This window comes from Nicotiana tabacum, chromosome 8, assembly GCF_000715075.1.
Source record: "Nicotiana tabacum cultivar K326 chromosome 8, ASM71507v2, whole genome shotgun sequence".
Taxonomy (NCBI): Eukaryota; Viridiplantae; Streptophyta; class Magnoliopsida; order Solanales; family Solanaceae; genus Nicotiana; species Nicotiana tabacum.
In genome coordinates this window covers 18634967-18707055 of record NC_134087.1, presented here as the reverse complement: position 1 = coordinate 18707055, position 72089 = coordinate 18634967, and the positions used below count along the sequence as shown (strand labels likewise).

The window sequence follows — 72089 nt, the reverse complement described above, 5'->3', positions numbered from 1 at the left end:
ACTAATATCTTCTTCTTGATTACTTGTCCTCTTATCTCGACACTCGATTGATGGTAAAACCCTAGAATTTGGGGTTCATCCGAGTTTGAGAACATTGGCTATTTAATATGTTTATTCTTCATCTTTAAAACCGTCTCATCTCAGAAACCCTAACTATTTTGAGTTTCTGAATTTGTTTCTCAACTGAGTCTCAAAATCTTTGTCTCAACCTTTGTCTCTTTAAGCAATTCTGATTATCCACTAAACTCTTCTAAGGTCTTTTACACTGGACCTTTTGTATGCTATTTGATACTACTTCTCTTCTACATTGCTAACCTATGTGACTACCATGCTCCTGTAGTCTATTATCTACTGATTTTGCAATGACATGTCATTTTCTTTTAGCTTAGCATGTTTGCATGCTCTTTATATGTGCTGAACTTCCCTCTAAAATGGCTTTCAAATTTGTGATTAGTTCACACTTCCTTCTGTATAGGTTTGATTGATTTATTTCCTTGTTTGCTGATTTCCCTGTGACTCGACTTAAGTTAAAACTTTTCTCACCTTTTCTTACTTGGTTCATTCATGAACCAGTGATTACAAAATCTCTGATCCTTTATTTACTGGCTATTAATTGATTTTTCTTACCTTATTTATGTAACCGTGTATTTCAGAATTCTGCCCTTAAGTAACTTCTTATGTATTTACCCCTAATTGCATGCTTTGCACAAGATGTTTATTTGATTTCTTCCCTTAAATAGTTTTTCCGTTTGAATCTGAGTTCCTCAATTAAGGGAAATCTTGTATTGATTAATTTTTTAATTGATACCTCAGTCCCTTAATTGTTTTCTTACCTTATTTCTGCCTATTTTTCACACTATAATAACACTACTCTTTCATTATCACAAAAAGATCCATCCCTCACTCATAGTTTTCTTCTGAAACTACACTTACACACAATAGTATTCTCTCTTATTTACTTGCATCGTGTCCTGTTTACAAGACCTACTGCTTTTCTCTATTTGTTTCTTTGAAACTGGTATGTTCTGATTTAAGCTTTAGCACCGCGACACTGTGTTTATTTACTGCTTTTGTATCCATGCCTACTTACTATTTCTGTATAGTTCAACACTTAAATTAGCATGTTAATTTCTTTCTGCTTGTTTCTATTATGAATCCCAAACCCCTGCCCCCTATGTGTCTGAGCTATGGCTTAAGGCATGTCAATATGCAAATTATTGTCCATGAATTAAGCTTGATCCCTTGGGATCCTAGCCTCTAATAGTAACAGGCTTATGGGTGTGCTAGCATTCACCATTGCTGGGTATTCCCACAACCTGCCCTTGGCTCTTTACAACCTCTTCATTCCCCTATACCCCTATGTGTACTTATTTGTAGCTGTTTCCCTTCTCCTTTCCCTCTCTTAGAATTCTTTTCTGCACTTGCACTCCTTCTTAGTCTTTAAGTTCTGCCCCCTCTTGTGAGCCTTGCCTTGGGACCTTGAGTTCACTCTGAACTTGGACACTTGAGGGCTGACCCTTCCACACTGCACTTGTCCTAATCTGATATACATTTTGGTGTGAGAATTGCCCCGAGTCCTTTTGAGGTTCTTAGGGAACTTTGACACACTCGAATGGGAGAAAGGCTTTGGATCTTGATCTTATGGAGTTGGTTTACCTCATATTTCAGACATGAAGTCTGAATCAAGCTCTCCTTTGGTTGTACTTTTATTTTCTTCTGATGTATTTTACTTTATTCTGGACTATAATAAACATTTGGGGCTGGTTAGTGCAAGGGCGGGTAACTATGTATGCAAAGGGTAGATGTCATGCCTATATGTATTTCTGAATTCTGTGCTCTCACATAGATTCCATGCCTATAGGGATTTCTGAATTCTGCATAGATACCACGTCTATAGGTTTTCGAATTCTGCACATTCAAATGCATATAGAAAGCACGTATATAGGGAATTCTGAATGTCCATTTTTATATAGAAATCATGATCATAGGTTTACTACTCTCGTCTAGAAATCATGCTTATAAGTCAATCTGAATTCTGCATATGCATATAGAAAATATGCCTATAGGTCTTTCTGAATCCTGTATATCCATTTCCTTATATAGACATCATGTTCATAGGTCTTAAACAAATTTTTGCACCTAGATACCATGCTCATAGGACTTAAACATTCAATTGCACTTGGGCATCATGTCTTAAACAGAATTCAGCATCTAGATATCATGTTCATAGGTTTAAAATGAGTCTTCTGCATTTTTATACTATGTCTTCAAGGTTTTAAAATTCGTAACGCCTAGAAAGCATGCCTATAGTAGTTTCTAATTGAATATGATTCGCCTCACTTAGTGTTAGATATAAAATCAGTAATAACGAGTATCATCAGTTTCAGAGCCTAAAACTTTCATTAAAGTGCGCTTTCTCTGACTTCCCCTTTTTTACCAGCATGTACTCAGTTTATTTTAGACCTTATTATTTCATGGCTTTCCTGAATTCAATAGATACCATGACTATAGGATCCTTGTCCGACACTTAGGCAAGCCTTAGGATAAAAGTTATAAACTGAATCTGTGTTATTAACTACAACCAGCATGCAGGCATGACTCGGGCTTCTTATCTAAATTATGTAATAAATTAGTCTGCCTCAACCTTTAAGTTCTTTCTCAGACCATAAACAATATGTGAAAGTCATGCTAATTATGTGCTTTCTTTGTTCGAGGGGGTATATCTGAGCCTTTTACTTGTTATGTGCTTTCCCCAACTTGATATTCATGTTTTTGTATGTTGCCTTAGAATTTTACCTTTGAAACTACAAATAAGCCTAATATCCCTCCCTCTTAAGATTAGTAGTCCTAAATGCCTCCGGACTGATAGGATTGGGACGGGTAATAGCATGCAATAAGTAATCGAGACCATTTCACGCTTTAATACCTCAACGGGGTGGGAAAGGGTAGATATGGATATGATGACCACGCGATAACATCTCATGTAGCCCCTCACTGAGGAGTGATTATCGGATGTTGTGTGGGGTGATCCATATTATTAATAAACCTAGGACCCCCCTTTTCCCTTTTGTTTATTCTAAAGATTTCAAACTATTTCTTTTAAGAAAATCAGCTTCCTTTTAATTCTTTCCAATTTTGTTTGTAACCATTATGTGAAAATCCCCTCTTATTTGAAGTTTTATTTGCCTACATGTTATTTGCCCCTAAATTCACAACAATAGTCTGGCCGGGAACCACATTAGTGGATTCTGAGGGGTGCCTAACACCTTCCCCTTGGAATAATTTCAAGCCCTTACCCAATCTCTGGTTACTCAAATCAAACCTTCTTGGTGTCCTAATTCACCTTAATCATTAGGTGGCGACTCTTCAAATGCAAACCCAAATTCCCAAAAGGGAATGAGTTGTACTCCCAAATGTCGTAAACCCGATTTCGCGACAAAAAGGGGGCGCGACAGCGTGACGACTCTGGTGGGGATATTTTAGGCTTTTACCATTTCAGACTATTATTGTGGCTTGACATTTTCTTTATATACTTTTATTGGTTTAATAACTTTAAGCATTCAATTCCCCTTTTCAACTACAAAACTGACTTGTCTTTTTGTTTCTTTCCTTTATTCTTTTACTGCTTTCCTTTATTACTGCTTTAAATTATGAAAAACTGTTGTATTTACTGCTTTCCTAACGTGCAAATACGTGAGAACCTGCTTTAATTGTTGCATTATCATGCTTAACATAATATTCCACTCGTGCCAAACAAAATACCATAGCAACGCTTATAATGAGTGGTTGTGTTCTTCCGATATTATCACCCCTGAATCCGAAAAAGGTGTATTTGCGGTAAAACCAGTCGATCAATGGCGTAGTCGATGGTTCCGTGCTTTTCCCCCTTGAGTTGTCTGCTCAAGGGTACCAGTCTAAAACTCCATAGAAACCTTACTCTAACTGTGCATGCATCATGGTCAGCCTAGCCAAGTCAGTTATGTTGTCCGCCTAATGACTCTTTAAGATAGCCTTGTCCAAAGTTTACTGGGTTTCCCTAAAACCCAAACGGACATTATCACGTTTTGTGCAGTTATTTGGAGAACTAAATGCTTTATGCTAATTGTTGATGTTAAATAGTCTAGTCTGGCGGGGGTAAGGTCTTAACCTTGTTTGTCTTGCAGAAAATGAAGAACGAGGTCCCTAGTTTTGGTATGGTTAGCTCACCCCCACTATTGCTAGACTGGTGGATGAGTCTTCCATCAGATGACCAAATCAATGAATGGAAAGAGAGGGCCGCCAGAGCTAGCAAAAAGTTGGAATATCTGGAATACAGTATGCTGGAATTAGAAGGAAAAGCGAGGAAAAGAGTCACCAACTGCTAGAACACTGAGGGAAACGAAGGAGAACACCTAGAAAAGGCATTTTTACTGGTGAACCTATGCGAACTGGAGGATCTGATCAACGAGAGCATTCAACCTGAGGAAGGTCCTTCTAGGACCAAGTAGATAGGAGTTTTTTTCTTTTCGCTTTATAAAATGTAATAAGGCCAATGGCTAGTAATGACATTTATTTCCTGTTTATTTAGTATCGGTTTGGGATTCATCTTATTTTCTATCAATAAAATGAGGCATTTAGCATTCTGAGTTCTCCAAATTAATTTGTCGCTAGGTCTACCTTGGGCACAAAGAGGTCCCCAAATTAGGACACGATTTACATTCTCGCACTATGTGTTTAAATATTGCAATGCTTTTTATAAACCTCACTAACTTGTTACCTTTTTGTTTTTTACCTTTTGTTTATTATTCCCCCTCCCCAAAGGTTAGTTCGTGCACTCTTGCAACATCATCTTATTCAATGAGATCCAGGGGCCCTCCACCCACTCCTCCTCTTAGTCCTATCAGAAGCAAGAACAAAGGGAAGATTTGAACAATGCCAGAAAGGAAAACTCAACTGACTGGGTAGAGTTCACTCATGGTAATCAGGTTTCCAAAGAAGGTGCATCCCAGCTTGAACAAAAGCTGCTAAAATTCCAAGAAGAACTTGATCAGGTTCGGAATCTGGCGAATCTGTCATTTTCCCACACCACTCCCGGCATTAATTTTCCAAATGCTCAGAACCCCACACGTCCACAGAATATCCCAAAGCCACGAAACCATCCCACTCCTCACCACCACTGCAACACTTGCCACACCTCCTACAATACTCCACTGCTTATCCCAGAACCTTTGAACTCCATAAATGACCACTTTCACACCCATCATAACACCCCCATCTACGTGGAGATCGTGCCACACTCCACCCAACCCATCTCAAGCACACCCAAGTCTGATGATAAAGACTCACTCATCAGGAATCTGGCTGAAGAACTTAAGAAATTGACCAGCAGGATCCAGGGCGTCGAAGGAAGTAAGGGGATTGAAGGGTTGAACTATGAAGATCTCTGCATACAGCCTGATGTTGAACTGCCCTAGGGGTACAAACCTCCGAAGTTCGAAATGTTTGATGGTATAGGAGATCCAAGGGTCCATCTTAGAACGTACTGTGACAAGCTGGTTGGAGTAGGGAAAGACGAGAGAATCCACATGAAGCTTTTCATGAGAAGCTTGAAAGAAGATGCTTTGTCTTGGTACATCAGCCAGGATCCGAAGAAATGGTCAAACTGGGTAAGCATGGCGTCCGACTTTATGGACAGGTTCAGGTTCAACACGGAGAATGCGCCTGATGTGTTCTACATTCAGAATCTAAAAAAGAAGCCTACAGAAACGTTTCCCGAGTATGCTACTCGCTGGAGCTCCGAAGCTTAAGGTTAGACCTGCCTTAGAAGAGGAACAGATGAACAAATTCTTTGTCCGGGCTCAGGACCCGCAGTATTATGAAAGGCTGATGATGATTGAAAGTCACAAATTTTTCGACATTATCAAGCTGGGAGAAAGGATCGAAGAAGGCATCAAAAGTGGTATGGTTACAAACTTTGAAGCCTTGCAAGATACCAATAAGGCCTTACAGTCTGGTGGTGCGTCCAAGAAAAGGGACGTAAGTCCCGTAATGGTTGCACAGAGAACCAAATCCCTTATCAAATACCAAACCTATCCAATGCCTCCACTCACATATCAGCCTACTCCAAACTACCGAACACCCTCACCCTCTTACCAAACTCCACCGCCCACTTATCAATCACCTCCACCTCCCACATATCAACCTACTTCACCCAGATATTCCCAACCCGCACATGTTTACCAAGCCTACAATCCTCAACCATCCCACCATCAATCACTTCCTACATGCCAAAACTTCCCTAGATCTCGACCAAATTTTGACCGTAGACCTCCTAAACAGTATACATCCATTGCCGAACCCATTGACCAGTTGTACGAGAGACTTAAAGTTGCTGGTTATGTCACCCCTATCCCTGCTATAACCCTCGAGAACCCTTCTCAGTAGGTTAATCCAAACAAATCCTGTGCATACCGTTCCAGTATGAAAGGACACACCGTCGATGAATATCGCTCCCTGAAAGATAAAATCTAGGCTTTGATTGACAACAAAATTATTGTGGCAAAGGAACCTGCTCCAAATGTTCGCAATAACCCTCTGCCAGACCATAAGAGTGGAGGTGTTCACACGATTGAAATAGAGGATGATTGGGACCCCAAGGGATCGATCGGTTTGATCACAGAAGGCAATGATCCAAAGGATCCAATAGTCACCCTTAATCTGGTTGTAGTCCAGATTCAGTTTTCTGGGGACGCCAAGGTAAATATGTCTATGCCACTTGAGTTTGAAGCACCATCCTCTGCAAAGATGCCAATGCCGATTGAGGTCGAATTTATGTCACCAACAAATGCACCTACACCATTCAAAGTTGTAGTTTTACCACCCAAGGAACATGCTCCGTCCGGGGTGAAGATAACTACGCCGATCCCAGTAGCAATGTCAGCTGTGACGCCATTCCACACAAAGGCTATACCATGGGACTATACAGCTGAGGCAAGGAGGCAAGGCAAGGTTAGGTTCGAGGAAACTGTTACCGCACAAGGTATGACAAGAACTGGTAGGGTCTATACCCCGGAACACCTAGCTGAGTCAAGTAAGCACGCCTCCAATTGGTCGCCCATCATTGAGACGCCAGGCGATCTTTGAAGAAAGATACAAGCCAAGGAATACTTGGTCATCGACCAGCTGAACAAAACACCGGCGCAGATATCCATACTTGTTTTGCTACAAAATTCTAACGCACACAAGAATGCTCTGTTAAAGGTACTAAGTGAGGCATATGTACTAAGCAACATCACCGGAGGAGAGATGGCAAACATGGTAGGGCAGGTATTGGAAAGTCACAAAATCACTTTTCATGAAGATGAGCTGCCACTAGAGGGGTTGAGTCACAATAAGGCGTTGCACATCACTGTGCAATGCAAAAATTATTTTATCACCAGAGTCCTGATTGATGGAGGGTCCAGCCTTAATATTTGTCCGTTGGTAACTCTCAGGACATTGGGAAAGGGGTTGCATGAGATCAAGGACGGGGCTATCAACGTCAAAGCTTTCGACGGTTCCCAAAGGTCCACCATTGGCGAAATCAGCTTGTGTTTGCAAATGGGGCCTACTTGGTTCAATGTTGATTTTCAAGTAATAGACGTGCCGACATCTTACACTTTGTTGTTGGGACGACCGTGGATTCATGCCGTTGGGCCGTAGCGTCAACACTACATCAGGCGGTGAAATTTGAGTGGAACCATGAAGAGGTGATCATTCACGGCGATGGTAGCAATCCCATATACAGTTGCCAAACCATCCCAGCAATCGCAGGCAGAAGAAAGATAGATGGGGAGACCTATCACCACATCGAGCGAGTCAACGCCGTCGACAAGGACAAATGGTGGGATAATAAAATTGAAAGCATATTGAACTGGAGCGGATACGAACCTAGCAAGGGACTTGGCAAGAACCTCCAAGGAATCGCTAAGCCTATCAAACTAAAGAAACATGGCACCACCTTCGGTCTGGAATATGAGTACACTTGGGAGGAATTTAACAATTGGTCGCCACCATGGTACGGTCCTTACTATCTGTTGGAGCAACCAGTACCACATTTGAAGCAGACTTTCCAGCCAGTCGATGTTATCTATGGGTCAGAAGAAGAGGAAGCACTTGCAGCAGTAAGGAATTTGTTCCTGGAAAACAATGATAGGGATTGTTGTGTTGTTTTCGAGGAGGAGGGGGAGGAAGGCCCTTCCATACAGGCAGTGAGCAGAGGAGCATACCTCAATAACTGGACCATCAAAACCACCAGAGCTCGAAAAGCCTCGGAGTAGCAAGGCTGAACAAGCATCATGCACTATCTTTCATTTTTACTAGTTGACTTTCCTTTCGCATTTTAAAATTTTGCAATAAGATCTTCAATGTTCAAAACAATTATGGAATTTTTCAAAGCATTTCGATTTTCCCTATAAGAGCCCGTTTGGATAGACTTAAAAAAGTGGCTTTTAAGCACAAGTGCTTAAAAGCAGCTTTTAAGTGCTGAAGCTTATTTTATAAATAAGTAGTTACTTGTTTGGATAAAAGTGTTGAAGCTTTAAAAAAGCTGTTGAAGTGTTTGGTAAACTAGTGCTTCTAAACACTTTTTTCTGTTAAAAAGACAAAAATATCCTTAAAGCTGTTAACAATAAAAGAAGCTGATTACTATAATATATTTAATTATGAATTAATGCAAATAAAAAATAATTTATATTTTAATTTTATTTAAATTTAATTGATTATTTTAGATAATTTTTATAAATATAATTCTTGAATGCTTATTTTTCACCACTTTCAATCAAGTAAACTTTCATAAAAGTTTCAACCTATTTGAAATACCAAATTATTTTGTTGAATTCCTCTTTCTCTTTATGTCCATTTACTCTTGACAAATTAAAGTTATTATAGAGAAATCACTAGTTTATTGAGTTGCACGCGATGGTACTCCTAACAAATTCTGGAGAGGATTCACAAAGAGTAAAGAGATCAGAGAACCTATTAGAACAAACCATCAAGTTTTCAAAGAAATTTTCAAGTTTTAAAACAATTGCACTTCCAGAAATATACTACTAGCATATCTGTGCACCAGTAGAAGCACAACTTTTCCAATATGTACTAATTTCATTCAACATCTTCCTCTTAGTGTAGGGATAAGCCTAAAATTTAGATAAATCAAAGTATGCATTTAAAATTGGCATTGAGTGAATACAATTGGTCGTGATGCTTGAGGAAAAGTGCAGAAAATGAAGATGAAGCAGAGAGGAAGAGGAAAGAAGAGGAACACTGTCTTCAAAGTGAAGGAAATAGGAGAAGTAGATATTTTAGGGTTTCTTTGACTGTGGGTAATTTTGGTATTATGAAAACTTATAATGGACAAGAAAGTAATTTTATTGGTCAAACTAAAATAGCTTTTAAGCCAAAATCGAAAAAGTTGGGGTAAGCCAACTTGTTGCTTTTGGCTTTTTTAAGCACATTTTAGCTTTTTTTAAGCAGCTTTTTTTTGCCAAACACTCCATAAAATAAAAAAGTGCTTAAAAGCTAGTTTGACCAGCTTTTAAGCCCATCCAAACACCCTCCAAAATCTTAGTCTTATTATTCTCTCTCACTACTTTGCTTATACAACATTACTATTACCTATCCTGATGAACCAATGACTGTGACATGCAACGAGACAACGCAACAAACGGATACAGATTCAGAGAAAGATGAAATACCGGAAGAGATTGTTAAGGAAGTTGAGAATTTTGAGAACAGACCTAAGTCCAACCTAGACGAGACCGAGATTGTTAACCTGGGAGATGTAGCAAATGTCAAAGAAACGAGAATCAGTGTCCACTTATCGCCATTAGAAAAGAAGGAATACACATAATTTCTAAGGGAATATGAAGACATATTCGCTTGGTCGTATGATGACATGACTGGTCTGAATACGTCTATTGTGGCACACAAACTGCCAACTAATCCAACATGTCCGCCGGTAAAGCAAAAACTCAGAAAGTTCAAGCCTGATATAAGCTTGAAAATCAAAGAAGAAGTCACTAAGCAGGTCAAAGCCAAGGTTCTTAGGGTAGTAGAATATCCGACGTGGTTATCCAACATCGTGTCGGTACCAAAGAAGGACGGGAAGGTCAGAGTCTGTGTCGACTACCGGGATCTCAACCGAGCCAGTCCAAAAGATGACTTCCCCTTGCCAAACATACACATCCTGATCGACAATTGTGCCAGGCATGAGTTGCAGTCATTTGTAGATTGTTTTGCGAGGTATCATCATATCTGGATGGATGAAGAAGATGCTGAGAAAACGGCTTTCATTATGCCGTGGGGATGTACTGTTACAAGATGATGCCGTTTGGATTAAAAAATGCTGGGGCCTCCTACAGGATGGCCATGACCACCATTTTCCACGATATGATACACAAGGAGATCGAAGTATATGTAGACGATGTTATCATCAAGTCCAAGAAAGCCACTGATCACATGGAAGATTTGGGAAAGTTCTTTAATAGACTGAGAAGATACAACCTAAAACTAAATCCTGCAAAATGTGCATTTGGGGTTCCTGCCAGAAAACTACTTGGGTTCATTGTAAGTCGCTGAGGAATAGAACTGGATCCATCAAAGGTCAAAGCTATTCAAGAGTTGCCACCGCCAAAGAACAAGAAGGACGTGATGAGTTTCTTGGGGAGACTTAACTATATCAGCCGGTTCATAGCACAATCTACAGTTATCTGTGAGCCAATCTTTAAGATGTTGAATGAGGAGGCTACTACCAAATGGATTGATGACTTCCAAAAGGCCTTCGACAGAATCAAGGAGTACCTATCAACACCACCAGTCTTGGTCCTGCCCAAGCCAAGTAGACCTCTATTACTCTACCTCACAATATTGGATAGAGCATTCAGTTGTGTTCTGGGGAAACATGATGAAACGAGGAGGAAGGAACATGCCATCTATTACCTCAGTAAGAAGTTCACCCCGTACGAGGCCCGATATTCTCTGTTAGAGTGCACTTGTTGCACTCTGACTTGGGTAGCTCAGAAGTTGAGGCATTACTTCTGTGCCTGTACTACATATCTCATATCAAGGATAGATCCTTTGAAGTACATCTTCCAGAAGATCATGCCCACTGGAAAACTAGCCAAGTGGCAAATCCTGTTGAGTGAATTTGACATTGTCTACGTAACTCAGAAATCGATCAAAGGACAGGCACTAGCAAATCACCTTGCTGAAAATCCCATGGATGGAGAGTACGAACCCCTAAAAACGTACTTTTCTGACGAAGAGGTATCATTCATAGGAGAAGATATTGTATAATCCTATGACGGTTGGAGAATATTTTTCGATGGAGCAGCAGATTTCAAAGGATTCGACATAAGAGCAGTCCTAGTATCAGAAATCGGCCAGCATTATCCGGTGTCTGGCAAACTCAGGTTTCCTTGCACCAACAACATGGCCGAGTACGAAGCCTGCATTTTAGGGCTCAAGATGGCCATTGACATGGACATTCAAGAATTGCTAGTAATTGGGGATTCAGGCTTGCTTATACAACAGGTCCGAGAAGAATGGGCGACCAAGAACTCCAAAATACTCCCTTATCTGCACCATGTACAGGAGTTGAGAAAGAGGTTCACAAAAATAGAATTCCAGCATGTTCCCAGAGTCCAGAATGAATTCGCCGATGCACTGGCTACCCTATCATCCATAATACAACACCCAGACAAGAACTTTATTGATCCCATTACGGTAAAGATCTATGATCAGCCATCTTATTGTGTTCATTTTGAGGAAGAAGCAGACGGAAAGCCTTGGTTTCATGATATCAAGGAATATTTGACGAAAGGAGAATACCCAGAACTTGCAAAACCTACTCAGAAACGCACACTTCAGAGGTTGTCCAACAATTTCTTTCACAACGGAGGTATCCTGTATAGGAGGACTCCTGATTTGGGATTACTAAGGTGTGTCGATGCGAAAGAAGCATCTAAACTGCTAGAAGAAATCCATGCTGGGACCTGCAATCCACATATGAACGATTTTGTCTTAGCCAAGAAGATACTCCGGGCTGGTTACTTCTGGATGACTATGGAAACGGACTGCATCTAGTATGTCCAGAAATGCCACTGCTGTCAGATACATGCAGACATGATAAAGGTACCTCCAAGCAAGCTTACTGCAACAAGCTCATCATGGCCGTTCGCTGCCTGGGGAATGGATGTTATTGGACCAATCGAGCATGCCGCCTCCAACGGGTACAGGTTTATCCTAGTAGCAATTGATTATTTCACCAAATGGGTCGAAGAAGCATCTTACAAATTAGTGACTAAGAAAGTCGTGGCAGACTTCGTCCGAGACCGTATCGTTTGTCGGTTCGGGATTCCGGAATCAATCATCACTGATAATGGTTCCAATCTCAACAGTGACCTGATGAAAGCCATGTGTGAAACCTTCAAGATCAAACACAAGAATTCCACAGCCTACAGACCTCAGATGAACGGAGCAGTAGAAGCCGCCAATAAGAATATCAAGAAGATACTAAGGAAAATGATAGAGAAGCATAAGTAGTGGCACGAGAAGCTATCATTTGCTTTATTGGGATACCGCACCACAGTCTGCACATTAACCGAGGCAACCCCCTATATGCTGGTTTATGGTACAGAAGTTGTCATTCCCGCCGAGGTGGAAATTCCCTCATTAAGAATCATACAGGAAGCAAAGCTAGACGATGCAGAATGGGTAAAGAATCGTTACGAGAAGCTAGCTCTTATAGATGGAAATAGAATGAATATAGTTTGCCACGGTCAGCTTTGTCAAAACAAGATGTCCAGAGCCTTCAACAAAAGAGTCAAGCCAAGACAATTCACACCGGGGCAGCTGGTGTTAAAGAAAATTTTCCCGCATCAAGATGAAACCAAAGGGAAATTCTCTCCCAACTGGCAGGGTACGTACATGGTTCACCTAGTTCTAGCAGGATGAGCCCTCATACTTGCGGAAATGGACGGAAGAGTCTGGCCAAAGCCGATCAATTCAGATGCAGTCAAGCGCTACTATGTGTAATCTTTATGCTTTCCTTTGTAATGTAATTTAAACTATGCCTGACCTGATTCCTGTTTAAGAAGGGATACGTAAGCAGCCTTATTGGTTCTATCACAATTCAATAAAACTTTCATTTCCCCCGCAATTGGAAACTGGGGCAGAATTTTGAGGAGGACCCTCAAAATTCCGAAGTAATTTCAGCCAGTCATCGCAAGTAGCCGTCAGAAACATCAACCCATTAAACTGGAGCAGAATTTTGAGGAGGACCCTCAAAATTCCGAAGTAGGAGAGGTTGAAATGTCCTAAACCACGTCACAGTCGTCGGTTCATCTAAAAAACTATTTTTTAAAATATGTACTTATGTCATATTTTTACAAACTCATGCATGTTTATTTCTGAAATCGCTTTGTTTAGCAACGCTACCCCAATGATACGTACAGTATCACCAGATCCAAGCCGAGCAGGTCAAGCAGAGCCAACGGAGATACGAACTAACCTCCCCTTTTACCAAAACTCACGATTTTTCTTTGGATACAGGCACTTGAGTTGCAAAATTATCAAATATACTATACACTCACGAGACTCACACTGCTCAGAAATATGACTCTCAGAAACGTTGCACTTACTCACAGCTGATATCCGTACGCAGTTCCCCCGACAGATATAGTATCCCAGCAGTCGCAATATCGTGATCCGCTATCAGCTAAGAAAATTCTATTATTATTTGCCTTTACTTCCTACATAAGGCTACCATTCTACCTTCCGAGGTTAAGCTCTACCTCCATCTGCATTTCTGTATTGTATAAGGCTACTATTTTTCCCTCCGAGGTTAAGCTCTACCTCTATTAGCATTTATGCATTGCATAAGGCTACCATTCTGCCTTCCGAGGTTAAGCTCTACCTCCATCTGCATTTTTGCATTGAATAAGGCTACTATTCTGCCTTCCAAGGTTAAGCTCTACCTCCATCAGCATTTCTGCATTGCATAAGGCTACCATTCTGCCTTCCGAGGTTAAGCTCTACCTCTATCTGCATTTCTGCATTGCATAAGGCTACCATTCTGCCTTCTGAGGTTAAGCTCTACCTCCATCTGCATTTCTGCATTGCATAAGGCTACCATTTGCCTTCCAAGATTAAGCTCTACCTCCATCAACATTTCTGCATTGCATAAGGCTACTATTTTGCCTTCCGAGGTTAAGCTCTACCTCCATCAGCATTTCTGTATTGCATAAGGCTACCATTCTACCTTCCGAGGTTAAGCTCTACCTCCATTTGCATTTCTACATTGCATAAGGCTACTATTCTGCCTTCCGAGGTTAAGCTCTACCTCCATCAGCATTTCTGCATTGCATAAGGCTACCATTCTGCCTTCCGAGGTTAAGCTCTACCTCCATCTGCATGGCTAAAAGATTGCCACCTCCACATTTGCATGGCTAAAAGATCGCCACCTCTACATTTGCATGGCTGAAAGATCGCCACCTTATTTACATTTGCATTGGCTAAAAGATTGCCACCTTATTTACATTTGCATTGGCTGAAAGATCGCCACCTTATCTACATTTGCATGGCTGAAAGACTCTATATTTGCATGGCTAAAAGATCGCCACCTTATTTACATTTGTATTGGCTGAAAGATCGCCACCTTATTTACATTTGCATTGACTAAAAGATCGCCACCTTATTTATATCTGCATTGGCTGAAAGATCGCCACCTCTACATTTGTTTGGCTCAAAGATCGCCACCTTATTTACATTTGCATTGGCTGAAAGATCGCCACCTCTACATCTGCATGGCTAACAGATTTCCACCTTATTTACGTCTGCATTGGTTAAAATATCGCCATCTTATTTACGTTTGCATGGCTGAAAGATCACCATCTCTACATTTGCATGGCTGAAAGATCTCCACCTCTACATATGCATCTCATGGGCTGAAAGATCGCCACCTGTTGCATTTCATGAGCTGAAAGATCGCCAAATTGTCCAAAGGCATCATTGTTCGGAGGCACCATTTTCATAGCCCGAGAACACCATGCCATGGCTTGAGGACCCCTCCCCCTTTTCCTTTTTAATCTCTTGCATATCATTATTCAAAGGCATCATGGTTCGGAGGCATCATTCTCATAGCCCGAGAGTATCATTTCATGGCCTGCGAATCCTTTATTGTACGCTTCATGGCCCAAGACACCATGGTCTAAGGACGTCATCCTAACCGTCCGAGGACAAACATTCATGGTCCGACGGGAATTTGCATCATGTTTAATTTTACGCACAATATATGCTTGTATTGTTTATTCGCAAGTAAACCGGCAAGCAACAACCATCTCAGCAGGAGCGATCCCGCTCCAGTTCCCGCATCCCTATCAGATTTCAGCCATCCACCCCAACCTAAATATTGCGTCCGTTCTTGAAAGTCTCCATCAGGCCTACTCCGCCGACGGATACTGAACTACATATGACCTGATTCCTTTAAAACCAGAGATATGTAGGCAGCTCAAAAACCAGAGTATGGCCTAAGTCTCCTCGAACCCTTTCGTTCGGTCAAAATTGGCCATCATATCTTTACCCGACAACTCTTTCATCCTTCCAGGGTAAAAAAGGGCAACTATTGATACCCAATTTTTCCCTGTATATTTTTAATATGCAAAATACTTTCAAAATAGCATGAATATGCATATATAAGTATGTCCCAAGGTTTTAATATTTTTTCTCTTAATTTTAGGGATTTTTAAATCAATTTATTGCCTTATTTTAGCAAGAAAAATCCAATAATTGTTCCCAAAATTATTATTTTGGTGATTCATCTATTGGATTCTCATATTTGCATTAAATATAGCTAAAATAAATTTTGCATATTTTTTATAAATTTATTTAGTATTTTTAAAGTTAAATTGCACGTAATTACGATATTAGCCTTTTTTAAGATTTAATGGTGTTTATATTTATAAAAATCAACTTCAGTATTTTTTTAATTGGATAATTATATATTATTAATCATTTTAGTGCTTTTAATTTAATTCTGGAAATTATTTTACTATTGTTTATATAAAATAAAATAACGGAAAATGGTTATTTAAATGATAGCCCATTTGTATTTTAATTTTGGCCAGATTTGAACCCCTAATTAAACCCAATCTCAAACCCAATTGCCCAACTCAAATCCTAAATCTACCCGACCCACAACTCGTTTGAAAAACCCGCCCGGGTCCTCATTTAATCCAGGTCGTTGATCAAACCCCTCTCATTTCCCTCACTCAATCGAAGCCAGGCTCGAAACGGCCACCATTCACCCTTCCTAAATTAAACCAAATGACCCGCCCCCAAACCCCTCTCATTTCCCTCACTCAATTGACTCTCTCTCTATCTCTAGTTCTCTCTAGAACCTTCCCCTTCCCCCTTCTCTCCGATGAGTCTCATCCATCTTCTCCGGCCATCTCCTGGCCTGAATCTATGGTGGTCTCACCACCTACCAACCTTCCATGGTGCATACACGCTCGTTTGTTGAGGTATCATAGCCTGACTACGAAGAAGCTTCGTCCAGGCCTCGTTGATTCAAGTTTTATGGCCATCTCCGGCCTTGCTCCGGCAAGCTATGTATGTTTCGAGCCTGGCTTCGATTCCTCCTTCTTTGATCCAGGCCTTTCTCACTGTTTGGGTTCCTCTGAAACCCTAGCTTTTGAGGTTTTTCTGATCTCTTTAGATCTGTTCCAGATCCATGGTTTCCCTAAGTTTTTAAACGATTTCTTGATATTTATTTCAAACCTATGTTTTCAAAACCCTTTATTTTTTTCCGACCAAGGGTTTCTGAGTTATTTAGAGGCTTCTCTGATTTTCTTTTTCTTTTGTGTTTTTTTACTACGTTTCTTCTATTGTGTTCTCTGTGAGTTTCTTATTAAGTTTCTTCCACTGTGTTCTTAATTAGTTTCTTCTACCATGTTTCTTTATATGTTTCTCCTACTGTATTCTGATTAGTCTTCTTTTACTATGTTTCTTATTAGTTTTTTCTATTATGTTTCTTTAAGATCTTCTACTGTGATTCGCATGTTACTCTTTTACTATGTTTCTCATGAGTTTCCATTACTGAAAAAGCATGTTGAAGGCCCCAGTTCCCTTCTGAGATCTTTGAACTTGTTTTTGACTAGTATCTTCTTTTTGATTACTTATCCTCTCATCTCAGTACTCGATTGATGGTAAAACCCTAGAATTTGGGGTTCATCCGAGTTTGAGAACATTGGCTATTTAATATGTTTGTTCTTCATCTTTAAAACCGTATGATCTCAAATACCCTAACTATTTCGAGTTTCTGAATTTGTTTCCCAACTGAGTCTCGAAATCTTTGTCTCAATATCTGTCTCTTTAAGCAATTCTGATTTTCCACTAAACTCTTCTAAGGTCTTTTACACTGGACCTTTTGTATGCTATTTGATACTACTTCTCTTCTACATTGCTAACCTATTTGACTACCATGCTCCTGTAGTCTATTATCTACTGATTTTGCAATGACACGTCATTTTATTTCAGCTTAGCATGTTTGTATGCTCTTTATATGTGCTGAACTTCCCTCTAAAATGGATTTCAAATTTGTGATTATTCAGACTTCCTTTTGAATAGGTTTGATTGATTTCTTTCCTTGTTTGCTGATTTCCCTATGACTCGACTTAAGTTAAAACTTTTCTCAGCTTTTCTGACTTGGTTCATTCATGGACCAGTGATTACAACATCTCGGATCCTTGATTTACTGGCTATTAATTGAAATTCTTACCTTATTTATGTAACCGTGTATTTCAGAATTCTGCCCTTAAGTAACTTCTTATGTATTTACCCCTAATTGCATGCTTTGCACAAGATATTTATTTGATTTCTTCCCTTAAATAGTTTTTCCGTTTGAATCTGAGTTCCTCAATTAAGGGAAATCTTGTATTGATTGATTTTTTAATTGATACCTCAGTCCCTTAATTGTTTTCTTACCTTATTTCTGCCTATTTTTCACACTATAATAACACTACTCTTTTATTAGCACAAAAAGATCCATACCTCACTCATAGTTTTCTTCTGAAACTACACTTACACACAATTGTATTCTCTCTTATTTACTTGCATCGTGGCCTGTTTACAAGACCTACTGCTTTTCTCTATTTGTTCCTTTGAAACTGGTATGTTCTAATTTAAGCTTTAGCACCACGACACTGTGTTTATTTACTGCTTTTGTATCCATGCCTACTTACTATTTCTGTATAGTTCAACACTTAAATTAGCATGTTAATTTTTTATGCCTGTTTCTATTATGAATCCCAAACCCTTGCCCCCTATGTGTTTGAGCTATGGCTTAAGGCATGTCAATATGCAAATTATTGTCCATGAATTAAGCTTGATCCCTTGGGATCCTAGCCTCTAATAGTGTGTTCTAATAGGCTTATGGGTGTGCTAGCATTCACCATTGCTGGGTATGCCCACAGCCTGCCCTTGGCTCTTTAAAACCTCCATGTTCCCCTATACCCCTATGTGTACTTATTTGTAGCTATTTCCCTTCCCCTTTGCCTCTCTCAAAATTCTTTTTTGCACTTGCACTCCCTCTTAGTCTTTAAGTTCTTCCCCCCTCTTGTGAGCCTTGCCTTGGGACCTTGAGTTCCCTCTGAACTTGGACACTTGAGGGCTGGCCCTTCTACACTACACTTGTCCTAATCTGATAATACATTTAGGTGTGAGCATTGCCCAGAGTCCTTTTGAGGTTCTTAGGGAACTTTGACACACTCGAATGAGAGAAAGGCTTTGGATCTTGATCTTATGGAGTTGGTTTACCTCATATTTCAGATAGAAAGTCTGAATCAGGCTCTCCTTTGGTTGTACTTTTTTTTTCCTGATGTATTTTACTTTATTCTGGGCTGTAATAATTTTGTAATAAATATTTGGGGCTGGTTAGTGAAAGGGCGGGTAACTATGTATGCAAAGGGTAGATGCCATGCCTATAGGTATTTCTGAATTCTGCACTCTTACATAGATGCCATGCCTATAGGGATTTCTGAATTTTGCATAGATACCACGTCTATAGGTTTTCGAATTCTGCACATTCAAATGCATATAGAAAGCACGTCTATAGGGAATTCTGAATGTCCATTTTTTATATAGAAATCATGATCATAGGTCTACTATTCTCGTCTAGAAATCATGCCTATAAGTCAATCTGAATTCTGCATATGCATATAGAAAATATGCCTATAGGTCTTTCTGAATCCTGTATATCCATTTTCTCATATAGAAATCATGTTCATAGGTCTTAAACAAATTTCTGCACCTAGATACCATGCTCATAGGACATAAACATTCAATTGCACTTGGGCATCATGTCTTAAACAGAATTCAGCATCTAGATGTCATGTTCATAGGCTTAAAACGAGTCTTCTGCATTTTTATACTATGTCTTCAAGGTTTTAAAATTTGTAACGCCTAGAAAGCATGCCTATAGGAGTTTCTAATTGAATCTGATTTGCCTCACTTAATGTTAGATATAAAATCAGTAATAACGAGTATCATCAGTTTCATAGCCTATAACTTTCGTTAAAGTGCGCTTTCTCTAATTTCCCCTTTTTTACCAGCATGTACTCAGTTTATTTTAGACCTTATTATTTTATGGCTTTCCTGAATTCAATAAATACCATGCCTATAGGATCCTTGTCCGACAATTAGGCAAGACTTAGGATAAAAGTTATAAACTGAATCTGTGTTATTAGCTACAACTAGCAGGTAGGCCTGACTCGGGCTTCTTATCTGAATTATGTAATAAATCAGTCTGCCTCAACCTTTAAGTTCCTTCTCAGACCATAAACAGTATGTGAAAGTCATGCTAATTATGTGCTTTCTTTGTTCGAGGGGGTATATTTGAGCCTTTTACTTGTTATGTGCTTTCCCCAACTTGCTACACATGTTTTTGTATGTCGCCTTAGAATTTTACCTTTGAAACTACAAATAAGCCTAATATCCCTCCCTCTTAGGATTAGTAGTCCTAAATTCCTCCGAACTGATAGGATTGGGACAGGTAATAGCATGCAATAAGTAATCGAGACCATTTCATGCTTTAATACCTCAACGGGGTGGAAAAGGGTAGATATGGATATGATGACCACGTAATAATGTCTCGTGTAGCCCCTCACTACTGGATGTTATATGGGGTGATCCATATTATTAATAAACCTAGGACCCCTCTTTTCCCTTTTGTTTCTTTGTTTCTTCTGAAGATTTCAAACTATTTCTTTTAAGAAAATCAGCTTCCTTTTAATTTTTTCCAATTTTGTTTGTAACCATTATGTGAAAATCCCCTCTTATTTGAAGTTTTATTTGCCTACATGTTATTTTCCCCTAAATTCACAACAATACTCTTGCCGGAAACCACACTAGTGGATTCTGAGGGGTGTCTAACACTGCCCCTTGGAATAATTTCAAGCCCTTACCCAATCTCTGGTTACTCAAATCAAACATTCTTTGTGTCCTAATGCACCTTAATAGTTAGGTGGCGACTCTTCAAATGCAAACCCAAATTCCCAAAAGGGAATGGGTTGTCCTCCCAAATGTCATAAACCCGATTTCGCGAGAAAAAAGGAGGCGCGACACTTATTGGTGCACATATTGGACGGGTTGTGGATTTAGATTATATTGATGTGTCATGTCTATAGAGTAGATGGTATTTGATAAAACGAGGTCATTGAATCTAGGATGGATACTATCGGAATTGGTTACAACATGGTTGGAAGGATAATATCGAGAGTCCGCTTAGAAAGTGGCTATAGTTCTTGTCGAAGGAGAGGGAGCTCTATGACTTGTTGATCTAATGAATAGTTATGAGTTTCTGCGTATTTCTTTCATCATCGGCAGTGTACAAAGGTTTTAGAATGAGGCTTTTTTTGAAAATAGGTTTATTACCGGTACTGGGTTGTTTTAAGTAGCTACTATGATTAGAAATTATCGCTATACAAATTTGGGTTATGCGAAATATCATATGATTATATCTTGGGTTATGGTGAAGGCTTGATACAGCTTGTTCAGACTTATATAGTGTGTAGATGCGAGATTCTGATCTTATAGAAATTTCGAATGTTGGAAATTAGATTCTAAGGCTTATGGGCTAAGGTTAAAGTAACGATCTTCAGTTATGTTGTCTTGTTGGGCCTATATGGAATAGGGTGACATGGGATCACCCCCAGGTATATGCATGGCAAGGTTACACGACGATTTGATGGCTTTTGGAACAACTCTTGGCACATTCGAGGACGAACGTATGTTTAAGTGGGGGAGGATGTAATAATTCAACCGGTCATTTTGAGAACTTACACTTTGCTCAGTTGTTTAAGGGCATGAGTAGCTCCGTATGATGTATTATGACCTATGTAAATCGTCGGTTTTGGTTTTCAGGTTATTCGGAATTGATTTGGAAGAATGAATCTCAACTAGAAGCTTTAAATTTGAAAGGATTGACCAAATTTGACTTTTTAGTATTTGACCATGGATTTGGACTTTTGATGTTTATGTTAGCTCCGTTGGGTGATTTTGGACTTAGGAGCGCATCTGGATTCTGATTTGGAGGTCCATCGTAGAATTTGACTTGAAATGGCGAAAGTTGGAATTTTGAAAAGTTTGACCAGGACTGGACTTTTTGATATCGGGGTCGGATTCTAATTCTAGAAGTTGGAGCAGGTCCATAATGTCAAAAGTAACTTGTGTGCAAAATTTGAGGTCAATCAGACGTGATTTGATAGGTTTCGTCATCGGTTGTAGAAGTTTGAAGTTTCAAAGTTCATTGATTTCGAGTTGAGGTGTGATTCATCGTTTTGATATTGTTATATGTGTTTTGAGGCCTCAAGTAGGTTCGTGTTATGTTATGGGACTTGTTGGTATGTTTGGACGGGTCCCGAGGGGATCGGGAGTGTTTTGGATTGATTTCAAATCATTTTCCTTCATGTGTTCCACTGATGTGTTCTTCTGCTTTCTGGTGTCTCAATCCTTCTTCGCGTTCGCGTGGCAAGTGGCGCGAATGTGTAGTGTATTCTGAGTGCAACAACAAATTATTCTTCGCGATTGCAAAGTATGTCCTGCGCTCGTGTAGAGTTGGGGAAAGCTCTCTTCGCGTTCGCGTATGGAGGATCGTGTTCGCATAGTGTTGAGGTTGGTAGCTGGGAATTGGAGCGTTCTTCTATGCGATCGTGTAAGGTTAGTCGCGTTCGCGAAGCTTTGGCAGCAGTGTTCATCACATTCGCATGGGGTGTGTCGTGAATGCGTTGAGTCTTTTGTGGTAGTGTGAGTTTTATTCATCGCGAATGCGATGAATTTCCCGCGTTCGCGAAAGAGGAGGCCTGGGCAAATTATAAAGTACTCAATTTCGAGGGTTTCAGCCATTTTTACATTTTTGGAGCTATGGAGCTCGGATTGAGGTGATTCTTGAAGCTATTTTCACCATATGAATTGGGGTAAGTGTTCTCTACACGATTTTTGTTATATTTCATGAATCTATCTTCGATTTTAGTGTTTGATTAATGAATTTTAAAGAGGGAATTGGGGGTTTTGGCCTAAAGTTTCATAGTGAGAATTTTTGAGTTTTAAACATCGATCGGAGTCGGATTTGAGTGAGACTAGTATGGTTGGACTCGTAATTAAATGGTTTGTCAAATTTTTAAGTTTTGTTGGGTTCCGAGGCATAGGCCTGGGTGTGACTTTTGGCCAGTTTTGGGTTTTGATTGAAGATTCGATCTTTATTATTTGGAATTGTTTTCTTGGGTTTTATTTGATGATAATTGCTTTTGGCTAGTTTGAGCCGTTCGGAGGTCGGTACTTGCGAGATGTCATTCTTTGAGCATCGCTTGGCTTGCTCTATATTGGAATTTGCTTGTTAGAGGTAAGTAAGTCTTCTAAACTTAGTGCTGAGGATATGAAACCCCGAATTACGTTCTATGTGATTGATGATGACGTGACGCACATGCTAGGTGATGGGCGTCCACCCTGTGAATTGTGACTCCGTTGTTTTCATGGCACTGTATAATGACCCTATTTTATTGATATCTAGTTTTCACCATGTGATAAAGTAACGGTGCTATCAATCATGCTAGATATCATGTTTAGGCTTTATGCTGATATTGTTAGGACCCATAGTGGTCGTTTCTTGCTGTCATCTTACTAATTTTATTAATATTTCGTACTCAGTCATATTCATGCATTCATATCATATCTCAGTTATATACCTGGAGATGGATCTTCTTCATTGGCCAGATTAGCCTTTCTCGGTACTAAGTGACTGATTATATTTCGGGATGGATCTTCCCTAGGCCGGATTGGTCATATGCAGTACTGAGTGGTTGAGCATGATGAATGAAAAGTGTGAGACAGTGAGATTGAGTATTCTGAGAGTGTGAGTACACGATTCATCTCTAAGATACATGGCATTAGCATGCACACATGACATACAGGCATAGAGATGCATTTTTCCTCATGTTTTACGGTATCACGTCATTCATGACTTTTTATACACATTGATATGTGGGCATAGAGAGGTATTTCACACTTGCTATCTGGAAAGAAAATGAAACATCTTATTTATTGTGGAAAGGATTTTTTTTTTGAAAAATTACAGTTTTCAAACTATCTCACATTTTTCGATGATTTCGGTAAAGGATTTGGGTTTTCACTAATATTCTTGAAAAGCGGAACTATTTTTGGAAAACTGTGAAAAAGGCTAAGCCTTTTATCTCTGAGTTACTTCCTCATTTATATGCTTTACATTGTTATGAATTATTGTTAGCTACTGGTGCTGGATCCGACCATGTTCCAGCTCGTCACTACTTTCAACCTAAGGTTAGGTTTGTTACTTATTGAGTACATGGGGTCGGTTGTACTCATACTACACTTCTGCACCTTGCGTGCAGATGTTGGCTGTTGTTGTTGCTGTGTTAGATGAGAGCTGGATTTGAAGATGTACCTGTGTCCCTGTTGTAGCTGCCTTTTGTTCATGGTAGCCTTAGATTATAAAACTATTTTTATGTACTTTTCAAATAGAAGATGTGTTTACTTCATATTAGTTTTGTAAATTCTATTCTTAGAAGCTCATGATTTGTACTACCAGTTCTTGGGGAATGAAGATTCAGATAATTTCTTTTGTTTAATTGTCTTATTAATATTATTGAAATTGGATAGTTATTATTTGGCTTACCTTGCGGTTTGGGTTAGGTGCCATTACGAATAGTGGATTTTGGGTCATGACACTCAGAAAGAGCCATCCTATACTAGTATATTAGTAAAGGAGAATAAGCACACAAGAGATCAACATACCGGATTAGCACTTCGAATATGGTAAATTCATATAAAATAGAGCAACGCGATTGGCCAAAAAAGTATTTTACTATAGTTACTATATAACTCTTTGAGTGACGAGATCAAATTGCCCTTTGCTTATCTCATCATCCATCAAGCCATTATCCAAGTCCTGGACAAATTGTGTACCCATTTTGAATACATATGTTTCTACTGTAATCTTTTAACTTTTTGACTAGACACTGATATCTGAAAGTTAGGACCACGTGGCAGATTGATAAATTTGTTGAATCCATTCCCAAACAGCCTTAAAATTATAATAAAATAAAGCTAGTTTTTTTATAAATACAAGGAAGAGAAACTACATGCCATTCTAAAAATATACAAGACTAAGAATACACAAATTCCAACAAAAGAAGTACGAGTTCTTCTCAAGATTATTACACCACGTGAGTTTTCATTTTAGTAAATTACCCATATCCAAATATATCAAAAAACTATATGTTAAATTATTTGCTAACTCTACAAGATATTTATGACTTTATATATAAGATAAAACTATATTCCTCCGATAAATATTATATCTAACAAACTCTATTCTCAATCTTTCATCTATATTAATCAATCGACCCACACCCACCGATACAAACTCATCAAATAGCTCTGATCCAAATAATGCATAATCAACCATAGCTTTCCATCCCCTGTAATGATCCGACCGGTCGTTTTGATCTCTAGCTTATCATTCGGTAGTTTGAGACCTTGAGTAGATTCACTTCAAGTATTATGACTTGTACGTGTGGTCGGAATTAAATTTCGGGATGTTCGGAGTTGATTCGAATGGAAAATTCCAAATTCGGAAGCCTTAAGTTGGAAGAATTGACTAAGGTTTGACTTTGGAGTAAATAAACTCGGAATCACAATTTGAAGGTTACAATAGATTCGTATGATGATTTCGGACTTAGGCATATTTTTCGAGTTGAGTATGGGTTCGCCCGGGAGCATTTCGATGCTTATTGGGGAAAGTTGACATTTTGAAGGTTTTAGAATTTCTTAAGTTTGGTTTGAGGTAGACTTTGGTGTTATCGATGTCCGTTTGAGGTTCCGAGCCTTATAATAGGTTCATATTGTAATTTATGACTTGTGCGTAAAGTTTGGCGTCATTCCGAAATATTTAAGTATGAATCAGACGCGTTCATCGAAGTTTGAAAGTTTCAAGAAAGATTTCGGTCATCAATTTGTAGTTTTGATGTTGTTTGGTGTGATTTGAGGTCTCGAACAGGTTTGTGTCATGTATTGGGACTTGTTGGTGTGATTGGACGGGGTCCTGGGCTCCTCAGGTGTGTTTCGGAGGGTCTACGAGTCATTTCGCCATGTTGAGCTGCTATTTTCTGAGATTTGGTGCTCCCTCTTCGCGTTCGCGAAGAGAAAAATGGGAGAAAGGGGTATGTGAATCACATTCACGGAGGAAGATTCGCATTCATGAAGAAGAAATTTCTGTTGCACAAGGCTGACTTTGGAAGCTTATAACTTGCAATCTATAAGGAATTTAGAGATGATCCAAAAATGAAAGTTGTATCCCTTGGTGTATAGATTGATAAAATTGAGAAAAAAGGCATTTTTATCTTACGATTCCTCAAAATCCAGAAAATAATGAAAAAATTTCGAAAAAGACTATTTTTATGAGATTTATGGACATTATCTAAAAGTCAAACCATTTGTCATTTGGAGTTTTGTACAAAAAAGTTATGATCATTATACTATAGGCTGTCTGGAGGAGTTAGACTGCTTGCTCTTCACAGTCGCGATTAGTTTTCACGATCGCAAAGGGCAACTTTGAGCTGAGAAAAGTTATGCTTCGCGACCGCAAAGCATTTTGTGCGATCGCGAAGGGCTAATACCAGACAGAAGCTATATTTCGGGAGTTTGGCTAATTTTCACCTCATTCCTTCCATGGGAGCCGACTTTGGGGCGATTTTGGAGTGCCATTTTCATCATCAAATTTAGGTAAGTGATTTCTACACCTTGTGAGTTAAATACATGGTTTATATGTATATTAAACATGAATATTTATGGAAATTGTGGGATTTTAAGAGAAAAACCTAAAATTTAGTATTTTCGGATTTTTACCAGGAAATTGGACATGGAATTGGAAATAAATCATATATTTGAGTTCGTAGTGTTATGGGTAAAGTTTATCTTCGAAAATTTTCGGAATCCGGGCATGTGGGCTCGAGTGTTGACTTTATTGCCTTTTCGAGCGGAGTTAGAAATTGTTATGAATTGATTTATTATGAGTATTAGAGTATATTTTTATTGTTTTGTACATTGTTTGACTAGTTTTAGAGAGACGAGCATTAATTAGAGGTGTTAGAGCAGCGTTGGAGCCAATTATGGAACTTCAGGGCGAGGTAAGTCTCATGTCTAACTTTGTGAGGGGGAAGCTACCCCCTAGGTGATGTCATTGTTATGTGCTACTTGTTTCGGGGGCTACGTATGTACGAGGTGATGAGAGTCTGCACGTAGCTAAATTCATGTTATGTTCAGGTAGGCTTAGGTTCACGCCATGCTATAATTTTACTATTGGAGTTATCTTTGCTCGTTTAATTCCTTTATTTCACATCACGACTTGAGACTAGACTTGCATAGAGTGATAGACTTGCTATTGTAGAGATTTGATGAGCTCCATGATTAACCGCAGAATAATTGTGCTCCTCTTACGAATTTCTCCCGCGCTATGCGTTTTCATCGAATGGTTTTCCTTAAAAATTCATAACTCACACATTTATTCGTGAGTGGGGTCAAGGACAGGATTATGTATTTCACTCTTATGGGATCGGGCCGTTCGCCTCGGCAGGATTTATGTACCACACTCTTATGGGAGTGGGCCGTTTGCCTCGGCAGTTTAATAAATGTATCTATGGTTCGGGCCGTTTGACCCTCGGCAGTGCACAGTTTAAATACTTATGTTGGATCAGGCCGTACGTATGACATTTTTATAAAACACCTATGAATCAGGTCGCTCGCCTCGGCAACATCGTACGTAATATCTGATAAGAAACCAGCACATCCATGTATTGTTTTGTCCTGATTTGAGTTGTGATAACCTATCTGGTGAGGTCCATTCTAGATATACTCCGGTTGAGGAGGTTACTGCTTAGTGAGAGCTTGAGTTTACCGTTCAGGGGAGGATTGTACCTCGTATTTATATTTGTTCATATCGTTTATCTGCTCTGCCCCATATTTGTTTACTTCTTACTGTACCTGTCTTATTGGACCACTAGTAAGTGTCGATGTCGAACCCTCACCACTACTTCACTAGGGTTAGGCTAGATACATACTGGGTACACTTTGATTTACGTACTCATGCTACACTTGCTGCACTTATTATGCATGTATATATACGTTTCTGGTGGTCCTCTGGGTGCAAAGGCACAACTATTGCTGGACTTTATGGTGAGCTGCATTCCATGTTATGATCCACAACATACAGAGTCTCCATCAGAGTTATTTATATTCTTCTGTCTAACTTGTATTTCAGATGGATGTTGTATTATTATTGTACTCCTTAGTAGATGCTCATGCACTTGTGACACCGGGTTTAAGGATGTTCTAGATGTTGTGGTGATTTTACTTAGCATTTACACACTTTTATTATCTATTCTATTTAAAGCGTAAGTTTCCAAGATTTTAATGCATTGATTTCTTTATCTAATAAAATGCACGACTTCAAAAATAATAAAATGCCTAATCAAGTTGGTAATTCACTATTGGCTTGCTTAACGGTGATGTTGGGCTCCATCACGGCCTATAGTGAGTTTTGGATCGTGACATCCTCGCACATTAAAATATTACAATTAAGTAATTGTACCGACCTTGCCAGTCATTTCGAGATTTGTAGACTCGTTCCCTCATTTATTGCTCATTATATACTTTATAGATGTTATGTGACTTGCCAGGTAGTCGGTTCGGGTCCGGAAAGATTTCGGAATGAATTGAGATACTTAGTCTCAAGATTGAAAACTTAAGTTGAAATGGTTGACCAGATATTGGCTTATGTGTAAATGACTCCAGAATAGACTTTTAATGGTTCTGTTAGCTCCATTGGGTGATTTTGGACTTAGGATCTTATACGGATTGTGATTTGGAGTTCCATAGTGGAATTAGGCTTGAAATGGCGAAAGTTGAATTTTTGGAAAGTTTGACCGGGAGTGGACTTTTTGATATCGAGGTCAGATTCCGATTCCAAAAGTTGGAGTAGGCCCGTAGTATCATTTGTGACTTGTGTGCAAAATTTGGGGTCAATCGGACGTGATTTGATAGGTTTCGACGTCGTTTGTAGAAGTTGGAATTCCTTAGTTTCAATAGGCTTGAATTTGTGTGTGATTCATGCTTTTGATGTTGTCTGATGTGAATTGAATGTTCGACTAAGTTTGTATTGTGTTTTAGGACTTGTTGGTATGTTTGGTTGAGGTCCCGAGGGCCTCAGGTTGATTTCAGATGGTTTACTGATCGATTGTTGAGTTTGGAAGATTATTGAAATTGAAGCCTTCTGATGCAATCACACCTACGGAACATTGGTGGCAGGTGCGAGCTGGGATGCGCAGAAGCGGGAAAACATTTGGACTGGGAACTGAGAAGCGCATATGCAGAATGTATTCCGCGGTGCGAGCGTCGAAAAAGTGGAAGTCGGAGTGATGAGGCTGGTACGCAGAAGTGGCTTTGTTTGCGCAGATGCGTGCCCGCAGAAGCGGGGGTTAGACTGTAGAAGCGGTTGATCGACTTGGTGGTTTCCACAGATGTGGATGTTGGACCGTAAAACCGGTGCCGCAAAAGCGGCTAAGTTGGCCGAAAAAACGAGAATGTTGGACATACTATTTAAAAATGAGGGCTCGCAATTTTGCTTCATTTCAAACATTTTGAGCTCGGTTTTTAGCGATTCTTGAGAAGATTTTTGAGAGGATTCTTGAGGTAAGTCCCTTGTGCTCATTTTTGATCAATAATCTTTTTTCCCCATTGATTTTTCCACCTAGATTGTGTGGTTTTGAGGTAGAATTTCGGGGTTTGAGGCTAGGGATTTGGAGAGTTTGATTTGGGAATTTGGGTGGCGATTTAGTGTCGGATTTTTGTAAAATTGACATGGTTGGACTTATGGTTGAATGGGCTTTCGGGTTTTGTCACTTTTGTCAGATTTAGAGATGTGGGCCCGGGGGCTGGATTCGGGCCGATTTTTGATTGTTGATTTATAACTTAGTATTTCCTTATGGAATTGATTCCTTTAGCCCGTGTTGATTGTATCACATTGTTTATGGCTAGATTCAAGGCATCCGGAAGCCGTTTCGCGAGGCAAAGGTATGTTAGAGTAGAGGTATTGAGGTATGTAACACTTCTAAACTTGACCTAGAGGGTTCGAAACCTCGAAGTATGTGTTATATGATTGGTGTTGAGGTGACATACATGGCAAGTGACAGGCGTGTGGGCGTGCACCATGAGAATTGTGACCTAGTCGATTCCACGAAACTGTATAGCTAATTTATCTTGTTGATATTCATGTTTTCATCATGTGATAAAAGCAATTGAGCTGTCAATCATACGAGAGATCATGTCTAGGCTATATGTTGATACTGTTGGGACCCATAGTGGTCGTTTCTTGCTGTTGACTTATTGAGTTCATTGAAATTTCGTACTTAGTCATATTCATTCATTACATATCATATCCTAGTCTCTGTTGCTATTTATTGATACATCAAATCATCATTTTCGGGCTAGTTTCATGACATTGTGAGCCCGTGACATAGAGACTGGAGAGATGGATAACTAAGTGAGGCCGAGGGCCTGATTATAAGTGATAATTATGGCATCGGGTTGCACGCTGCAGCATGTTTAATGATTTATGCCTAGATCTGGCTTATGATAGCGCTTGGGCATGGATGGATCTTTTCCGGACATGGATCTTGTCCGAATCATTTATACCTGGGGATGGATCTTCCTCATGGACTAGATTGGCCCTATCCAGTACTGAGTGACTGACTGACAGTTGATGTATATATTTTTGGATGGATCTTCCTAGGGCCGGATTGGCCATATACAGTACTGAGTGATTGAGCATTTTGAGAGCGTGTGCACACGAGGATTTCAGCATGGTGCATTGGCATGTAAAAGTAGAGAAGTTATATTCTTCATATCATTCAGAATTAATCTTACTGGTATTGAGTTTAATTATTGAACTTGGAAGCATGTCTAAGTTTTCTGTACTGTTATTTTTTATATGGAATTGTACCGATTGAGTTCGTCACTACTTTCAGTCCAAATGTTAGATCTGTTACTTATTGACTTGGTTGTACTGACGCTACACCCTGCACCTCGTGTGCAGATCCAGGTGCTTCCGGCGACGGCGGTTGCTGTGTTGAGGAGTTCGGACTTTTGGAGACTATCGAGGTAGTTGCTTGACGTTAGCAGACCTTGACTCTCATCCCTTATCTTCATTTGGTATTTCAGTTTTATTCTCTAGACGTTGTATTAGACTATATTACTATGTAGATGCTCATGTACTCGGTGACACCCCGATTTTGGGAGAGATTTTGTATTGAGATTAAGTTTTTTTTTCTTATTTGCTTTTAAAAGGATATTCCTTAAATTTAACTGTTTTCGTATTTTTCAAAGCTTTTGATGTATTGAAATGGTTTGGTAGTTGGCTTGCCTAGTTCCACAATAGGCACCACCACGATGGATTGGTTTTGGTTCGTGACAGTAATCGCATAAAATAGTTATCTTCTATAGAAGATAAATGATGCATAAAAAACAAATCCAACCAATGTGTCAAAAGAACCCTCAGTACACAATAATAAACAATAATATAGCTAACAACTAATTACCCAAGTAAATCACCCCGAGCACTGCTTTTTGATTAGCACCAGCTTGACCCTCCACCAATCAAGTTTCTCCAAAAGAAGCCATTAAACAATATTCAATCTTTACAAATTCTATCACTGACTATGTGAGTTCCACTTAAATATATCATTTCACATCCAACTCTCTCACTTAAATGGCTACACTAATTAAAAATTACACTTATATAATTTTAAAATGTGTAGTATTCTTTTCTCTTGATTCAATGTTTAGAAGTGAGTAAACATTTTTCCCTTAATATTCTATTTGATATTAAAAATAAGAACAAACTGAATATTAACTACTATAACCAAGCAGAATACAAAATTATTAAGAAAAGGCTAATCAATAAATATTATTATGCCATTTCAAGTTAAAACATTGAGTTACTTTTAATGATTGTTAATTAAGCTATTTTCATTTAGTAGAAACTTGCTCCAGCTTAATTTAAAATATTATGATAAATTTATTATGTTTTTAATATATATAACAAAAAAAGAGTCATTTGATTATGAAATGATACAGACTCAATTTAGAATTCACGTATTGTCCAAACTATAATATCTCTACTATTTGAATCTTCACGATTATTTTGAATGTCAAGTTAACATTTCCAAGTGCGACTGCTCAAACAATTGCCTTCAATTCTAGCACCTAATGAGAAAAATTATAAAAAGAAAGAGTAAAATTGATACTCCTTTAGAAATATTTGTTTCTACATTTCCAGGTCCACTTCTAATGACACATATTTTTTCTTATGTTAAAAAGAAGACATCTCATCTTATTTAATATTATCAAGTAATGAAGTATCAACAAAGAAAAATGCGAACTCTTTTGTTATTCACAAGTTGATGAGGTTGAAATAAATTAATTACTTTTTCTCTTAAATTTAACGCGCTAAGAAAATTACCAAAATGTGCTACGAATAAGCCTGCTTATCATTATGCTAAATAAGATTTAATATAAATTTTTAATTTGAATATGAGAAAAAAACAACACAAAAACACAAAGAAAAAGCAAATTGATGAATTATTGGTAACGTGATGTTAAGCTAAAAATTTATTTTTTTGCATGTAATTTGCCTTGCATTATGCCTTGATCTTATTAATTTTGGTGTGAATATTTGTGACACGAGCTTAATAATGGTATTTATATGTGTAGGAGTCAATTTAAAGTGATTTGGCAAGTTTGCATGCAAAGTGAAGTAAAAATAAAAGAATTTGGAGGGAGTATGATTTTGGTGCCCAGACACGAATGGCAGAATAGCAACAGAAGTAAAAAATATTTCGATGCCTAGGTTGGCACCAGGCGCCCTAATTCGGCTAAGACTTGGTAGTTTCGACCCTACACGCCCCCAACATGTATAAAAGAGGTTCTAAACCTATTTCTTACGATATGAGACATTATTGGAGAGGAAAAAAGGCTACGGGAACACTTGAAAGCAACAAATCACAAGAATTTTCTCTTCCATTCTTCCTTAATCTGTATTCCAATGGTTTCAAGGCTTCCGTCTAGGCAAGGTGATACTGCATAAGGAATTATTTAATTCTTGGCTTTCTAGACTTTACACCACCCTAAGAGCATGATCATATAGTAGAATCAAAATTTGGGATCCAATTCATAAGCTCGAAGTTGAGCCGGAATGTGATTCACGTCGTGCCGCGGCGTGAAATTAGGTGCTTGTTGGGAGGCAACCAACTTTACTGCTTTTTTTATTTTTTATTTTTTATTTTTTTAATTGTGTTATTTTTGTAGTGTAGTTTTTATTTTATTTTGTAGGAGCATGGAAAGGAAAGTCATTGGAAGGAAGCGAAAGCAAATCAGATGGTTGGAACTAAGTGTGAGGTACCCGCATGAAGAAATATTTCGGTCTTTGGCCTACCAGGGAGTTTCTTTAACCCTCTTGTTATTTATGGTGTGTATTGGAAATAATGCACAATTTTAAGTGTGGGGTGATGAGATTGCCCGAGTGATTTACTATGACACTTTAGTTGTGTTAGTTCAACTTTGTTTTTTTGGACTTTTCCTGACGATGGATCTCTTGGACGGCTTTCTTGAGGGATTAAGATCCAATAAAAATATTTTTTTTACTTAGTTGTAGGTAGATAATAATTCCTCTTGGTGTTTCTTTTGGCATCGGCTCTTTTCCAGAGGATGTAACTTGAACCGGGTAATTTTTATTTTTAGAAAATTGAGGGAAGAAAACTGAGTGCTCTTTATGTGCCTTTTAACCTGTTTGATGCTAGCATAGTTAGACCTTGGCATACAAATTATCTTCGTAACATGTTTTGATGAAAATGATATCGTGAAAGATTGAATAACATATTTGTGACATTTTCTCTCAGTTAATTGACTCATTGTTCATGTAGTGTTTTACTACTTAATACTTCTTGACTTTGTGATTACTTGCCTAAACTTGAGAGTTGGAATAGAAGCGTCCCGACTGAGGTCATGTGCATTGCGTGATGTGAGGTTTTGATTACATTATGTACTATCATGTTTTTGTCTAGAACTTGCTCTGTGTGTTAGTCGAAGCGAAATAAGTAAGTTTTGTGAGTCTAGGAGATGATATAGATGGTTCTTTGATTGTCCATTGAGCTATTATGTCACCATAAATAAAAAAAATTATCCTTAAATGGCCCATTTGAGCCTATAAGCGTTTTCTTTGGCACCTACATTACAAGCCGAGTCCCATTTTATTCTTTAAGTAAATTTTTGTTGAACCTTTACCTCCAAAAGCACGTATAGTCGCTAGAAGAATAAGGTGAGAGTTAGGGTAATATATATATATATATATATATATATATATATATATATATATATATATATATATATATATATATATATATATAGAGAGAGAGAGAGAGAGAGAGAGAGAGAGAGAGAGAGAGAGAGAGATCTCCTATTCATCGTGATCCAGTCTAATGAATGCAGAGTTGTGCTTAAAGAAGAAGGGCCAATTTGTATATAGTTTCGTGGCATTGCTTGAATTAGTCATGAAAATTGTGTATTTGAAAGTTAAGTATATTGTTTTAAAGTGCTTAGGAGCGTTAGTCACTATACCCAAAATATATCCTACCCGTTGTTTAGCCTACATTACAACCTGTAAAAACCTAATTGATCTTAGATTTTGCGAGCTTAGATTTGTAGAGATATACACTACGGGCAAGCCTATGGTACAACCACGGAATGCATATGAATTTATTTGTTAGAGTGAGTGGTTCTTTGTTCATATATGTGATGTCCTTAAATTATATTTGAATGCATATTTGAATTTGTGGACAAAATATCCTTTTACTCTTTGGTGAGGCACATGATTCCATGACGGATAGGTGACGTTATTAAACATCTCTTGATGGGTGAATGCACGAGTTGAGAGTGCTTATTGGCGACGAGTCGCTCTTTGAGGTTGGGTGATTATGGGAAGGTTGTTTGAGTGTTTTAAATTGGTCACTCATATTCAGGAATGTGAAAGTTGGGAAAGGTATGAATGCGTATGCAAGGGCTTAATTCTTGGTATCAACCATGGTCACAGGTGTAGTGCATTGAATTGCCAAATGCTCCCCTCTTGTATGATGTCTTGCGTGTATTGTTTGGTTAGCAAGGTTTTAGGTTGTTCGAGGACGAGCAAGAGCTTAAGTTTGGGGTGGTGATGTTAGGCTAAAAATCCATGTTTTTGCATTTAATTTGTCTTGCATTACGCCTTGATCTTGTTAACTTTGATGTGAATATTTGTGAATCGAGCTTAATAATAATATTTATATGTATAGGAGTTAATTTGAAGTAATTTGGCAAGCTTGCATGCAAAGTGAAGTAAAAATAGAAAAATTTAGAGAGAGTATGATTTTGGTGCTCAGGTTGGCGCCAGGCACCAATCAAAACGCCTATGGCAGAATAGCACAGAAGTGGAAAAAATTTCGGTGTCCAGGTTGGCGCCAGGTGCCAAGCGAGACGGCTAAGAGCGAATTTCATCCCAATTCGGTTAGGACTTGGTAGTTTCGATCCTACATACCCTTAACATGTATAAATGGGGTTCTAAACCTATTTCTTACGAGAGGAGACATTATTGGAGAGGAAAAAGGCTACGACAACACTTGGAAGCAACAAATCACAAGAGTTTTCTCTTACGTTCTTCCTTAATCTGTATTCTAATGTTTTCAATTATTATCATGATTGTTAGTATGATTATGAGTAGCTAAATTTTCTAATCTAGGGTTGATAGAACCTATTGGAGGATGATATTCTACTACGTTTAATATAGATTTGCCTTTAATTTTTCTTTACTTTCAACTATATTTTCGTTATTATTGATTGAATGACCATCAATTGATTGTGCATGTTTAGTGTGTACTGCTTGAGAGAGAGTACATATTTAGGTAGTTGTTGAACAACATCACTCCTAATATATGCGAGAGATCAATACGGAGGGTTTAAAGGCGAAATTAGAGATAATGAAATCTTGGTGCGATCATAGTGAGCGGTGAATTAGTGACAGCTAGCGTAGTTCGAGAGAATATGTCTAGTAAATTGTGGTAGTTGCTCGAGAGAGAGAGCTACGACACCCACAATACTCACGATCGGTAGAGGATACTTAGGCGAATTTATAGGAAACGTAGTGGGGGAGATTTCGACAATAGGGAAAATCATAATTCTAGACCTCTCCTTAATCTTTTCTCCAAACCTTAGTATCTCTAGGTTATAATTTACTACTTTAATTGGTTAGTTAATTAGTTAGAAATAAAATCTCGATCTTTATAATTCCAGAATTTATTCAAATTGTTTTCTTAGTGATAGTGAACAGTTGTAGCAAAACCTTAGTTCTCTGTAGGATTCGACTCCGGACTTGTAAACCGGATTACATTTGCAACGACCACTTATACTTTTTAGGACTAGAGTTGGGCGTGATCATAACGTCTTTATTTGTTTTTCCTTGATGTTTAATTCCAACAAATTAAGTTTAAAATCATATGGTTAACTCGAAAATGCAATAATTTTTATTGAATAAAGATGCATATGAAGTTTTTATTGTTAAATATATTATTTAAATTAACATGAATGGTCATACAAAACAACTAGAATAATACAATTAAAGAAATATTTTTATAATTAAGTATCGGGCCCATGACTCATCTAGTGCAGATTCCAAGCTCAAGTGTTCGTTCATTTTTAAATGGACATATTAATTCCTAAGCTTACAGATTAATCAGTCCAAAATAATAATCGCATTAGAAATTCACATGCTTAAATATGTTTTGTCGAATGGAATGACTCCTCATGAAAAATACATGAAAATATTGTGATGACCTTTGGGTCATCACTTGTGTTAGCAATGAAATTCTACGTTTCGAGGCCTTAAAAACCCCCCTTAGCACCACCCCGATTTGCGTGCGCAGTCCGGGCGCGTATCCGGAAAGCTTAAATGTGAAAATCTGTGAAAAATGATAAGTTTTGTCTGTAAAATGAATAAATTTGACTTCGGTCAATGTTTTGGGTAAACGGACCCAGACTCGTGATTTGACAGTCCTGGAGGGTCCGTAGGAAAATATGGGACTTGGGCGTATACCCAGAATCGGATTCCGAGGTCCCAAGCCCGAGAAATAAATTTTTTAAAGAAAATTATTTTCTGAAATTGTTTAAAGAAATTTGAAATGGAATTTGCTTAGAACATGGTGGTATTGGGCCCGTATTCTGGTTCCGACGCCTGGTACAGGTCTTATATATAATTTAAGACATTTCTATGGAATTTGGTGAAAAACGGATGTCATATGACGTGATTCGGACTTAAATCACAAAGTTGATGTTTAAAGAAGTTTTGAGAAAATTTCATTGATCTCGAGATTTAATTTGATGTTCATGATGTTATTTTGATGATTTGATTACACGAATAAGTCCGTAGGATATTTTAGAGATTTTGTGTGCGCTTGGTTTGGAACCCCGAGGGCTCGGGTGAGTTTCGGGATATCTTAGGCCTAAAAACACAATTGTGGCAGGTTTAGAGAAGTTGCAGGTCTCTGAACCCGCCAGTGCGGTCCGCATAAAAATGTGTGCGACCGCGGAAGGGGGCCAATGCGGCCGCAGTCCATTTCGTGCAGTCCGCACAGGGCACTGGACCGCAGTACCCTCAGGAAGGCGTGTGGCCGCAGTCCATTTTGTGCGGTCTGCACAGGGGGTCTGAGATGGGTATAAATAGACGAGATTTTCAGTTATTTTGCATTTTTCAAAACCCCAAAAAACATAAGAGGCGATTTTTCAAACAACCTTTCTTCTCCAAATCAATTGTAAGTCATTTTTAATTAGTTTTCTTCAATCATTAACATCTTTTAACATGATTTCAACTTCAAATCAATGATTTTCATAGGGAAATTGGGTGTTTTGGGTAGAACCTAGGTTTTTCAAAAGTTGGGGATTTGGACCTCGATTTGAGGTCCGATTTCAAAACAAATTATATATTTGAGTTCGTGGGGGAATGGATAATCGAATTTTGGTTCGAACCTCGGGTTATGACCATGTGGGCCCGGGGCGATTTTGACTTTTTGGGTAAAACTTTGGAAAATCCATTTTCATGCATTCAAATTAATTTATTTAGCGTTTATTGATGTAATTAAGTAACTTGTGACTAGATACGAGTGAATTGGTGGTGGAATCAAGGGGTAAAGCTATAATTGAATCATAAATTGTGCTCGTGGCATCGAGGTAAGTGTTTGGTCTAACCTTAGCTTGAGGGATTAGGAGTTGTGTCCTATTTGCTTTTTGCTTCTTGTTGAGTACGACGTATAGGCATGGTGACGAGTATCTATACGTTGGTGTCAAGCATGACCGTGAGTCTTATATTGTGATTTTCATGATTTCGTTGTATTATTCATGCCTTGGTGAAGACTTCTAATTGTTGTATAAAGTTTGTGGAAAGAATTGTGACCTATGAACATTGAGGAGCATTGGCTCAAGTTGTATAGCAAAATAGTGAAAGTATAAGTGACAATTGAACTTTTAGAGCATTGGCTCGAGTTGTGAAATGAGTTATGAAAGTATAAGTGATAATTGAAACTCTAGAGCATTGGCTCGAGTTGTGAAGTGAATTGTGAAATAAGAGTGAGAAAGAGAAGAGATCATTATGTTTCCCCCTTGCCGAGCTATTGTTGAATTGTGGTTCCCTTGCATTGTGTTCTTAATTGATATTACGGATGCTTAGGTTGATGATTCTTCGTGTTGGATAGGGATTATGGGTATATCTGAGGTAGTTAGGTGTCGGAATGAGGTTGGTTATAGCTGAGGTAGTTAGGTGTGGTGATGAGTCTGGCTATAGCTGAGGTGGTTATATGTTGTAACGAGTTTGGTTATAGCTGAGGTAGTTAGGTGTGGTATCAAGTTTGGTTATAGTTGTTTCTCCCTTGCCGGGATAGTGTAGACCTTATTGATCTCTTGTCGAGACTCTCGTTATAATTGTAAATATTATATACGGCTCGGGTTGTACGCCGCAACAATATTATATATAGATCGGGTTGCACGCCGCAACAATATTATATATGGATCGGGTTGCACGCCGCAACAATATTATATGTGGATCGGTTGCACGCCGCAATAATATTATATGTGGATCGGCTGCACGCCGCAACAATATTATATGTGGATCGGGTTGCACACTGCAAGAAAGATATAATGAAATGGGAACGGATGGTACACCTACCACAAGATATAATAAAATGGGAGCGGGTGATACGCCTACCACAAGATAAGTGAAATGAGAGTGGGTGGTACGCCTACCACAAGATATAATAAAATGGGAGCGGGTGGTATGCCTACCACAAGACAAGTGAAATGGGAGCGGGTGGCACACCTGCCACGAGATATGAAAAGAAAGTGAAATCTGCCTTTGTTCCCTTTTTCGTGTTAGGGGGTGGTTTTGATTCCTTAATAATTCTCTTGATATTGTGTTTTACCTGCTATTCCCCGAAGCATGTTCCCCCTCCCAACTTTAGTTGTTTATTTATGTATTTCTTTCCTGCTGTATATAATTGAACTGCACAGGTTTATTTGGTAGTCTGGTCCTAGCCTCGTCACTACTTCGCCGAGGTTAGGCTAGGCATTTACCAGCACATGGGGTCGGCTGTGCTGATACTACACTCTGCACTCTTTTGTGAAGACCCCCATGTTGTGGACTTCGGACCGCAGTGAGATTGCTGATTCTTGATCATCAGGCGACCCGAGGTAGTCCTGTAGGCGTCCGCAGACCTTGACGTCTCCTTCTATCTACTTTCCTGTTTCTTACATGTATTTCCAGAAACAGTATTGTAATTAATTCTTTTAGACCTTTATTTGTAGTATTATTAGACCGTCTGTGTAACTGTGATACCAGTTCTGGGTATTCGAGACTCAAGCAGTTGTAATAGATATTCATGTTTAGATGGTTTATGGTTTTCTTCCGCTTATGTTAAATTCCATTGTTTAAATGTTATTTCTTCATAATTGTTAAAGAGAATAAAATTGGTAAAAGGTAGATGGTTCAATAATTGGCTTGCCTAGCTCATATTAGTAGGCTCCACACACACACACACACACACACACACACACAAATATATATATATATATATATATATATATATATATATATATATATATATATATGTGTGTGTGTGTGTGTGTGTGTGTGTGTGTGTGTGTGTGAGCAATTGAGAGCAGCAAAGACAAAGAAAACATAGAGCAATAATGTAAGAGGCAATTGAAAAAGAAGAAGTGACATAAAGAAAAGAAGAAATGACATAAAGAAAAGAAGATATGACAAAAGGTAGTGCTACAAGACAAGTTGAATTTTTGAGTGGAAGAAATAGTTACAAACACTAAGGAATCCCGGCCCAAGCCATGTGAATATGGGGCCCAATGACGTACCCTACAAGGCTAGACAAGAAAGATTTCTGAAAATGTTTGAAGTCCATTTTCAAATCCGCTTCAAAAACTTAGCTATAAAATGGGGAAGAAAGAAGAAGAGAAAGACACAAGTACAAGAAAGAACACTCTCAAGAAAACCATCTAAACGCCCTCCTTCATCCACCATTCTCCAAACATCTTGTATTATACCTTTGTAAAATATTTCCTTATGAATGCCTTAGTAGTTCATACTTCAAGCCTGTAAAATAAATAAATCCTTACGCTTATGTGTGTTCGTTTTTAATTCCAAGTCCAGTAAACTCTTTCGGGTTTTCCGAAAGGTAAATCTCTCTCCTGTAAACATGTAAGTTACTTATTTTTATCTAATTTATGTTTCTAGATATTACCCCTATTTTTACAGTCTTATATTGGTATCAGAGCGAGAAGATTTTCGGACCAATAAGTTTATGAAACAACATATTTTTACTAAATATGTAAGTTTCCATCACCACATAATATATATTAGTTTGGACAGCATTAGTAATAACATAGAATATAGAGAAACATTAGAATTACAACTAAGCCTTCTTGAAAAACCAGAACTAGGTATTTTAAATAGCGAAGATTTTAAGAAGTTCCTTCTCTTTGAAATAGAAAGAATTAATATTGAAATAGAACAAGAAAAAGATTATATCAGAACAACCAGAAATAAGAAAAAAATATATCCCATTAGGATAAAATATATATTAAGACAACATCCTTTAGCTAAACGAATAGCTTTTAGTTATTGGATTTTAAGTAGAAAAATACAGAGAAAAGAAGAATTAAAGAAAATATTACAGAAAGTCAAGACTTTATTAATAACAACTTTAGAATTAGCTAAACAAATAGAAAAATCAGATCTAAAAATCAATAGAGAACCAAGTTATATAGTAAAGCGTAGTATTAGTACAGAAACCATATCAGCTTTAGAGTGGGAAATACAATATATAGAGGGAGAAATATATTTAGAAAATCAAAGAATAAAATTCTTTAAGAACCAAAAAATTTGGATACCATTAGGTTAAACAAAATAGATAAATTAAAGAACCAAGAATATTTAGTTTTAAAAATATATCCAGAAAAGAAGTATAGAATATTAAAAGATAATTCGGTAATAAAGTGCAATTTCAGTAGTGGAGAACATATATTATACACTGACGATAAACAATATAATACTTTGGTAGATCTAATAATCAACCTTGGCGAAAAATCTCAAGAAAATAATAAGAACACTAGAAATAGTAGAAGCATTACAAACTAAACAAAGAAAGACTCTAGAAAAATTAGAGCAAAATTTTTATTTCTTAAAATCGCATGAATTAGAAATTGACAGAAAAATACAATTCCTGAACAATAAGTTTAACCTAGAAAAAATACCTACGAAAAACGAAATAGAAAAATTAATTAAAACTATTATAGAAAAAATTAAAGAACTAGAAATACAAACAACCAAATTAGTAGAAAAAATAACACATCAAGTAGAAGTATTAAAAAGTGAGATAAGCACCTTAAAAGAAAAGATAGACACAATAAAAGAAGAGAATTTTTCACAAAGCACCATCTTTTAGTCCTAATTAGCAATTAATAGAAACCCTTTGCTATATTACGTCCTATAGATATCTTTTATGCAATTATATAATGTATTTAATGTATTTAAGGTAGTGTATTTAATAATACAACAAAAATTAGCGGCGTACAAAAAGAAAATCCAGCTAATCCTGATATGTATTTACTTGTATTCAAACGTATGTAGCGCTAAATACGTAACGTATCTGCGCAATATCTGGGTCGACGAAGATGCTAAAAACGGAAGGAAATCAAATCAATTATGATTTCCCTAATTTTACTCAACAAACTTAAAAGTTATCCCATCAATCTGTATTCTTCTCAAATTCAGAAATACAGAAACGTTAAAGAAGCGAAGAAACAGAGCAACTTGCTTCTATATTGTGCGATTTTCTTCTCCTCCTTATCGATTGCGACAAATTATATATAGAAGAAGGTATAACTCTTCTATATATATGGCAAGCTTGACAGTTTTGTTGCGTCATTCTGGAAAGTGGAACGATGAGGGCAATTATATCGACTTTTCCATTTAGGGAATACTGATTAAGGAGTATGCTTCCTTTAATGATCTAGTTGGTTAAATTTCTAATCAACTGGGTATAGATTTGAGCACAAATACCATTAAAATACAATACAATGTTGAAGGCAATCACACGCCAATGGAAATACACAATGATATGGGTTACAGAGTGTATGTAAAATTGAAAAAAGAGAACAGAGAATTTGGGATGTATCCTCTGTGCATTACAACTATGGAAAAAGAGCTTATCTCCGGAGATGGTTTAAATCAAGGCGACATTGTGCAGTGCAGATAGACGAAGCAGTTCAAATGTACGATTCCGATACAGATTATACACTAGCTATAGAACTTGCCAATTCAGGAGAAGCGATTGGAGTGTTCGAACTCCACAAGGATTTGATAATTTCAAAAACTAATCAAAAGGAGGTTACGGTTGGACAAGTGTATAAGGATAAGGCTACATTGAAAGAAGTGATGAAGAATTATGCTATAGCTCAAAGGTTTCAATTCCGTGTTGATCGGTCTAATGTTGTCAGGTTTGATGTTTGTTTAACTTTGTTGTATTTAGTTGTAGTTGTGTGTTTCCTCCATATGATGAACACCTTTGAAAATTTATATTTGTTTAGTATTCTTAATAATATGTATTCAGGTGTATTTTACTATTGAAAAAATACAACAGTGGCTATGATTATTTTCATATTATGTCTATAATGTTACTAAGTATTTGATTATTCATACGAATGTATTTAGTTGTATTTATTGTATTTAATCACATCTAACAATATTGGAATTCGTTAGTATACAAAATTACATATACACAGATATCAATTTGGTACTTTATGAATAAGAAGTATACATGTCAGATTCGTTAAGTTGTCTGATGTATGGACTTTTCTTTCCAGCTATGCATTAATATGTATTTCAGAAGATTGTGATTGGAGGTTTAAGGCTTCAAGCATTAACAAATCGGAATTATTCAAGGTGAGAGAATTCAATGACAACCATGCATGTTCGCTAAAGGATAAAGTGTACGAGCAGCGACAGGCTAGTAGCAGCCTTATAAGTGGTATTATAAGGACAAAGCTTACAAACCATAAGAGGAAATACACTCCGAGGGACATTATTGATGACGTGAAATCAGATCTAGGTGTTGATGTTAGCTACATGTTGGCGTGGAGGGCTAAAGAAAAGGCAATGAATTTTCTTAGAGGTGAACCGGCTGATTCATACAAAAAATTACCAGGATACTTATATACAATGGATAAGACATATCCAGGTTCTCACATAAGAATGGAAAAATCGTCAAAGAATGAATTCATGTACGTGTATATATCATTGTATGCATTTATAAGGGGGTTTGATCATTGTAGACCAATTGTTGTAGTGGACAGAAGTCATCTAAAATCCTACTACACAGGGACATTCGTTTCTGCAATCACGTTGGATGGTGCAGGTGAGTACCTCAATAATAATACAATTTGTTAATATTTAAAGCATTGGAAAACATGAATTTAAAAACAATTATCTTCAATTGTATTAAACAGGTCATATATTGCCACTAGCATACGGTGTTATTGATTCAGAGAACGATGCTGCTTGGACGTGGTTCTTTGAGCAATTCAAGATAGCATACGGTGTAAGGGAAATCATGTGCATTGTTTCAGATAGAAATGAGAGCATCATTAAATCTGTATCGAGTGTATATCCGGATTTATCATTTTTGGGAAAGACTCACATTGTCATCCCATAACTTCCCGTAAATGGATAGAAGGTAAAACCAGTTTTTGGAATCAACTTGATCAACTCCAAAATCCAATGAAATGTGAAGTATAGACTTGTTTTTCTTGTAATGGTCGTCGAGATTACCTCTACAAGTATGATATAAAACTCATTATGTACATACCTTAAAAAAATGAAAACATAATACAATGAACGGGGTAAAACTCACTTCTGATCATGTCTTGCTAGAAGACCTTCACGAACCCACTTGTCATATTCTTGAATGAGTAACATAGGATGTGGACCCGTTATTGTATCTTCCTCAAACGGGTGTCTTTTTTCAAAGATGGGTGTCAACTTTACAGAGGAACATGCTGTAAATTGAATTTGTGTTTGTGGACTACTATAAATGATTCAATCACGATGAATGCTGATTATTACGTTTGTAAAATCACTTACCTCCTGAGTCGAAGCTAGACTGATAAGGTGAAGAGTTCCATCTACTTGGTCGCCTATTTCGTTGAGGTTGCACTGGTGTGGCTTCATCTTTTTTTGCACTTGCGTGAACAACTATTCTAGTTTCTGGAATTTGACCGGGTAGAAACTTGTCGTCCAGTTCAAATTGACAAACATAGAATTCTTTAGATACATCCTCTTGGTTTGTGGTAGATGGTATGATAGACGGTACCTCTGAAATAGTTTTCTGGTAGTTGTATGTATCATTGTTAGCGTGATAACTTAATGTTAGAAAAAAGATTAAATACATATAAGTAGCTAGTATACATTACAGAAAATGCAGATTAACCAAGCAGAATACATGTAAATACAGTTGAAATAAAAATAAATACGGCAGTTTAAAGTGATATTACAGATTAAGTGTAACACAGTTATGAATACATTTTAAAAAATATGCTCAATATGTTAAGATTTAAAAGTCAGAATACATATATATAGAGTTGAATAACAGTTAAATACATCAGTAAAATGGCTAGATTAAAACATATATGAATACAGCTAAATACATATGTTCAATATGATAACTGCTTTTATACCTCATTATTATCTCCGACATCTGTGTCAATGCCACCATCATGTCTTACTATGGGTTCAGTTTGCTGATTTTGTTGAAGTTGGTCTGAAAGCATCTTGAAGTTATCATTGATGAATGTCCTTAGAGACTTGAACTCTCCAACAACCTTAACAATACAAAATAGTTAGAAAAATACTAAAACACATAGCTATCAAACTTTATTGATTAATCGGTGGGTAAATACTCACGTATTCTTTGAATGATTTTAGGTCTTTCCTCAAAGAAGATACTTCCTCATTTTGGCCTTCTGGGAACTGATGGTCATGCACAAGTTTATGTCCAATGTCAGAAACACAAATAGGAGGGACTTTGGGCTGATATTCTGGTTCTTTTGTATGAATCTTGGGTTGTTCCTTGACCTTCTTATGTGGCGGTGATGAAGATGGACCAACACTTTCAACATGTTTCTTCTTAGATTGAAGATTGGGTGAAAGAGAAAAGTCATCTGTATCCTGTCCCGATTTGTCTGAATGCGCAGGAGTAGGTATTTTCTCAATATGGCGCACACTTGAGGAATCTGAAAAACAGCAAGCTCTATATCTAGAGGAGTGATGTCCTTGAACACAATCTGTGAACAAAAATAAGTTATGACTTACAAAAAACATATTAATGCATAACTGTATAATGCTATATTCAGGTGTATTTAACTCTGTTGTATTTAGAATGTATTAAAATGTATTAATATGTATGCAAGTATTCATGTATATAAGCTTATGAATCCAATGTATATTACAGTAGGCTTCCCCTCTAACTGAATGCAAATGTATGCAAATTATAGATGTATTTGTGTTCAATTATCTTCAGAATATTGATAACATTTGTATATTACCGTGTTTCCGGTGTCTTTGAACATGCCATTCGTCAGATAAGAAAATGTTGGCTGATTTCCGGTGGTTCTCCAATTGAGTATTCTGGGGACCACATCGCAAACTCGGACTGTAATTTTGGAATCAACAGAAGAACAACACTCATAAAACCACACCTGCATAGCTAGGGGCATCCCAGCTATCCTGTAATACTTCTTCAAAGCATCCATCTTCTTGCTAATCGAGTTTATCAACAACTCAAATGCTTTAATACCCCAATGATATTCAGAATAGCGCCCACTCTCTACTAAGTCAAAATCTAGCCTCGGTATAGTTACACTATTCTTCTCAGATGAAAATATAAAGGTGTGGATGAAATACAATAAAGATATCTTCAAAGCATCCTCATCATTGTCGGGGCCCCATGCCTTGTCATTGAAGCATTGTCTCAAGTGTTTCTTCTTTACAATATTAGCACTTCCAAAATAAGTCGCAATAAGCCGGTTAGGAGGAGTTTCACTAAACTCAAAATCTTCATCTTTACCTACACATTTGAGGCCAGTCACAAGCGCAAACTCCCTTAATGTGAAATGTAATTCAGTACCATTGATGTATACTACAAATACATTGTTTGGAGTGCCGTTTAACTGTCAAACCATGAAGCATCTGAAGAGTTGATGTTGAACATCAAATCGCTTCATTTGAAGAAATGAGCCAAAGCATGTATTGCCGAATTGTTGGAAGTGATAGGGAGTAAGCTTATCTTTTAGCTGGGATACTATATCAGTGTTAGTGTAACTACTAATATGGGGTGCTAATTTTGGCTGGTGTTTCACAAACAAATCAATTCCCTGCAATGAACATTGAAAGATACATGTTAATACAGATGAATACATTGCAAAAATACATATTAAGATTTTTTGGAATACATGTAAGACATGATACAGTGACAAAGCCAAATGCATGTCAGACAACTACAAACACTTACAGAAGACTAGATACAGTGACAAGGCTAAATATATGCTAACATACTTTGTAACATACAGATATAATACAAAATATTTAAGATGAATACAACTGAATACATATGAATGCATATGAATACATTTGAGGTCAAACTGGACAATTGAATTATCGCAAATATACATTAGCAAACGCTAAATACATATGAATACAGGTAAGATTACATTAAAAATGAACTGTTGGAAACAACCAAATACATATGAATACATAAACATACTATAGAAGAAACAGAATACACTATACAAAAAGGTACAAAAATACAAGAAGATACATATGAATACAACAGAATACATGTAACAAATACCAATTACCTTTTGGTTTCTTGAATCTTTCATAGGTTTTTTCCTCTTTGAGCCAACTTGATTTTTGGTTTCTTTTGAAGCTTCATCAACTTGGACTTCTTTCAACTTGTCATTGTGTAATTTATTTCTTCTTTCATCAACTTTGGATGCTGATAAACCTGCAAAATCTTTCTCCGCTTGAGTCAGTTGCAACGAGAAAGAGGGCCCATCAAAATAGAGAATTTTGGTGGGTATACCTCTGGGTAGTCTGTTGAGTGGCGTTGCATCCGACATTAGAGAGAAAACTCAAAGAATCCTGGTGATTAACAATACAAATGGAAGATATATCAGAAAATTGTGTAAATTCGCTAAAAAAACTTATAGAAACAAACTAATGAAAAAGCAATTTCGAAGTAGTTGAATTACCTACGGGGAGAAGATTTCCAAAATACAACTGTGAAGCTTGCGAAGAAGAATGGCGTGTGGGGCGATAATGGCGGAGAAGGGTTTTTGAAGTGTATGGAACGTGTGTTTGTGGGAGAAGAGGGAAAAGTGTATTGAAGAAGAGAGAGAAAAGCTGATGAGAGGAGATATACGCAAATTAGGTGAGAGAAAATAAAAAAAATGAGATAGAAAAATATTTTGTAGCATATATTAAGCCTTAATTTTAGGATGGAACTAAATTTAAATATTTTGCTATAAACTAAAAAGGGTATTTATAGAATGTAATATTTTTAAAGGGTATTTATAGAATATAAATAGGGTACTAACCTATTCTATAGGTGGTAAAATTTCCATAAAAGAAATCGCTCTTTCATGAATGATTTAGATCCAGTATATGATAACACATTAAAATTCACAGAAAGACTTAAGCCCAATCCAGAAGGACTTACCAGCTATACTCCTCAAGGAAAAGCGGATCAAACAATAATAAAACAGAATAATACTTTAATAGTATTACTTTTAGAAATTAAAAAAAAACTAGATAAAATTATTAAAGAAAAAAAGGTAAAGACTGAAGTAGAAATTCCAAAAGTAGATGATTTAATAGAACAATTAAAAAGAGTAGAAATAACACCGCAAAAGGACTGACTTAAATTAAGAAAACCACAAAAATGGACCTTTTTTCAGGTGTGTCAAGAACAACAAACGAAGAAAGATCACAAATAAGTTTTTCAGATAATAGAATAGGTAATAATATGTTAGCAGGAATTTTAACTCGGAAAAGACAAGAAGAAAATCAACAATTAGACGAAAACTATATATAAATAAAATGCAAAAAAAAAACCCAGACTCCTTAATCTTTTGTTATTCCCTCTATCACTGTAGTTATATAATATGTTTGGCCAAACTTCTAAAATCAACTTATTTTAAAAAATATTTTTTTTCAAAAGCGCTTTTCAAAAAATTACTTTTGGTGAGAATCAATTTGTGTTTGACTAATTAGTTTGAAAAACACTTTTGGACAACAACGTTTGGCCAAACTTTTAAAATGTTCTTATAATGAAATTTTTCTCATAAGTACTTTTCAAAAAGCACTTATAGGAAAAAACTATTTTTTCTGCTTTTTAAAAATTGCTTATGCTTCTACTTAAAAGTACTTTTTTCCTTTTAAAAATTTGGCCAAACACCTTAATTTTGGAAAAAAATATTTTTAGCCTCAAAAAAAAAAGTTTTGGCCTAAAAAACTTGACCAAACACGCTGATAGAAAGGGGTATTCTCGAGAAAACGTTTTGTGAGATTTTTAACTTTCACGCAAAAATATTCTTGTTGTCAAGAGGAGAGTAATTAATTTTAAGATTACCAGGTAAAGATTCCTTGTTGTTATCGTCATTTCTATTATTATTAATGAAATATATTTTGTTACAACTTGACTTCTTTCACTTGTAGTTCATCCCACACCGCAAGCAGAGAGGAGAAGCGAGCAAATGCAGTGATATAAAAGATAGGCTGGGTACACAAGGAAACATACTTACCTGGACGGGGTCAATGAGCGATCAATAAGGCTCATGGCCTAGGTTGGTGACCTCCATTGCACTTTGGAGGGGTGCTCGCCTAAGGTCAATCCAAGTGATTGAGCCTACCTCATAATTTGTGGGAGTGGGGGCCTGCGTACGCGCGGCCCCTACCCAAATCTATGCCCAAAATTTGATTATTGTGTCTTGTCCAAATTTGTTTTCACTCGGTCCTATGGAAGCTCCTTCTTTGTCTAAAGGAAAAGCAAGTCTAGAATTTCCACAAGATTTAATTATTATAATGTAAGTGATCATAATATCATGTAATGAGCTGCTGAGGTTTACACGGAAAAGACGAGAAATAAAAAGATAGGCATTTTGAACCTTGCTAAAAGGAAACAGTTTCAATTCTATTCTAGGCTTGAATGGAAAAGAAAAAATTGGATTTTGCTCTCATGTGTAGTACTTATTCAATGTGGAAGAGAATTTGACTTCCTTATGCCACAGCAGGCATATCCTTAAGCCATCCATCTAAAGGTTTTCCAATGGAGTAGACGATGAACCCGATTTCTCTGAGCTTCTCCACATCAACAATGTTTCTTCCATCAAACACAAATGCAGGCTTTTGCATGTTATCATAAATCCTCTTGAAATCAAGAGTTTTGAACTCATCCCATTCTGTCAGAACACAGATGCAGTGGGCGCCTTTTGTGGCCTCATAAGCATCCCATACTACGTTGAGTTGCTTCATCGCAGTAGGGCTCATTGGCTGAAGATGAATTGGATGATCCCAATCATACTTGTTCATTGACAGATCTCTTTGGATTTGATCCTCAGTAACCTGTGGATCATATATGCTCAAATGAGCTTTGTCTCCCAATAGGCCTTCGCACACATCAAGCGCGGGAGTCTCCCTAGTGTCACCTGTGTCTTTCTTGAATGCAAATCTAAGAATAGCAATCTTCTTGCCTGAGACTGTGTTGAACATAGAGGAGACTACTCGGTTAACAAACCGACTCTTTTGGTAGTCATTCACCTAAATCACTAGTTTCCAGTAATTGGCAACTTCTGTGAGACCATTGCACTCACAGATATAAACCAAGTTGAGAATATCTTTCACCAAAACCAACACTGGCATTGAGGAACTTGCGTCCGATTCTACTGTCCTTACCAATAGCATTGGAAACCTGTGCAACATCAGCTCCAGTGTCTTCACAAAGAGCTGACATTGCATTAACTGATGAAATCCTCTGAGCCAAGAAGGCATTGGCAGCGAGCTTCGACAGCTCAGCTGACCAAAGATTGGTGCATATGATTCTGTCTTCAGGCACCCAATGAGCATAAACTGCCTTCAGAGCCTGGATTGCTTTTTGCCCCTCAGGGGTTTCTCGTCCTCCAATTAGAACGAGATCCGGATTAAAAAGGTCCTGAATAGCAGTCCCTTCAGCAAGAAATTCAGGATTTGAAAGAACTTGATACTTGATTCCTTTGCTGTTATGTGTGAGTATTTTTTCAATTGCCTCAGCTGTTTTCACTGGAACAGTTGACTTCTCAACAACAATCTTGTCATTCATCGATACATCCACTATCATTCGAGCAGCACTTTCCCAGTATGTAAGATCTGCTGCTTTCCCAGCACCAAGGCCTCGAGTTTTTGTTGGTGTGTTAACGGAAACAAATATGATGTCTGCTTCTGAGACATGTTTCTCAACTTCAGTGCTGAAGAAAAGGTTCTTTCCTCGGCATTGTTTCACTACATCTTCAAGTCCTGGCTCATAAATAGGTAGCTGATCACTGTTCCAGGCCGCGATACGAGCAACAGCTATATCAACAACAACTTCAATTGCAGGGCACTTGAGTGCTGTGACTGCCATTGTTGGTCCACCAACATATCCAGCTCCAATGCAGCAAATCTTCACCATTTTTTCTGCAACATGAAACCGGATCAAACGAAGAGTTAAAGTTCCAGGATAACAATAAGCCTAAGCATAGTAGAATGCAATTTGTCTGGAATTGAGGCGTAGTTGTTATTGTTATTATGGTTGTATAGAGGTACATCTGTATATTTGAACATGCAAAATGAGAAACAAATATTGCCAGTCTCTTGGACAAATTAATTCCAAAGAAATAAACCAAATGAGACCAAACCAACTTATTACCAATGTATACTAAACACAGCAAGGAATAATAGAAAGTGATAGAAAAAAGAGAACAAGACTAAACTTTAGCCAACTTTCATAAAAGTTACCTCAAGTATTTTCCCACCAAATTAATTTTTGAAAAGGAATAGAGCAATAAGAAAAGATGGTTTTGATTCTCTTAAGAAATGTTGCTATAAAAGGACATAAATGAGCTTGTGGAATGGTGGCAAAGACTTCCACAAGACCAATATATATAATGGAAATAAACCTATGATCTGAGCTAAACTAATTGACTCTCAAAGACTAAGTATAAGTGCCAAAAAGTCAGATTTAAATTCTGGTTTGGAATAATCAAAGGTGGAGCAAATTTGAAAAGGGATAAACAATATTTTTAAGAAAATAAGTTGTTGTCTACAAGGAAATGATCATGGGGTATCGGGCTATGCCCGCCCAAAGACATTCACTTCTGGTTAAGGTCTGAAGTGCAAAGGCGAAGTTTTGTATGTACTTTGAGTACTAGTTAAAAAATATTTTAAAAAGTGGATACAAGTTAAATTGGGATTGTTAGCCCCGTGAAAATCTTACAATTTTTTTCCCTAAATATCCCAAGCCATTAAAAATATTCATAAACCGCATATAGCTTCTTTTTGTTATCAACTTCAAAACATAAGGCTTAAAGAGCCCGTTTGGACATAAGAATTTTTTTATTTTTTTTCGAAATCAGTGTTTGGCCATAAAATTTTTAATTTTCACTTGAAGATAAATTTTAGAATTTTTCGAAAATTTGAAAAAAACTCCAAAAAGCTATTTTTCAAAATTCACTCAGATCACTCACAAAATTTCAAAAACAACCCCAAATTATATTCATGTTCAAACACAACTCTAATTTTCAAATATCATTTTCACTTGAAAAAAAAATCACTTTTTTTTTTTTGGAATTTTTATAATTCTTATGTCCAAACACCCACTTAGTTTACCCACCCAATACGCTGTAACACAGCCACACAAAAAAAAAAAAAAAATCTTTAAAAGGTAAACCAATTTAACCAGAGGAAATCATTAATAGAAAAGGTAATTAAAGGGTGCAGTTTCATGTGAAAATAAAGAGCTTGATATAAATGCAACATAACTTGAGATCAACGTGTTATCATTAATTTCAACTTAGCACATTCAAGAAATTGAAGGGTATAAGCTTCATTTAGCTGGAGTCAAGCCAATATTGCAAGGGTATAATATTTTTTTCGTTGAAGAATATTAGTTTTGAATTATTAGATTATGTGAAAGGTTTTTTTTTTCAAACTCAACAAGAGATAAACTGGTTTCTAATTGATAGCTTCTATAGCGATTTTTAAGTGTAACAAAGAGTATATATAAAGAAAAAATTGGTATGAAATGACATATTTTTTTTTAAAATGTAAATAAATTATTTCGAAAAAACTCTTTACTTTTTTTAATCCAAAGATAATAAAAAGATAGGATATTTTTAAAAATTAGCAGAGAGTTTTAAAATTATTTTAATAGAAGTTATATCATGGATAAACTCAAGAAAACCGAAATCTTATGGAATATTTACATAATATCCGGCCATATTTATTATTTACTTTTTATAGCTAATATAAATAAATGATATATCGATAACACACGACTATACATATTATGGATTATATATAAATTACACATCGTTTAATTTTTTAATTTAAATGGTCGGGTGAGCACCTATTTAGGATGATTAGATAAAGCCAAAAGAAAAATATGAAATAATTTCAACCAAAGACTAAAAATATAATTAAATTTCATATGTAGATAATTTTTATTAAAACTCATCCTTTTATAGTGAAATAAATTAATTTTTTGTAAAAAAAGAAATAATGCCATAGAAAATAAGATAAAAGAAAATAAATATTGAAAAAAATATTAGAAAGATCTAAAAACGAGAAATAAAATATGACAACAAATTTCTTCTTATGTTTCATCTTTGTTGAGTATAAAAAATTTGAAAGTTAATCTTATTAATTTCAAATATATTTTTTTCAACTCAATACATAGATTATAAGATAAGGATATCTTCGAATATTTTTTTTTTTAATTTAGATTATGTGTCGTTTTTTAAAAATTACTATTACTAACAAACTGATATGATATTCAAAATTTAATTGGAATGCAATTTGAGTAGTTTGCATTGAGCTTAAGCCAAGTATGGTGTCGAAAAATAAACTACTTGACAACTTTAAGACAATATATACAATATTTTATAATAATAATCAGCTAATTTAATATTTAATAATTCAAAGAACAAAATTTTTGTATATATAGGGTATTAAAAATTCAAATTCTGGGGCTAGAGATATCAATAAATTTAAAGCGGAGTCATACTGAAATAAATCCCGCCAAAGAATTATTTAAATTTTTAGATAGCCGATTAAAGTGAATTTTAAATTAAGGATAATATATTCACTTGCATCATTATAAAGATAATCCTTATTATAATATATATAAAGTTTTAGAAATTAAAATTTCAAAATAGAAATATTTTTTGAAAGATAAAATCATACCAAATAAAGGTCAAGTCAAATCAAAGAATTGCTTATATTATGTCAACCTTTATGCTTTGCCATAAAATGAGTTATTATTTCACTTTGTGGCTATTTTTAGGTTCCAATAACACTTATGAGAATAATGCAAAAATAATATTATCTCTACGAGAATTGAGAAAATATTAAGTTTTTTTCATATAATATTTCTTAATTAATATCTAATGATTATCTATAATTATTTATAAGGTTTAATGTTAAGGTTATTTACATATAATTCAAATAACTCAGATATTTAACATGACTAATGTCAAATATCAAAATGGAGTAAAACAATTCACTAGATAAAGAATTTTTTATATTTTTAGATAGCCAATTAAAATGAGTTTTGAATTAAGAATAATATTTTCAATTACATTATTATAAAAATAATATTTAGAAACTAAAATTTTAAGAAAGAAATATTTTTTAAGAGATATCAACACACCAAATAAGATTTCAAGTAGTAGTAAAAGAGTTAAGTCTTATCTAAAAAGTTATTCATTGTCTCAATATTTGATTGTTTTGCCATAAATATGAGTTATTATTTTGCTTCCTGACTATTTTTAAGATCCAATGACACCGGCAAGAATGGTATCAAAAAAAATAAATAGAAGAAATGGTTAATTTTTTTCATGTAGTTAATATCTAATGATTATCTATATTTACTGAGAAAGTGTAAATTTTAAGATTATTTACATACAATCCAAATAACTTAAATATTTGACATGATTAGTGTCCGCGCATCCGCGCGGGTACTAATACTAGTAGGAAAATTAAAGAAAAGTACTTTCCATAATCTTAAAGGTAAGAAGGTTTAGTATGTACCTATATCTATCTACCTATTTATCTATATCTATATTATTATAAAAGTGGGAAGCCCTTGATTTAAAAATTGAATTACAAAATTATCCTTCTAATTAATCTAAATACCCTAATTAAGTAAAACACCCATCCTATTTATTTAAGTACCCTATTAATTAAAGAGCGTTAATTGCGAAGAGTTGCAACAAATAGTGCTGATTCACTTATTCTGAAAAAGAAGAAAAATAACGGCTTTGTCACATTGACGCATTCTTTCACTAACACTTGTACTATGCGTCCTTTGAAGTTTCAACATGAGACTTGCAATATTCGTAGTTCAATACACTGTCAACATTATGAGTGAAAAATTGAAGGGCACTTTCTATGTTTGCCTTGAATATTGTGGTTGTTTTTTATTATGCACCTGTTAGCATTAATTACTAGTTTGGAATTGAAGAAGAGGAATGGAAGACCTATACGCATTGGTCTATGGAACCGGTGATTAAGAAAATTAGAGAGAATCTGAGTGGTAATTCAAGAGAGACAAGAAAACTAAGTTTTTATCTTAACTTCTCTTATGATTTATTTATGAATTTTTACTTTTGTGTTTTTTATGAAACACAATCATATAAATGTTGGGGTAAATGACTTATGTTGTGATGGTCTTGAAATACATATTTATTGTGTTTAGGAATGCATTAGTTAATATCAAAATTAACTCAAATTGTTGTTGTTGTTGCATTCTATAGTTACATGCACAAGTTCACGTGAAACTTTAATTTCAAGTTGTTATCTAATATGCGATACTTTATTTAGAAGGGCCATATATGTTTATCTACAATATTTCAGATATTGCTTAAGCCTTTTGATTAATTTACTCCTTTTTCTCTGCTCAAGTACATAACCATGCAACTGAATTTTATATTTGGATTCCTCCAGATATTATCTTTTTATAAAAAAGTATATTTAAGTTTTTAATTTTTTTAATTTCATTGAGAAGTCTTTCAATAAACACATAAGGTTTACCTTTTAAATCTAAATCCTATTGACTCCAATTTGGCTTTTTGCACCAAAGAGTAAAATGATGTCCGTTTTCCAACAATAATATAGGTTGCTAGGTAGAGGAAAGTGAAAAAATAAATAAAATAAGCATGATGAATAATTAGATTATTAGAAAGGAGAAAGTGCATGCAACTGCAGTTGAATTGAGAGTCTAGGGGTTTTAAACTTAATAATATTTTGTGATTTTGTTGTATGGTATGTGATAGCTTGGTGATAGTATGATGAGTTTGCCGATTGAAATTGTTGTTGCACACAGAGGCGGATGCAGTGTGAGAATTACCGGTTCAATTAAACCCATAACTTTCGAAGCGGAGTACAAAATTTATGTGTAAAATTTATTAAAATTGCAAAAATAATAAATTTGAACTCATAACTTTAAATATATAATTGGCTCAATGTTAAAAATCTTAAAAAGTGAATTGCACAAAATATTTACTTGGACATTATATTCACATTATAGGTACAGTTGTTTGGCAAAGTACTTGAAAGAGAATTCTAACAGTGTGACCTTCCATGTAGTTTATTTCTTTCTAAATATGAACTAAACTGTTTTTGTAAACATAAATTGAAAAGCACAACAGATGCATGCTCAGCTATAAAAATACTTTATTCGATATAAAATTATATTGTACTGTTTAACATATTAATTATATTGGATTACTCGGTCATATAATTTATAATATTTCTGCTTTTGACTAATTAGAATCAATATATTAACGAAAATTAGGTACTATCGGTGCAAGATGTTAGATAATATGTGAAAGATGAACGTATATGTTGTATCTATCGCATGGAAATTAAACATAGCAAATCATGAGAGCATTAAAATAATTGGTATAATAAAATTATTTCCGATCGATATTATTGTACTCCACAATTACTAAGATTATCACATGTAAATAGTGCCACATATATAGCCAATAGACCAGTAAGGAGATGTGACGACCCGACCAGTCGTCTCATGAGTTACCATTCCGTTTTTTTCATTTCTGCTTCCTTATGCATTGTTTATCCGTGTTATGTGATATCGGGTTGGTCGGATCGAATCCGGAATGATTTTGGTAAGGTTTGAGACACTTAGTCTCTTTTAAGGAAGTTTAAGTTGGAAAAGTCAACCGGATGTTGACTTATGTGTTAGAGTGGTCGGATGTGAGTTCCGATTGTTCGGTTAGCTTCGGGAGGTGATTTGTGACTTAGGAGTATAATCGGAATGAATTTTGGAGGTTCGTAGTAGACTTAGGCTTGAATTGGCGAAGTTGATATTTTGGCGATTTTCGGTTGGTAGGCGAGATTTGGATATAGGGGTCGGAATGGAATTTTGAGAGTTGCAGTAGTTCCGTTGAGTCATTTGGGATGTATGTGCAAAATTTCAGGTCAATCGGACGTGGTATGGTTGGATTTTTTATCGAAAGCGAAATTTGGAAGATTTTAGAAAATTTGGCTTGAATCCGATGTGTTTTGGTTGATTTGATGTTGTTTGAGGTGTTTTGAAGATTGGTACAAGTTTGAATAAGGTATTAGGATATTTTTGTACTTTTTGGCTGAGGTCCCGGGGGCCTCGGGGTGATTTCGGATGGTTGACGAAGAAGTTTGGATTTTGTTGCAGCTGTTGAACTGTTGCTGCTTTTGGCATTTTCGCACCTGCGGACTAGGGACCGCAGGTGCAACGCCGCATATGTGGGAGACGAGTCGCAGAAGCAGATTTTTGAGGAGTTGTCAGGGACCGCAGATGCGGCTGGGGACCGCACCTGCGAAGTCGCAGATGCGGGAAAAGTATCACAGAAGCAAAATTAGCCTGATGACCAGCGACCCCAGAAACGACTAGGGTGACCGCATCTGCGATGTCGCAGATGCGAAAGTGTGATCGCAGATGCGATAATTGGCCGGATAAGTGATTTCTGCAGAAGCGGATGATGAACCACAAATGCGGTACCGCAGAAGCGGTTAAAGGGCCGCAGATGCGAAAATGTCTGGGCAGAAAGTATAAATTGTGGCCTTCGCGAATTTTGAGCTATTTCACCATTTTTATCTCGGCTTTGGAGCTTTTTGGACGATTTGAAAGAGGGATTTCAAGGGAACTTTATTGAGGTAAGGAATTGGGACCTAAAACTCGTTCCTATGCTATTATTTCACGGATTAGAGCTAGAAATCATGGAAATTAAGGGTAAAAATTGGGGAAACTAGGGCTTGGAAATTTAGATCTTTAATTGAGGATTTGAAGGACCATTTGGGGTTGGATTTGAGAACTTTTGATATGTATGAACTTGTGGAGAGATAAAGAATATATTCATGTAAAAATTATTAAATTCCGAGACGTGGGCCCGGGGGTTGAGTTTTGGTAATTTCGGGATTTGTGTCGTATTTTGATTATTTTCATTTGGGCTTCATTCCCTTAGCATATTTTGACGTCCTCGTCCTGATTTTGGATACATTTGATGCGAGTGGAGGCCGATTCGAGGGTCAAAGGCATCACGAGCTAGAGATTTGGCCGGTTTGAGGTGAGTAATGATTGTAAATGATGACCTGAGGGTTTGAAACCCCGGATTGCACATCGTAGTGCTATATTGAGGTGAGGCACACGTTTGATGACGAGCGTGGGGTCGTGCACTATTGGGGATTGTGACTTGGTCCGTCCCGATTGAAGATTTTACCGCATACTTAACTGAAATCTGTTTGTTATCACATTATTTGGGCTAAATGCCATATTTGGGCTTCGTGCCAACTATTTGAACCCTTCGAGGATTTTTACTGGTATTTCCTCACTGTTTTGACTTTATACTTGAACTCAGTCATGTTAGATTTCACTATTTTTTGTACTCAGCCAGGTTTACTCTGTTTTAACACATATATGATCGCTTAAATGATATTTTAGGCTGAAAAACATGTTTTACTACTGTCCGAGTGGCTTGTGAGGATTTTTGACTAAGGTCGAGGACCTATGTTGTGAGGAAACATTTGATACTGATTATGAGGCCGAGGGCATGAGATATGTACGCCACGAGGTGGCTTGATTGATATGAGGCCTAGGGCCTAGTAATGATGTCATGAGGTGGCTTGATATTGCGTTTGGGCCGTAAGGGGCCCCTCCAGGAGTCTGCACACCCCCAGTGAGTGCGGGTACCCATTATGATGTGATATTGAGCCCGAGGGGCTGGTATTGTTCTATGTGATTGCCCGAGGGGCTAGTACTATTCTGAGATGTTGCCCGAGGGGCGGATTTGTTGATACTGTGCTTGAGGGGCGAGCCTTTATGTGTTTACTTTCCATAATTGACTGTCAATTACCTGCTTAAACATTTAAAAAGATTTTTCATAAAACTACATTTGAGTTAAAGAATTCTACCTATCTTTTACTGAATTATTGTTTTAAAATGGTTTTACTACTTCATTATAGAATGCTTTGTGCCTTACGTGATTTTTTGCTTTCAGTCTTTATTTACATTTGTTACACACTGAGTTGGAGTACTTACTTTACTCCTTACACCCCTGTGTGCAGATTCAGCCGCTACGGATCCTGCTAGTACGAGTTGAGAGCTCCCGGCAGATATCGGAGTCCACGAGGTAGCTGCTTGATGTCCGCAGTCCCGTGTTTCTCCCTCTTTATCATTTCTATCTCTTATCAGACATTTATAAAAGTTATAGACTTTTTAGACTTGTATTAGGTTTTATAGATGCTCATGACTAGTGACACCTCGGTTAGGGCTGTGTTGGGTTGTACTTCCGTATTTTTATGATATTATCTGCTACTTAGTATTATTAAATCATGTTTTAGACTATTTTATTGATGTTTAACTGTTTAACTTAGAATTGGGAATAGTTGGCTGGCCTTGTCTTTACGAGAGGCGCCATCACGACCGGGTCCGGGTTTGGGGTTGTGACAAGTTGGTATCAGAGCCTAGGTTACATAGGTCTCCCGAGTCATGAGCAGGTTTAGTAGATTCTCGCGGATCGGTACAGAGACATCAGTATTTATCCTCGAGAGGCTGCAGAACCTTTAGAAAAAACTTCACATTCTTGAATTCTTATCGTGTGTCCTTGATTCAGCTTGAAAAGTAACTATTTGAATTCCTTCCACGCGTTTATATGTGCGTATGAGCGCTCGGTATCAGATACGTATCTATGGCTTATGACTCCCTGATCGAGGGGCAAGATGTGATTTCTGTGCATTGATGTTGGGCCAGTCTGGAGGACTCGAGGCTAGATTTTTCACCTATAGCTTGAGCACTGAGCTGTTGATTTCGTGAGCACTTGTTTCTGGATCCATATGTTCTGTTGTGTCCCTATTAAGGGAGGTGATGACTTAATAGTTACGTGATGAGTGTGATGTGACTGCGAGATGTATTCATGTGATTTGGAAGCAACGAGAAGGGTATGATGGAGGACTATTAGGTGCTCGATTTTCATCTCGATTTGAGGTATAGCCCCGAGTTATTGGTGTGTGAAGAATCTTTCCATGTTTCTTAGTTAGGAGTGGAGTAAATTTCATGTTGCGGTATGAGTTCAGACTCAGGAAGTTTAAGTGACTGCGTAATGTTTATGACGGTGGAAGGTATACAAAAATGTTAGTTTGAGACAAAGCAGGTGGGGTTATCTCCTGCGGATTGTTCTGAAGTTTGCGTAATCCCTTGTGTCATTTATTGGAAGATCTCTGTTATCAGGGAAATATATGTTTTACAATTTGAATTTGGGTTGCTCAAAAGAGTAGGCTTGACTACTATGAGAGTGAATGCGAGATTTGTAGAAGATATAAAGTACCAGATAGTCTGTGTTCCACGAGCTTATGAAGGATTGAGTTTAATCTCACTATATTATTATGGCAACAATAAAGTATATGTGTTATGAGTTATTGTGTATGTTTTGGTCTATAGCTTCGATCCAAATGGGGGAGTCCACTATTAATTAGTCGATTGCACAGTTATGTGCTATGTTGGTTCCAGTTTGAGGCGTGCAGGTGAATTAGTCATCGGCTTCAGCGCCAGTTACTTCACCACCACCCACCCAGCCAGCTAAGGGTGGAGGTTAGTCTGCTAGGGGTCGCCCTAGAGGGGGAGGTTGATTAGGTGGCGGTCATGCCCGTTTCTATGCACTTCCAGGCAGACCCGATGCTATTGCTTTAGATGCTATTATTACAGGTATTGTTTCAGTATGTCACAGAGAAGCCTATGTATTATTTGATCTTGGTTCCACCTTTTCTTATGTGTCATCATACTTTGCTCGTTATTTGGGTACGCCCCGTGAGTTTCTTGCTTCATATGTTCATGTATCTACCCCGGTGGGCGATACTGTTGTTGTAGGCCGTGTGTACCGGTCGTGTGTGGTAACTATTGGGGGTCTGGAGACCTGTGTGGATCTTTTATTATTGTGTATGGTGGATCTCGATGTCATTTTAGGCATGGATTGGCTATCTCTGTGTCGTGCTACTCTGGACTGTCATGCTAAGATAGTCACATTGGCTATACCGGTTGTGCCATGGATTGAGTGGCGAGGTGTGACTGATTATGCTCCCAGTAGAGTGAACTCATTCTTGAAAGGCCAACGTATGGTTAGGAAGGGTTGTCTTTCCTATCTAGCATTTCTGAGGGATGTCAGTGCTGAGACTCCCAGTATTGATTCTGTTCCAGTTGTGAGGGATTTTCCCGATGTGTTTCCTGTAGACCTACCGGGCATGCCACCAGACAGGGATATTGATTTTGGTATTGACCTGGTACCGGGCACTCAGCCCATTTCTATTTTGCCATATCGTATGGCACCAGCAGAGTTGAAAGAATTAAAGGAGCAACTTCAGGAACTCCTAGATAAAGGGTTCATTCGGCCTAGTGTGTCACCTTGGGGTGCGCCTGTTCTGTTTATGAATAAGAAGGATGACACTATGAGGATGTGCATTGATCATAGGCAATTGAACAAGGTAACAATTAAGAACAAGTATCCTTTGCCTCCTATTGATGATTTATTCGACCAGCTTCAAGGAGCGAGAGTGTTCTCCAAGATTGATTTCCGTTCAGGTTATGACCAGTTGAAGATCAGGGACTCGAATATTCTTAAGACAGCTTTCAGGATCCGATATAGTCATTATGAGTTCTTGGTGATGTCTTTTGGGCTAACCAATGCCCCAACATAGTTCATGCATTTGATGGTTATAGTAGTTTTATCCTTTACTAGAATAAGGACATGGTTCAAATCTCTCTAACCCCTTAATATTAGTTATAACTTGAGATGAGTAAATGTATGTAGGAAATATTCGGTCCACCCATAAGGGTGTTCTAAGGCCCAATAGAGTTATTAGTTAACCCTACTATTCCCTATATAAGTGCACTTAGTGTATACACTAAAATAATACTCTAAACAGTATTTTTCCACACACTCTCTCTCTCAATCCAAACAAGGGTTTAGACTATAGAATTGGGGTTGCTTTAACACACCGTGACAACCATCGTCAACCAGTAATTCCAGCTGCGGTTCAATCTATTTTCGCTTTTGCTTCACGAAGAACAAGTAAATTCTCGTTTTACAGTTTATACGATATCTAATGTGTTTAGATCATCACATTTTCCTTCATTGGTATCAAAGTCATAGGCTGGTTTTCTTGTTCGAAAAAAATTAGTAATATTAGAATAGTTCTATTACTCTGTGTAAATCTGGAACTACGTGTATATATATTTTCTGAATGTTTCTCTATGTGATTGGGAACAGTTAATGAGTTTAACTCTCTCTTCTTTTTTTCATCCGATAAATATTTTGAATTAGTGTTTAAAATTGATGGATGATAATAGTTTTTTTTAAATTACTTTTCAAAACTGATCGTGTGGATTCCAGTGGCTATTTGTACACCACAAACTTGTATCACTACATTAATTGTTGTAATTTGCAACAGCTTTGTAGATAGCTTTGTGGCTATTTACACACTTTTTTTTGAAAGTGATTCGTTTTTTAAAAAAAAAAGGTAGAAGCTTGGTGCTTCAATGGAAGGTGGCAGCCAAAAGAGTTGAAGAAAAAGTTGAGAAGAAACTTAAGGTTTCTCTCTCCTTTAAATCTGATTTAATAGTTAAAATAAGAGTAAAAACGCTTTTTTTTTGGCTGCCATTTACAGAAGCTAGGGCTTCCTTTTTCTTGATGGGCTAAAGACCCACTTAGAGTTGGTTAAAAAGGAATATCAATTGTCTTGGGTAGCCACTTTTTAAAGTGATATTTACTTTTTATCCAGCATTTTTAATGCTTAGTAATAGTAGTCACTAGTCTATTAAAATTAATATGAAAAGACTACGTTACTCTTTCTTCTTTCTCTTTCATATTAGGAAGAAGAACTCTGTGAGACGGCGACTGCACAGAGAAGGAAACTGAGGATTTGTTTGGAAAGAAAATCAAGATTCAGAAGACCAAACAAGGAGGACAAGTGTAGTAAACGACCAAGACGCAACTACCTCAAGAATGGACTTATTGAATATTGATGGGTAACATTTAATTGGGAAGAAACTAATAAGGGCAGACAAAAGTTGAATAAGGCGAATGAATATTCTATCATCAAATAATATATATTTTTTTTTTGTGAAAAGATACAAATAACGTTTGGTTTTCTGCTACGTTATGGATCCTGAACTTACAGTTACAAGTTCAAAAGTTAAGGACACTTGATCCTGAACTTCGAGTTTCAAATTCAAAAGTTAAGACACTTGGTCCTGAACTTAGAATTACAAGTTCAAAAGTTAAGGACAATAGGTCCTGAACTTACAGTTACAAGTTCAAAAGTTAAGGACAATAGGTCCTGAAGTCCTGAACTTAGACTAACAAGCTCAAAAATTAAGGACAATAGGTACTGAACTTAGGCTAAAGAGCCCAAAAGTTAAGGACAATAAGTCCTGAACTTAGGCTGAGAAGCCCAAAAGTTAAGGACAATAGGTCCTGAACTTACAGTTACAAGTTCAAAAGTTAAGGACATGTAGTCCTGAAATCCTGAAGTTAAGTTCAAAAATTAAGGACATGTAATCCTGATGTCCTGAACTTAGAGTTCCAAGTTCAAAAGTTAAGGACATGTATTCCTGAAGTCCTGGACTTAGAGTTACAAGTACAAAAGTTAAGGGCATGTAGTCCTGAAGTCCTGAAGTTAAGTTTAAAAGTTAAGGACATGAGCAGAAGGATATTTTTGTCCGGACATTTAAAGTTTATTAAAGCAGTGGCTAAAGACTAAAGACATTTTAAACAGTGGCTTAAAAGTAAATACATGTGTTATTAGTGGCTAATTAATTAGTTTAATATTAATATTACTTGTTAATTTGTTTAACATGTATGATATGTTAATTAGTTTAACTTTAAAGAAAAAATTACATGAATTTGTATAGCATGTATTAAATGTTAATTAGTTTGACATTAATTTAATTTGCATTCTAATATAAGTTATTAGTTAAGTTATGAACCACATGAGATTGTAAAATCTATTAACAATGTCATGAATGAGCCTGAGGAAGACAACACTACTCAGCATAGGCGTGAGCGTGAAGCCTATGACAGTTGGAAGAAAAAGAACTCCATTGCTCGCATTACGTTATTGAGCACCTTAGATGATGACATCTTAAGAGAGTTTAAGGATCACCAAAGAGCCATAGATCTTTAAAATGCTTTGAGGAAAAGGTTTGGTACATGTTCCACTACAAGGCTGCAATCTTTAACGATCAAATTGGATTCATATAAAAAAACGCCCAGAACATTCAATAAAGCACATCTGAGACAAATGACAAATATGATCGGGGAGTTGAAAAATGTTGGTCATGTGTTGGCTGATGAACAATAAATCCAAGTTGTCATACCATCTTTACCTAGTTCTTGTGATCATATGAAAATGCATTTGACCCATATGAGCGAATCACAACTCAGGAAGATGTCCAGAGACATCTTGAGTTAGAGGAGGAACGACTTGAGGCTGCAAAGCCAATAACTGAGTTGCACATGGCAACAACCTTCAAAACCAAGAGTGATTCAAAGAAAAGGAATTGGGGAAAGAAGAGAGGGCCACGTCTAGCTAATCCAGCTCAGCATGTAAAAAAGGCAAAGACTGAAAAAGGCAAGAACAAACGTCCCAAACATGTCAAAGTTGCTAAAGTGAAATGCTATAATTGTGACAAAAAGGGTCACTATGCCAGAGATTGCTCTGAGCCTCCTAGAAAGGTATTTCACGATGCTCGAATTAATGAACTTTATGTTTCTAGTTCTGTTTTCTAACTAAATCTAATCCCTTGTGGATTGTAAACTCAGGAGCAATGGACCACATAGCCTGGGAACGCAGTGCCTTTGTTGAATTTCAGCGAGTTCCACATGGAGCAAAGTGGATATATGTAGGAAATACCAATAAAATTGTTGTTGAAGGGATCGGTACATGCAAGTTAGTCCTGCGTGGTGGTCGAGACCTAATACTACATGATGTTCTCTTTGCATTAACAATTCGCCGGAATGTTATTTTAGTTTCAGTTTTACTTAAGCTAGGATTTGACTTATTTTGTCATGGCAATTCTACCAAGTTGACTTTTGGTTCACCTTTATTTGATTTTGGTCATGTGATCGGAGGTTTAATATTATGAATTTGGATTATAATTCATTTAATAATAATGCTAGTTTTTATATGTTTATTTCTTCACATAAATATGATAGTGATGTAAACATATGGCATGCTAGACTTGATCATATTGGCCAACAAAAAATGCAAAGGTTAGCAAAATAAGGTTTGCTTTCCAGCATTGAACATGTGAAATTGTCCACTTGTGAAAATTGTCTAGCTAGAAAATCTGCAAGAAAACCTTTTGGTCAGGCAACTAGAGCTGAATATCCTTTGCAATTAGTCCATTCAGACATCTGTGGGCCTATGAATGTTAGGGATAGGTATGGAGCAAGTTATTTCATCATATTTATTGATGCCTTTACCCGTTTCAGTTATCTCTATTTGATTTCCAACAAATCAGAAGCAATACATTGCTTCAAACGCTATATGAGTTTAGTGGAAAATCAATTAGACAAGAAGATAAAAGCTCTTCGAACTGATCGTGGTCGTGAATATTATCAACCCAATTTAATAATTAATGTGATGAAAAGGGAATAGTTCATCAGTTGACTATCCAAAATACTCCACAATAAAAAGTTATTGCAGAGAAAAGAAACAGAACGCTCCTAGAAATGGTTAGGTCAATGATGGCACAAGCTAACCTCCCAATTAGTTACTGGGGTGATACGTTTCTTACTACCATATTTGTACTTAACCGAGTGCCTACAAAATTAATTACTACTACTCCATATGAGTTATGGATTGGAAGACAACCCGACCTAAGTGCATTAAGACCTTAGGGTTATGCTGCCTATACACATGATTCCTCTCACAAATATGGAAAATTGGGCCTAAGGGGAAAGAAAAGTGTCTTTATAAGATACTCTGAAACCTCAAAGGGTTATGTGTTTATAGGTCAACAAGACATTGGGAGTGTAACTGAGTTTGAGTCACGAAATGTCATATTCTTAGAGGATGAGTTTCCTAAGAAGGGAGAGGTAGGTCAAGACCTAACCTTATTTGAGATAATGGATCAATAAGTACAAGGATCACTTCATTGGAAGAATTTTAGCAGATGATGAATTAGTTTCTCATTGAAGACCTCCTTTATCATCAAATGCAAATGAAAGTAATCCTTCCACATTTAGTGAAAGTGACCAAATGGATCTTGTTCCAAGTGGGAGCGAGATGATTATATATCTTGTTCCAAGTGGGAGCAGGATGAATGATTTTGATCCGAGTGAGAGAAACATTTATCCAAATGAAAACAATGATGAATTACAAATAAGACATGGTTCTCCTAAAAAGATTCCCCGCCGACGATTTGATGTTGAAAGTGGTGAACTATTTATGATGTTCCTACAAGAAGAAAATGAGCCTAAAAATGTAAAAGAGGCTCTCTCATGCCCTTCTAAGGATAAATGGACAAAAGCAATGGAAGATGAATTAGAGTCTATGAGAGTCAACAATGTTTGGGAACTAGTTGACCTCCCTAAAGGACGCAAAGTAATTGGTAGCAAATGGGTTCTCAAAATTAAGCTCAAGGCTGATGGCACAGTTGAGATATATAAGGCTCGACTGGTGGCAAAAGGGTATACACAACAGAAAGGAATATACTACGGAGAGACTTTCTCTACGATTTACCTTGGTTTGAATGGTTCTAGCTATTGCTATAAGCTTGGATCTTGAATTACATCAGATGGATGTAAAGACTATTTTCTCAATAGAGAACTAGATGAAGAAATCTATATGGAACAACCTGAGTGTTTCATTGAAAAAGGTCACGAACAAAAGGTTTGTAGACTTTTGAAGTTTATTTATGGCCTCAAACAATCTTCAAGACAGTGGTATATACGCTTTTAGAATGTTCTTGTATCCAATGGTTCTACCATGATGGATGAAGACCATTGCATTTATACCAAGAGATCAAGAAACAAGCTTATGATTTTAACATTGTATGTAGATGACATACTTATAACTGGAAATGATAAAGAGTTTATAACCAAGATATATTCATGGTTGTCATCGCAATTTGATATGAAAGATATGGGTAAAGCTACATATATTCTTGGAGTTAAGATTTCAAGAGATCATCCAAAGAAACTATTGTATCTATCACAAGAGAATTACATTAAAAAAGTTATTGAACGATTCAACATGCAAAATAGTAGCCCAGTTGAAACTCTTATCAGTAAAGGCCATACCTTGGGAAGTCAGATGTGTCCTAAGACTCCTGAAGAGACAGAAAGAATGAGCTGAGTTCCTTATATGAGTGCAGTCGGAAGTCTAATGTACGCTATGGTGTGCACTAAACCTAATATCTGTCAAGCAGTTAGCTTGGTAAGTAGATATCAAACCGACCCAGGTTTAGCACATTGGCAAAGTAATAAAGAGGATCATGAAATATCTGAAGGGAACTGCTAATTATGCCCTTTGTTATCAAGGTGACAAGGATTTGCGATTAGTTGGATACAGTGATGTTGATCATTGAGGAGATCTAGACGAGAGGAAGTCTACCTCAGGATATGTTTTCTTACTCAGTAATGGTGCCATATCATGGAGTAGTAAGAAACAATCATGTGTACCACTATCTATGATGGAAGCCGAATACGTGACTCTCGCATCAGCAACACAAGAAACTGTTTGGTTGAAAAAGTTCTTGGAGCACTTGTTGGATATCACTGAAAATACTGAACCAATATTAGTCTACCATGACACTGAGGCTGCAATATCCTCCACCAAGGACCCAAAGTTTCATTATAAAACCAAACATATAGATATCAAGTATAACTATACGAGAGACATGGTTAGACACAAGGTAGTGAATGTGAAGTATGTGTCTATAGAAGATATGTTAGCAGATCCATTGACCAAGCCTTTGTCTAGAGATGCATTTGTAAGACACACTAGGTCTCAATGCTTACGTAGACTCTGAGATACTTTATTTTGTTATTTATTTTCCCGTGTTCACAAAACTGATGTTCTTTGATTATCAATAAAGTTGATTTACATACATATTTTTATTGTCGAATGTTATGTACATTATTTGTTCATTTTTATAAGTATGTCGAGTAGACAAGAGGTTGGCCTTCTCACACAGAAACTGCCTCCTTATCTTGGTGATGTGAGGACATGATTTTAAGAAAAATTATCATAAGGATAATTTAAGCGTTGTTCGCTTAAAATCAGAATATCGCTTAAACAATGACATAAGGTCATTAGGGTAAAAAAAACGTTCACCTAGTCTACTTTGTGAGCCAGATGTGAGTTAAAAATGATATTGTAGATCAAAGAACTCAAATTTAGATACTTATGATGTCTAAATATCATCTGTACAACATTCTTTATGAGATAGAGACATACGCTCCTTGGGAAAAAGGAGAAAATGTTGTAGCACATATTTCATACCATGTGTGCTAATGTCAACCAATTGGGTTAACATAAGTCCATTCTCAACTTATTGTTGTGTGAGACACAGAGCTTTTATGACTCAATATTTTGTACCCTTAGAGACTCCGATCAGATACTTGAGACTTAGTGTGATGTTTGCTATCTTAGTGTGTTTCCAAAAGAGCATGTATACAGATTCGGTCTAGCAAAGCATATCTAGAAAAGCAGTCATATTAATGTTAAGGGAATCGTGAAAAGAGGAAGATCATTGATGGAATCTCATTTATTTGTATTTTCTAGTGTACCAATTATAATTTATGAGTTATGATTGTGAATATAAGAAATAATGATATATGAGATTTTGAGACTATATCAAATGTGATTTATATGATCTAGGGTACTGCATACTTTATGATCTGCTTGCAGGTTTGCGCTCGACGAGAGATTATATACTCCTAACAGATGTATAACACTTAGCTCTCATAGTATGCTAGTCGTACGATCTACTTCCCTATATGAAGGGTTGAGGAGATGAGTTAAGAATATGTTTCTCAGGCTACATGAGCACTCCCATTATGTGTAAGTGGGAGATGTAGGAAATATTGGGTCCACCCATAAGGGGTGCTCTAAGGCCCAATAGGGTTATTAGTCAATCCTAATATTTCCTAGATAAGTATACTTAGTGTGTACACTAAAATAATACTCTAAGCAGTATTTTTCCACGTGCTCTTTCTCTCAATCCAAAAATGGATTTGGACTGTGGAATTAGAGGTTGCTCCAACACACCGTGACAACCACCGTCGACTAGTAATTCCAGTTGTGGTTCAACTGTTTTTGCTTCTGCTTCACGAAGAACAAGTAAGTTCTCATTTTACGATTTACGCGCTATCTAATATGTTTAGATCCTCGCGTTTTCCTTCAACTTGTGTTTTATTTTATCCTCTTCTGTGAAACGTTGTTATACTTCAGTATTAAATTTTTGGTATTTTGGTATAACAGTACAGTCCTCTATATTAAGATATTGATATTTTGGTATGCCAAAATACCGAAAAAACCAAAATTTTAAAGTATATCCTAGTCATACACTGCCCTAGCCCAGCCCAAAATTTAAGTTTGTATTTCTAGCCCAATAAGACTAAGCCCAAGTCCCCTACTCTCTTAGTTTCTTTTCCTTGTTTCTAATGATAGGAATTACAATTAGGTTTTTCTTAATTCTCAAGAAAGAAGTGAAGAACAGATCGTCTATGACTGCTAGTGCTGCGATACAATAGAGACGGTGTCACGACGACTTTACGACCTCAGCGTCGACGACTCTCAAGTGTGACTAATTGTTTCCTCATTTTTGACCTTCATTCTTCAATCTTCAACAAGTTCACAACTTCTTCATTCTTCAATCTTCCGTTTGTATTTTATAAACAATAGCTTTTTTTGTGGACAAAAGCCTGTATAAACTATAAAGAAATTTCGTCCCAACTTGATAAGAAATCAAGACAAATGCAGAAACTTAGTGGAATCTTTGTTTTCTTCACTTCTCATTTTCATGCATATAACACATTGGAAGAACTAGCAGTAATTGTTGAGACATGATTCGAAACTAAGCTAATAGTACTAACAAACTGTATCTCCATCTGCATTTTAGCACTATTAAATGTACAATCTTTGTTGCTAAGAAAGTAATTAATAAGGTGTATATCTAAACTCAACTCTAGTCTCAATTTGTGTTTGTATTTGTTTTAAGTTTGTATAGATGTCAGATGAAGGTAGAGTAAGTGAAGCCGGTTCAACTGAAAGCTTACCTATTACTGAAGATAGCAACACCAACACAATTGATACTCAAGAATCTAAGAAAAGAAAAGCCATAGAACCAAGATCCGACGTTTGGAAGCATTTTGATAAATTTGAGGTAAATGGAGTCGGTAAAGAAAGGTGTAGATATTGTAAGCAAGCTTATGCTGCTAATACATCTAGGAATGGAACAACATGATTGAAAAATCATTTGACTAGATCCAAAGAATACCCACCTAAAACTGATAAAGATAATACTGAAACAAAAATAAATTTTCAATCTTGCCAAAATGATGGATGATCGTTTTAGAAATTTGATCAAGAAGTGGTTAGGAGGGTTTTAATTGAGATGATAGTTATTGATGAACTACCATTTAGCTTTGTAGAAAAGGAAGGCTTTATGAAGTTTATGAGAATAGCTCAATGTGCTGACCCAAGAGGTCATCACTTGTTTTTAAAATAAATTCTGCGTTTCGAGGCTTTAAAAATCTCTTTTAGCGTCACCTCGATTTGCATAGTCCGAATGCGTGTCCGAAAAGCTTATATGTGAAAATCTGTGAAAAATAATAATTTTTGACTATAAAATGAATTAATTTGACTTTGGTCAACGTTTTAGAAAAATGGACCCGAACCCGTGATTTGACGGTCTCGGAGGGTCCGTAGAAAAATATGCGACTTGGGCGTATGCCTGGAATCGAATTCCGAGGTCCCAAGCCCGAGAAATGAATTTTTAAAGAAAATAATTTTTTGAAATTGTTTAAAAGGAATTGGAAATAAATTTTGATTAGAACATGTTGGTATCGGGCCCGTATTTTGGTTCCGGCACCCGGTCCAAGTCTTATATGTGATTTAAGGTAATTCTGTGAAGTTGGTAAGAAACGGAATCCATTTGACGTGATTCAGACCTTAAATGCAAAATTTGATGTTTTAAGAAGTTTTGAAATATTTCATTGATTTTGAGGTTTAATTCGTTGTTTAAGGGGTTAATTTGGCGATTTGATCGCACAAATAAGTTCATATTATGTTTTTGAGTTAGTACGTATGTTTGGTTTGGAGCCCTGATGGATCGGGTATGTTTCGGATGAGTTTCAAAAGGTTTTTGAACTCATAAAAGTTGCAGGTTTTTGCTGTTCAATGCCCAGGGATTTTTCTCTTCGCGTTCGCGTGGGCACACTCGCGAATGCGTAAGGAAAATCTCCCAAGTGCCAAATTTCTTCTTCGCGAACGCGAAGCTGGTGACGCGAACGCAAGGCTAAGGGGGGATACCCTTCGCGAACACGACCTAGCATATGTGAACGCGATGGCTTATGAGCCTGGACAGGGGGAGGGGTATTATACTTACGCGAACACGATCACCTAGACGCGAATGCGAGGTTCGAGGAGTTTGTGCTCTGAGATCGCTAGCCCACTTATGGGAACGCGAAGGTCTGTCAGGCCTAACTCGTTATGAACGCGATATCCCTGTCGCGAACGTGATATCCCTGTCGCGAATGCGAAGACCAAATTCGCCCAGTTATTTTAAGTTTCAAAAACAGAATACATTACGGGAATTCCACCATTTTTCATAAATTTCATCTTCTCCACACTTCTTGGGAGATTTTTGAAGAGGAACTTCACCATATCTTCATAGGTATGTAATCCTACGCTCGTTTTCTTCCATTTTTATCAACACCCACTAGATTTCCAGGCCCAAAACATGAGATTAAAGGTAGAAAATTAGGGATTTGGATAAAGTTAGGGC

General features: G+C 36.8%; 1 protein-coding gene, 1 non-coding gene and 1 pseudogene across 2 annotated transcripts; 2 read left to right on the top strand and 1 right to left on the bottom strand.

The window, feature by feature from the left end:
• Positions 1-42508: 42508 nt before the first annotated feature.
• LOC142162978 (uncharacterized) lies at positions 42509-43949 on the top strand. Its single transcript, XM_075220214.1, has 3 exons — positions 42509-42735; positions 43102-43652; positions 43744-43949. The coding sequence occupies exons 1-3, from the start codon at positions 42509-42511 to the stop codon at positions 43947-43949; spliced, it is 984 nt and encodes a 327-aa protein (XP_075076315.1).
• Positions 43950-49087: 5138 nt separating this feature from the next.
• Positions 49088-49248, top strand: LOC142163688 (U1 spliceosomal RNA). Its single transcript, XR_012694633.1, has one exon. It is a non-coding gene; the product is annotated as a U1 spliceosomal RNA (small nuclear RNA).
• Positions 49249-49570: 322 nt separating this feature from the next.
• On the bottom strand, positions 49571-51013 carry LOC142163545 (UDP-glucose 6-dehydrogenase 4-like; annotated as a pseudogene).
• Between the last annotated feature and the right edge of the window lie 21076 nt (positions 51014-72089).

Excerpts from the sequence above, each read along its gene's own strand:
- LOC142162978 (XM_075220214.1), top strand. The coding sequence starts at position 42,509 with ATGTACGATTCCGATACAGATTATACACTAGCTATAGAACTTGCCAAT. Across the intron at positions 42,736-43,101 it reads GATCGGTCTAATGTTGTCAG|CTATGCATTAATATGTATTT; the intron begins GTTTGATGTTTG and ends TTTTCTTTCCAG. Across the intron at positions 43,653-43,743 it reads AATCACGTTGGATGGTGCAG|GTCATATATTGCCACTAGCA; the intron begins GTGAGTACCTCA and ends TGTATTAAACAG.